At 49.3% G+C, this 72,089-nt stretch overlaps 1 protein-coding gene across 1 annotated transcript; it reads left to right on the forward strand.

The window, feature by feature from the left end:
- Positions 1-43,291: 43,291 nt before the first annotated feature.
- On the forward strand, positions 43,292-44,925 carry LOC138515437 (zinc finger protein 84-like). Its single transcript, XM_069630279.1, has 2 exons — positions 43,292-44,430; positions 44,526-44,925. Exons 1-2 carry the CDS (start codon positions 43,292-43,294, stop codon positions 44,923-44,925), a joined length of 1,539 nt encoding a protein of 512 aa, XP_069486380.1.
- The last annotated feature ends 27,164 nt before the right edge of the window (positions 44,926-72,089 follow it).

Genomic DNA, 72,089 nt, shown 5'->3' on the forward strand with positions numbered 1-72,089 from the left:
GGAGTAAAAATTGTATTATGACTTAGGGCTGAAAAAACCAGTTTGAACAAGCCTCGCTGGTTATGTGATTTGCACTTGAAGTAAGCAAGGACTTAACTTGTGATCCAAGTCTCATGACTGCATTGCTTAGTGTATGGCTTTTAGGATGGGGAATTTTCGGTCAGTTTCAAGTTACCACAATGCACATCAGCCACATGTTCTGGCATATTTAATTTTGAGTTAAAATACTGTTATTCAGAGTGAAGTGAATGCATGGCAAAATCTAATGGTACTTTATATGATGCTTAATTTTTCTTTTTGCACAATTGCATTTTCCCATGAGTTCTTGACTGAAGGCAAAGGAACACATTTGACATAATCTACAAATGCACTCCAACGTGCTGTGACTTGTCTTTTTATATGTGATGCAGTTCCAACTTGGATTGGTATTTATTTTGTACATGTTGTTTTGCACTGTCCAGCAGTGGGAGAATAAATACCCAACTTACACTTGTGCGTTTAAAGCACAAAGTCAAGCCTTTTTCATCTTTACATGCAAATAGTAACTTTTTGTTCTGTGCATGTCTTTAGCATCAACAGGACACTCTATATATTTCACTCAAAGGCCTTAGAAATAGTAGCAGTTTCCTCCAGTACACGCACTGCTATTCACATTTAACACTTTACAATGTGCAAGGAAGTCATGGTATCAAGCAGTGAATACAGGCACAAGTGATCACAGTTCAAGGGTGTTTATTGAACTTCACTTGGTTGGTAGAACACCTATCTAAACCTAAATCTAAGAATGGGAGCAAGCTACAACCATGAAATAATTAATAACACAGTCCTAGTGGAGTCTGTCAAAATAAAAGGGCCTATACTAATAAACCTGTTGCCAATCCTTACTTCTAAATACAAAAGGGTGTGGGATAACAATGTATGCAAAAGAAAAGTGTTCAAGAAATGATATGTCAGGATAGTTTAGCAGTTGGCTTCCCTTCCCTACATTTTCAGCACATGGCAAGTGGCTTGTGCAGGCTTCGCACACACTCTGGCTTCTTGGCCACAAGGTAACAGTTCAACACATAGGCATTGGGCGCCTTTCGCCAAAGTCTCTCTCGCAATGACAGTCTCTTATTGCAGAGGGCCTGATGCAGCAAACAAAACACAAAAGTTCCTTTCCTTTGTCGGGGTTTCACAAGTTCAAGACTGGTCTCCCTCCTTCAGGCTTGGATGACTGATCGCCTGTTAGGCAGAAATCTGTGCAGTTCCCTCTGGGACCACTGCAAAAGATTTAAGACTACAGGTGGTTGGCAGTAAACCCACTTGGTAGCAGTCTGTACCACCCAGATTTACCTGGTAGCTGTGGCTGAGCAGTCAGACTTCTCTCAAGAAGAGTTAGGCAGTGTGCAAAGTATACACAATAGGTCAAAAGAACACAGTAGTACAAGCAAACACTGACCAGAGCTTGGTGTATAGAGATATACTTATTTATTTAAAAACACATCTATTTAAACACACTGGCACTCTTTTCAAGCAGTTCAAAAACACAGTCACTAACGTATATACACTCCCTTAACCGGTTATTAGACAGTCTTAAGTAAGGCAACACTTATTTCCAGACAGAGGTGAGCGCTTAACGAAGATGGCACTCTAATAACTTGGTTAAAAATGGAGAGAAAGGCAGAGCAAAGATAGAAACAGATCCCAACACTTTGGAAAGAACACAGTAAGAGAAGAAGGCAGGTTAAAACCGTAAAGTCAAAGTTCCACAGGCCGGACCCGCTTTAAGAGGCTCCGGTCGAAAATGTGTCCAAGGTCACACGGTTGAAAGTGCACAAAAGTCTCGCAACAGGTTCGGAAAGTGTTGGACCAAAAGAAAGGGACCAGTTAGATGGTCAAGGCGGCCAGCCCAGTCCAGAAGGTTAAGGGATTATTATTACCTTGTAGCAATCTTTATAAAGGGAGGCCTGGAGGACACGGTACCTGAATGGAGAGAATGCTCCGGCGGAGACAGTTGTTCCTGGCAGCGGGTGCAAGAGGGTGCTTCGTCCGAGGGAAGAGAAGATCTCGTCGTGGAGGAGAGCAGGAGTCCGTTGCATTGCCATGGAAGAAACCAGCCGCAGAGTTCTCACTTAAAGGAGCGGTCCTTTTATTCGCGTTGCAGGGCTAAGTGGCTATCTGGTTGCCGGGGTGCTTGGCACAGGCAATTCGACCACTTGGACGTCCTGGGAGCGAAGAAAGAAAGTAAACTGGTTGTTCCCACCAGTCAAGGGAAGAAGACTCTCCAGCAGGGAGATCTCCTCTGTCGTTGGGAAGTGGTGAGTCGGTTCAGCAGGGCTCCACCGGTGGTGTCATCGTAGCAGGTCGGCTCAGTTTCTCCCTCTTCGGATTTTCAGGTCCTGTGGCGACTTCTGAAGTTCCAGTCCCAAAAGCCCTGCTTTTATGCAAGAAACCCCCATTCATTCAGCTTAGCTGTCAATCAAACATGCTAAGTGGTGAGCGGGGTGGCTCACCACTTGGGCCAGTCACACAAGAGTGCGACCTGAGTTGGCAAGGCAACCAGTCCAAGGTGCCTAAACCCCCTCCCACACCCCCTGTGGTACCCAGACAGAGTGGCACCACTTTGGAGGGCTTCTGTGTAGAAGCCCGCCAAAAGTGGAACAAAGGGCTCGACCTTTGGTTTGGAGTTACAGAGGCGAACACAAACGCAATTTTAAAACTGAGTTCTGGCAAAAACTACCAACCGGAGAATTAATATTAAATAAATAAACCGGCGGTATGTTCGAGGCTATGTTAAAAGGTATTAGCCTCGAACAATGGGAAAATCCCATAGGGATATATTCGCGGTCGAATATAACAAGTAGTATCCACTGCCACCAGCCAAAACTCGACGAGGGGGGACGGGACAGTGCCCCCTCTAACAACAGACCCAGGGGCAATCGAATTGCCCCTACCAGTACGTCCACAATATGATTGTTTGTACTGGTTCTGTTAGTACATTTGGGACTAGTAAATCCAATGGTGACTTTACATGCCCTGGGAGACAGTAGTCAGTCCCAGGGTATGGAGTCTATGGTGGGGGTCCTCTAGGACACCCCTGTGTTACTGCACTGAGGGTGCTGTGTAACACACATAGGAAAAACACATGAGACCCTATGGAGTAAAAGACCCCATAGCCCATAAAACACATTAACATTCAAAGGAACACCACAAATCATGTCCAAGAGTGTGAGGAAAAAGAGTCGCACTCTTGGCAGGAGAAGAAACAAACTCCAGAAATCCAGCAAAGCTGCTGGGGGACTCACTAGGTTAGGAAATTCAGCCTAAACAGAGAATTCTCCCTAACGTCGCCCTCGGCTTGGACCACTGCTCCCCATGTCTGGGCTCAGACCCCTTTTCCACAATATTCACAACTTGGTCTCCCTTGTTCGGGCTCGGACCATGGAGCCTCCTCATTCGGGCTCAGATCTCCTTTTGATACCAGAATCAAGGACTTTCAAATGTGCAATCGGTTTTGCTTAAACCGTGGCAGGACCACTTTGATTTACTTCACATAATTTACACTTCACATTGATCTTCTGCTTTTGTATCCTTTTGTCAAGAGACCGTACAGAGACCTTTGAGCACATTCACACTGCCGGACCACTCTGTCAACGGTATCGTATCTTTTCTTCTAATGTTCAAATATTCACCAGCAATTTTCAATCGCGTCTTTTATCACACGTGTTTTACAATGTTCTTTCCAGTGCTCATTTTACAATGTTGCCGCTTGAAACCTTGGCTTCAACACAGACCGGTCTAGCATCGGTCTCCCCGACTTACCAGCTGTGATGTTCTCTGTCGCTTCTTTGTTCTTGGAACCAAGGACGATATTGAAGCGCCCTCTGCTCCTCCCCGCCTTGGTCAGTTATGCGGGTGGACCCTCGATATCTCCGACACACAATGCATTATTCTTCAGCCTTGTTTCCTGATCTTACGTTTTCTGCCTTGAAGGTTTCTTGAAAGTAACGACTTCCTGTCAAAAAGGTCATGGGTGTTGCCCCTCTCACAAACTTCTCGTGCCTGGCTGTCTTTCTCCCTTCGTTCAACTGCCAACTCGAAACTGCTGTAACTTTGTGTGTTTTGCCTCGTTCAGAGTGTGCTCTCGTGCTCCGCCTTTTGTCCATGTGGGGAAGTGAATTGGAAGTCAGGTGTGAGTGATTGTTGATAATTGGCCATAGTATTGGGTCATGTACACGGCTCTGGTGTGAGTCTGTTTTCTCCCAGTTTGGGCTGTCTGTGTAAAAGTGTTAGTGCAGGATAGGTGGGTGCTGGGGGGGGATATCAATTTCTGAATATCCCATCGGGTGGGATGGGATAAAGCTGTTACAGGGCAGAGAGGGATGCTGCCTCTCACTATTCGGTGACCCACTCCCTGAGGTCCCCTCACCCGAGGACCTCTCACCCAGGGGATCTTCCCGCACTGGTCCACCCCCAAGATTTCAATCCAAAAGTGATGGCCGTGTTCTGGCCACCTGGATAACAAGAACCCGGGGACTAGCGGGTGAGATACCTTCTGGTTTCTCACAAATGTCACTCTTTTTATCAGGGCAGTGAGCAAGATGCACAATCCAATAGGAGGCCTAGTTTCATGAACTCTTGCTCATTCAGAAACTCTTTCTGTTGTCAGTTTATTTTAGCCCACTTTCCTCATGCTTTAGCTTCTGATGGACCTCAAGCATGAGCAGGTGAGAGGGAGACAGCCAAATGATGAAATCGAGGGGAAACTTGGAAAGTTAAGACTCTGACCCAGAATCAGGACAAATGAAAAGCCTAGACCACCAAGAAAATCCAAACAAACAGGCAATGTGATGCTCTAACCGCTGGAACAGGGCAGTGGGAAGTTCCTGTGCAATCCCACGGCAGACTAGTGTTTTGCCTCTGTTTCTATGAAAAGATGAATCCAGCACCGTCTTGGAATGGTGACTGATGTACAATAATACTGTCACCGCTAGCCCTTCTGGCATGTGTGGAGGAGCAGAACTGGACACCATTGATGCGCGGCCACGTTCATTTTGCGAACGTGTGTACTGATCTAGTCTTCCTGCAAGATGGCCGCCGCCTAGGATAAGTCGGCTTTGGATTGCAACAGCGGTGTGTTGCAACCTGCGTTCTTCCCCCTCAGGGTGAGACGCTCCCCCGTTACATCTATCCTGCGCTTGCCACTATCTTTGCTTGCTCTGCCTTCTTGATAGTGTTACTCTGCCCCCCTTTTTTCCCTTGCCTCATATTCTTGCCTTACCGCTCTGCTTTGTGCTGGACTGCCTGCTCCTTCTAATTCTCTAGTTTCGAGTCTGCTTCCTGCCTACCCTTGCTGCTTTCACCTGCTGCACCCCACCGCTCTGCCCCATGGTGGACTTCCTGCTACATTGCTTCCTTTTGTTCCGTGTCTGCTTATTGCCCACCATTACTGCATCAGCCTGCTGACTATTGTCAGGCAGGTATAGTGGCTGCTCCTCGTGGCAGGCCATACCTCTACAAAGAACACAAGACATCTAGGAAGAAGAGGAACAAGAAGCCGATCCAGATGTACTCTTCCCAGCACACCTCTTCTGGAGACTCAGGTGATGAGAAGGAAGGGGAATTTGACAGTTTGCAATGCCAAAGACCATGGCTACTGCGGAGCAGGTACAAGAACTCTTGGCTGCTGTTCAAGGCCTGACTTTTGAAGTACAGAGTTTCAAGACCGAAAACATGGTGTTGAGACAATTAGTTACCACCAGGGAACATCACCCTACGGACCTTCCCGCTATGACTTTGGCACCCGGGAAATTTGATGGATCACCCAAGAAACTCAAAGAATTCATTGATGCTTGAGTGGTGCATTTCGCTTTCCGTACTGGCACTAACGCATCCGATCATTCCAGGATTGGATTTATGATTTCCAACATGGTTGGAATTGCGCTTGCTTGGGCCACGCCACTGGTTACATCGGCCAACCCAGTTCTACAGGACTATGGGGCCTTTCTAGCTCTACTGAGATGCACGTTTGGGAGATCCGTAGTAGTTTTCTCGGCTTGTGAGTCCTTACTGGATATGAAACCAGGAACAGGAGATATTCTCGGTGCTGCTAATATTGTACCTTTGCTCTTTTAATGCTTTATTTTAACATCTCAGTTTTTACAAACTTAGTTTTTTAATAATTGTATGAAGTGTTCTTTGTAATACTTGGCCTGAAGTACTTAGTGGCTGCTTCACTAGGGAGCCCGTATTTTGTTTGCAAGTGCGACTTGAATCAGAGTTTTTCTCTGCACATACTTTCGCTCAGCGGGCACTACATATCCCAGCTACCTTTGCAGTCCTCAAGGCGTATTTATTTGGGCCGCAGGTGCGAACGAGCCAGCACGTATGGCCCGGTTAGTTCCGGTTTGTTGCCGGAGCGCGGAGGGGCGCACGTCCACTCTGCTTTCTGGTGAGTTTGTTTATACGTATTTTGTAGCATTTTCATTTAGGTTTCAGTTATGTCTGCCCACCGCTCCTGTACACGCTCAGACCTCATCTTGTCTATTCAGCAAAATATACAGAGAAGGCTGGCGGTCAGGCGCAGTGAGGCTCTCACTGATGACTGTCTGCTTTTGAAGCCCTACGCAACTTGCGTTCCTCATATCAAGCTTAACACCTCTACTGTCTCACTTGAGATTGAGGCGACATCTTCATTACCCACTCATTCTAATGGGGAAAGCGCATTGATGCAGGATCTCATTTTACCAGCCTCTGTCGACCCTATTATGGGTTCTTTTAGTGCTCAGCCACCAGCAGTGGATACCTCTGTCCTGCCAGGGGAGCTACGTATGAGACTATTAAATACTCGGTCCCTACGTCAGCATGACTCAGACGTCATGGATCTGTTGCTGGTTGCCAAACTAGACATTTTGGCACTTACTGAATCATGGTTGGACCCTATTGTACCATCAGAAGCTCTCACAGCTGCTCCACCTGGTTTTGTTCTGCTCAGAGCAGATCGGTCCTGTGGGAGAGCGGGGGAAGTTGCTATGCTCTTAAATACATCTTTACAGCACCATACCTTGATACATGAATCCCCCACGGAATATGAAAGTTTGGTGGTGAAATTAAAATGAACGGATAACACTTCAATTACTTTAGTTCTTCTATATAGACCCCCGAGGTCTCTCCCCTTATTCGAAGAACAGTTCATTAACTTAATAAATTCAATCACTCAACTGAATGCGACAGTACTGGTTATGGGAGAGTTTAACTACGGATACAATGTCCCATCGGATACCACTACTAAGACCCTCATAAACGCCATTGACTCCATGGGTTATGCACAAATGGTGGATTGTCCCACCCACAATACCGGTCATACTCTGGACTGGCTGTTGGTTCATCATCTTGCATTGCAGAATCTTACAGTGTCGCCCTGTATTTGGCCAGATCATTTTCTACTCACATTTGACCTTAGCCTCCCGACTCCCCCTGGTAGAGTAGATCTGAATCCCAGAGTGGAGGTTCACATGCGCAACATGAAAATGTTGACTCTTGAACATTTCTCTCCAATTTTAGTACAAAATGTGGGTGCTTTGGATAACATCATTGGTGCTAGTGATATTGCCCTTCATATCACTAAAGCATTGATGGACACTACTGACCAATTAGCACCCCTCAAGATGCGTCTTTTAAAACCAGAAACCCCTTATAAATCAACCTCTTAGTGATTAGGAGAGTAAAGCACGTTGCAGAACGCCACTGAATAAACACAAACCACTGGCAAAAAAGTACAAGGAGACGTTGATCAAAGCAAAATCCAAGATCTATAACCGCTGGATCCAGAACGCCAAATGTGGTTCCAAGGAATTGTTTTCAATCCTAAGGGAGTTTAAAAGCAAACCCCATCCCCGTGTAGGGCCCATCAAGGATAAGGAATGGTGCCAGGCATTCCATCATTTTTTTGCTAACGAGGTGGGGTCTCATAAGGCCAATATCCAACGGATCAAGGAGACAGTGGATGTATTGTTGCAGGATGTCATGGGGGAGCCGCCATGTGAGGCTACTTGTCATGTTTTTGACTTTACACCTTGCTCTGAAACATTTATTACACAGACCATTGCTGAAATGAAACCCAGGTCTTGTCAAACCGATATTTGTCCATCCACCATGTTTATAGAGTGAAAAGATATCCTCGCTCCTTGGGTAACCAAGTTTGTCAACTGCTCCTTCGCAGAGGGTAGTGTTCCCCTATTTCTGAAGGAGGCTTGGGTGACCCCTCTGTTCAAGAAGGAATCCTTAGACCCACTCATCTTGGACAATGATCGTCCTATTACCAATGTACCCTTCCTGCTGCAAATGTTCTTGGAGGGTAATGATATCCTTTTGCCTTGTCAATCCGGTTTCTGGAAAGGGCATGGTACTAAGACCACCATGCTTGAACTACAGACAAACTTATTAGTGAACATGGACCAGGGACAATTAGCCATCCTTAGGTGGTTGGATTTCTCCTCAGCTTTTGACTTTGTGAATCATGGTTTACTCAAAGGCAGATTGCAGTCTTTGGTCGGGTGTTCCCCTAAAGCAGCTGGCTGGATTGCCTCCTTTCTGGGCCCCAGAAACTCCAGGGGAAACATAGGCGAAGTTTGCTCTGACTCCTCTCCCGTCACCTGTGGGGTCCCGCAGGGATCTTGTAGCTCGCCTACTCTTGATCAGCGCCATTATTCACATGTAAGCCAATGGCCACCGCTTTGTTAGCCTGCTTTGTTGGCTTTGGTTGCTGGGCAACCACTACGCCAGTGTTATAGGCCACAACAGATGACCGGAAGGCGCAAGCCGGGCCCATCACGACGAAGGCCCATTAGAAAAAGGCCCTACCTGTCTGGACCCTAAGTCAGAGCCCCTCTCCCCCTCTGAAACTGGGCTGGAGCCCTCCTCGCCATCTATACTGCAGGAACAGCTGTTCTATCAGCCGGACCCACCTGCTGCAGGAGCAGCTAGATGTGAACGTGAGCCGAGCTGCTCAGCGTTCGCTATCTATGAGCCCCATAACATCAGCTGATCAAGGTTACCAGGAAGATGTCCACCAGCTTCTTTTGGCTCCATTTTGATCAGCGCCATTATTCACGTGGAAGCCAATGCCCGCCGCTTCGTTTACCTGCTTTGTTGACTTTGGTTGCTAGGCAACCACTACAGCCATGCTTATGGGCCGTAACAGGTGACCGTAAGGCGCAAGCCGGGCCCATCACGATGAATGCCCATTAGAAAAAGGCCCTACCTGTCTGGACCTGTCTTGCCCGGAAGGGCCACCGAGTCTTTTTGGGAGACTGTTCTAGCCACGCCTCACATCTCTGTACCCTGCTTGGCCTACACCTTTTGTCAGTGGGTAAGAACTGTGCTCTGACACAACCGTATGCTGTCTCGCTAGTCTCCGCATTTGTATTTTACCTAGCACAACGTATATATGCATCTTCCACCGTGCATGTCCCTTTACGTTGTATTACATACATTGGCCCTCATTACGACCCTGGCGGAAATCGAAAAACGATGGCGGAAATGCAATACCGCCATCGAATAGCGCTCGGTGCGACTATGACCCGTCACCGCAAAGTACGAAGCCATTAGCGACACCGTAGTGAACGCCAACGCTAACTGCACCAAGCACGCGCACGCGCGCGCGCGCCATGCCAAACCGCAAACACCACCATGGTGCAACGGTACGCCAATTCCGACCCTAGCGGACATGTACCTAACGCCATCAGGCATGGCGTAATGTACCATTCCGCCATGGCGAGAAGTACGGCATCGCGAATCAACCGTAAACGGCCCCACTGAGTGCCTGTACACCGCTCCCTGCCCACAAAGTACAACTCCCCGTAGGTGCAATGAAGCCACAATGCAACCATTGAAATGTACAAGTCACCCATGCATGCCAACGAACAAAAGAAACACAACAGGGGCCAATGGGAGCTGCAGGGCACAGATGGCACGAATACAGAAGCCATCCCAATGGACATGACCACAGTCCCCCACCAAGAAACGCACGCAAACACAGGCACCTGTGACCAGCAATATTCCGAAAATCACATCATTCCACCAGTCCACCTGGCTGAGTGGCATCTGTCACACAAAACCCAATCCCCCGCCCCTGAGCATGACAACATTCAAACTGTCATATTGCCAGCCCCCATCCCTGACCTCACTGGGCTTCGTAGGCAAACGCGGCCAGTACAGTACCACGCAACTAAACCCCGAAGCCGGAACCCGATGCAGATCTCCTCACAATACATCGCCCCCCAAATTGGCATATGCCACATCACTTGCAAAGAAAAACGCTACACGGGCCAAATCCGAATAGAAATTTAATGCACATCAAAATCACCAAGCCCATACAGCCATCAGGCCATGAACTCCAAAACACCAATCACCATTGTGGGCTGCTTCCGCAAGAAATGACCAGCCACTACCTGTGTGTCGCCCTGTTCCCCCATGGTACACAGAGCCACAATCACGTACGAAAAGGCAACATGGAAGCGCACAGAACCGCATGCCCGTCCCAATGGGGAGGCACTAGTCCAGCTGAAAGGCCGAAATGTTGCTCCGAGCCACCAGTACTGCGTAAGGGCATGTGGGCCATTGGCGATCGTCCCATAAGATCATAATGCTGCTCCACTGATTAACACGAAGCAGCAGGTGTCGGGAGTAAAATCCATCAGCAGGAGTGGCATACAGATGGCAGTGGCAAAAGGGGAGGAGATACCTGTCAACCAAAAGAAAAGAAAAAGAACGGAATGGCCATCAGAACTACATTCCAACTACTCACTTCAATGATCACACGAAATCCACAGCCATATGCATGCTAGCCCAACCAAAAGGATCATCACCACCCCAAAACCACTTGCGACTCATAGCCATCTATATCGAGGTGCAAACACCATCACAAACGAGTGTACCTGTGCATGCGTCTGTCAAAACAGATTCCATCAGATGGGAATGTTAACGTGCATGGACACAAGTGTCTGAGGGCGCCTCGAGACAGGGAGGGCTCAACAAGGCCAGATGGACGATGGTCCCACAATGGCAGCCCTGCATCACATAGCGTAGGGGAGGCGGATAGATCCCAAGAAGCCCTGTACATGGCAAACTCTGTATCAAATCACCTGCCCATGCATCCATCCATCATTCCCTCATCCCGGGATCAAAATGCCTGAATAATTACTCACATAACATTAGAAACATCCATTGAGTCCGTGCGTTATGCAGCCTGCTAAATCCACAGTGCCCCAGCCCGTAATTCCAGTGTTGTGAAGTAACATGTTTTTGGGAACGGACGGCCTCATCGCCCACGTAGCTATTGCGCATCCCAAACTATTCATATCAATCATTGCTCCCTCGCCATGGGCCCTGTCTCAAGGACATAGAACAATAGAACGTTACATTTGCAGTCAGACCTGTGGGCATCTCCTCGCCGCTAGCTGGAAACCGAAAGCGCCGCCCCTCGAATTCCTCATTTGCAACATCACGTCGAAAAGGCATCTGTGGCCGTTTGAAATCACTAATTATTCCATCGAGTGCGGCTGTGTGTGAAAATGGCAACTGCCTTCACCCACGAATGGGACGCCCCGCCCGTCGTTGAACCTCGGTGCAGTGATGCATGAGGGTCCACCGTTACTCGAGTACTACGTTCCACTGACCCCTCACAAGTCAGTTCGCGACTGCACAGATAGTATGGGAAACAATGGGACCACAGCAGAATGAACATATCAACCAATCTTACACGGCCATCGGGTACAAATACATGGTTGCAATAGCAAGATACAATTCCCCGATTTGCAGCGTTGTGCGCGGGACGTGCTCGGCCAAAGGGGAGAGCAGTTTGCACAGGTGGAATCAATCACCACAGGTGGAGGCCATACAGCCTGAAAACACATAAATTGCACAGCCAGTCTCCTCCCACAACCACACCGATATGCTACCGGCAGGACTCGCGATGTTGGCCCTGGGGGACCTGATAGCACTGCAAGCGCTCCGACTCCAAGAAGAAGACGAACACCAACTACAACCAGCCACACGGAGGAGACGCAGGAGGAGGAGGAGGCCAAGGCAGGGCCAGCAAGGGCTGCCAGCACAGCCACTACCACCACGCAGGCAGCCCGCAATCCCACGCCTCCGAGCACATCCGTTCAACCTCACTGATGAGCAGATCCACACCCTCTACCGTCTGGACCGGGACACCATAACCGCCATTGTGGACATGACACAGGCTGACCTTGTCAGCATGATAGATAGCCCAACCGCCATCCCACCCCTACTGAAGGTGGTGTCTGTACTCCACTTCCTGGCCACAGGCACCTACCAGCACACAGTCTGACAGTTGCATGGCATTTCTCAGCCACTGTTCTCACGGACACTATTGCAAGTGCTCGATGCCCTCCTGAAGCACGCAGACGACTACATCTCTCTACCACGCTCGGAGCAGGAAATAACCAACACAAAAGTGGGATTCCATGCACTTGCCGGCATACCGGGTTGCATTGGTGCCATCGACTGCACCCATGTTGAATTGGTCGTCCCACATGCCATGGAGGCCCAGTACCGCAACCGAAAACAATTTCATTCCCTGAATGTACAGATGGTGTGTGACTCCAACAGGATCATTACACATTGTTGTGCCCGATTCCCTGGATCAACCCATGATTCGATGGTCTTGAGGAACTCTACAATACCACGCTACATGGAGCGACACGCAGGGAACAGATCCTGGCTACTCGGTGAGTCTCATTACATGCATGATGATGTGGGGTATGTGAATTGGCATTGACCTGCCAGGAAGGGGGGGGGGTGTGCGTACGTATCAATGGCATTCCACATCATACGTTTCTCGTCCACATACAGGTGATGCTGGATATCCACTGAAGAGATGGCTCCTCACACCAGTCCGGAACCCACGGGACCAGCATGAGGAGGACTACAACCATGCCCACTCACGTACCCGTGTAGTCATTGAACAGGCATTCGGCCTACTGAAGACCCGTTTCCGCTGCCTCAGCAGGTCTGGCGGGGCACTCCTGTACCGCCATGAGAAGGTTGCAAAGATGGTGATGGCATGTGTCATGCTCCACAACATGTGCGTACGTAGAAATGTGCCCATGCCCCCTGACGCAGAACTGCAAGCACCTGATGATGGTCATGATGAGGGTGGGGATGTGGCAGCACCTCATGGAGTCTGCGAGGCACCGGAGGCCCGTGACATTCGTCAGCATCTCATTGATGTATGCTTCTAGCACTCACGCCTGGTGGCTGATACATGGACACGGGACTCGTGGCACTGCGTGTGTCTGGGACATGCACAATATGGACTGTACGCCTATGATGGCCTAGTACACAAAGATCAATGTCCACACTTCTCATTGGTTGATGGTGCACTTTTTATGGCATATGTGATATCATGTTAAACACCCTATCGACCCGCCACCCAAGTGAGCCCAACACACCCCCTCCACCCTCCTACCTCCCCCCCGAACACCAGTGTCCAAAGATGCTCATTGTAAGTGGGCTGTCGCTATTGCATGCCCCCTCTGCGGGTATCAGGGGCACCCCTGCCTGTGGAGCGCAGGTTCCTCCCAGATCTACGTTGGGGGCTGCCCTGGACGGAACTTGCAACGGATGATGTGTCTGCCTGCTCACGTCCATGCATGTCCCTAAGGGTTTGCGAGAGCTCAGTGAGCACACGGCGCACTGCGGCAAGTTCGGCACATACGTCTTTGGACGTCGCATGCAGTTCCCCCCTCAGGCTCTCGGTGCTTCTCTCAATTTGTGCCCTTAGCGTCTCTGTACCTCTCGCCATTTCTGCCCTAAGTGTCTCAGTTGATGTTTCTATGTCTGCCTTAGTGCCCCCACATTCATCGGCATGGTCCTTGAGGAGTGTGGCCAGTTGCTGCTGTTGTTCGATCAACTGGTCGAGGGACTGTTGCCTCTGCTGGGCCATGGCCATTTGCGGGGGTGTCACAGAGGGGCTGTTGTCCTCATGTTGCCTTGCCACAGGGCTTGTGGGGGATGGCCAGTCGTCGTCTGGTGAGTGCCCCTGCGTGGTATCCTCATGTTGTACGGGATGGAACAGACAGGGGGATTGGGACAGGTCATGGATGGATCTGACTTCGGCATCCCCGTTTTCTGTGTCCGAGCATGCTGCCATCAATGGGGTGTCACCTATGGTGCTGCTGCCACCAGAGGCAGTGCCTTCTGTGGCATCCATTGGGGGGACCTGTGGTGGTGGTGTTGTGGGCATGCTGGCTGCTGGGGTGCCTGTTGATGTTCCCTCCTCTGTGCTGCCACCTGATTTGTGCTGCTGCCGTGTCTTGATGCGTGCAGCTGAGGTGGAGGGTCTCTGGCCGTTGGTCTTGGCCCTCTTTGCAGGTGTGCTGGTAGGGGTGTCCTGTAGCTCGTCGTTTGGATCGGACCCTGTGGTGGAGTAAAGGAGGGCGAGGGTTATTGATGGGTCTGTGGGAATTGGAATGGCATTGTATCACATGCATTGGGGTGGTACCTGAGGGTGATTTGGGTCGGGGCCTTGGAGGTGCTTTGATTTGTGTGTGGAGTGAGGGTGCAGTTGTCTGGCAGCCTGCAGTTAGGGTGTGCCTGCTGCACGTGTAGTGCGTGTATTAGGGGTTTTTAATTATTTATGTATTTATTGTGGGTTTTAACGTGCGCTTGCAGGCCGATGTGTGTGGACGTTCTCCTGGACATGTGTTTCTGTTGCACTATGTGGACGCATGGTACTTCACATGGATGGACTGTGTGGATTTGGCATTGTTTTATCTGGCCCACCTACCTGAATCTTCGGATGTCTGCACTCCTTTCTCCATCCCTCCGACTCCCTCTATGCTCTCCATTCCGATGGTGGAGGCACAGATTTCTTCCCAGGGGGTCAACTTGATGGGTGATTCAGGACCTCCCCCGGTGGCTGTGGCAATGTTGCGGTTGGCAGAGAGTATGCTGCGGACGCGTATCCGCAGGTCGTCCCATCGCTTGCGGCATTGCTGTGGGGTGCGGGGTGCGGTCCCCACCGCACTTACCCGCTGTGCCACCAGAGCCCATATGGCCTTCTTGTTTGCAAGTGCCGTCCTGGTCATTTGCGTGCAGAAGACGACGGCAGCATTCTCCTGGAGGGTCTCTGTTAGCACGGTGAGTTCCTCACGGGAGAAGTGGACCTGCCGCTTGCGGTCGCACGCTTTCTTCGCTACTTTTCCCATTTTTCTTGGTTTCGCTAGGGTGGTTGACGGGTTGGGGTGTGTTTCAGGGTAGTGATTTTAGTGGTTGTGTGGTTTTAGTGTATTTATAGGTGTACGCCGGGATGTTTCCCGTTCCGGGCCCATGTTTTCACTTCCGTTTCCGTATATTTCCGGCCACCGTACTTTCCGGTAGGCGCACACTGCGGTGACCGCTAAGAGGGGTGGCGGTATTGCACCTAGGGCGCCGTACGGCGGCGGTGTGGGCCGTTTTGGGGTCATTTCCGCCATCGCGGACTTTGCACTTCCGCCATGCCGTGGTGCTCGTGCCCGATGGGTCGGAATGGGCCGCACTTTGCTCCTTCGTGCAATGGCGGAAACGCTATTTACGCTGTGGCGCTCCGGTCAGTCGCTTTCCGCCAGGGTCGTAATGAGGGCCATTGTAATTATACCTGCCTAGTACCCACAGATCTCTCACTGTTTGAATTAATTCTGCTGTTCTGGACATGTTTGTGCCCAAATGCACAACTGGCTTGTAATTGCCATCACCCTGAGCCCATCTAGCCAGGGAGCGCACATTGGGCTATCTGCCTGTTGTTCCATAGTAGCCTACGTGGCTTTCTATGTCATCACCTCGCTTCACTATTGCAATAACTTGCTGCTACCACTATGTACTTCTGGCTAAGCTTGTCCGCCTTGAGTGCTCTCCCTATTTGACGTGACACGGTCACGTATTTGTATTTGTATTTGTTTATTTATATTGCGCAGCCTGCCCAAGGGCATCAGGGCGCATGTTTGGAAGGGTTACAATGAGAAGTTACAGAAAGACAGTTACAGGAAGGCAGTTACATATTACAAAGTATAAATATACATAAGGCAAAGAAATATACATATATTTACAAGGTAGTTAGTCGACCCAATATATACAGAGGTGATAGGATTGGTACAGCGTGCAGTGAGTGTTTACAAAAAGGAGGCTGAAGCTTCGTCTTGCTCATAAAGCCATTGTTTTGCTCTATTTTTGAAGGATTGAAGGGAGGGGACATTCCTGAGATCATTGGAAGTGAGTTCCAGAGCTTGGCTGCCAGGACTGGGAAGCTCGAGCCTCTGGCAGTCTGGAGCTTGAAGCTAGGAATGATGAGTGTATTAGCTTGTGCAGATCTTAGGGGTCTGTGGGCTGTGTGTTGTGTGAAGCGCTCTGACAGGTAGGCTGGTGCAGCGTTGTTCTGTGCTTTGTAACTAAGAACCAGTGTTTTGAGGCCAATGCGCCGTGAGATGGTGAGCCATCGTAAGTTGCGTCTAGTGGAGGAGATGTGTGTGCGCCTAGGTATATTAAGAGCAGCCCTGATGGCGTTATTCTGGGTTACCTGAAGTTTGTCAATGTTTTTTTGACTGGTTCCCAAGTAAAGGGCATTGCAGTAATCAATTTTGGATAAGATGAGAGTTCTGGCAAGGATCAAGCAATTGTCCGTAGATAAGAAGGGGCGGCAAGCAGTGATGCACGTGTGCGCAGATGCTGAAACTACTGAGTTGGTTTGTCTAGTGAGAGAGAGGGTCGAGTCTAGATAAATACCGAGTGTTTTAGTGACCTTAGTGACCTTGATAATGTTACCATCAATGATGAAGGCATCATATTTGCTGTCAAGTTTTGCAAGTTTGGATTGAGAACCGAGGATGAGTAGCTCAGTTTTCTCATCATTTAGGCAGAGACCGTGGTGGGCCATCCACGCCTGAATGACGGAGTAGACTGCATTAAGAGCTTTGACGTCAGTTACATAGTCACCAGTGATAGGGATGAGTATCTGGGTGTCATCCGCATAATTTGTGTAGGTGACACCCAGATGGTCAAGAATATCAAAGAGTGGTTTAGTAAATACATTGTAGAGCGTAGGTGATACGCATGAGCCTTGTGGGACTCCGCAAGGGACATGCGCTGGGTCAGCCGCGGCCAGAGGTGAGAAGACTCTCATGGATCTGTTGGCAAGGAATGAGCTTATCCAAGAGGTGGCTGCATCGGAGAAGTGGGCGGCCGTTTTGAGATGCTGGCAAAGGATTTGGTGGTCCACCAGATCGAAGGCGGCGGATAGATCTAAGAGGAGTAGGAGCGCTTGTTTGCCCTTGTCTTTTAGATCCTCAATTTGTGTTTTTAGATCTAATAGAGCTGTCTCAGTGCCGTGTCTCGGACGGAAACCAGATTGCCTGAGTCCTAATAGGTTATTTTTGTCTAGATAATCTTGAATTTGGAGATATGCAGCACGGTCCAGGATTTTTAGGAGGTAAGGTACCGTGGTGATGGGCCTATAGTTGGTGGGATTATTAGGGTCTAAGTTAGGTTTTTTGATTAAGGGGATTACCCAAGCATCCTTGAGGTTGTTAGGTACTATGCCAGATTTAAAAGAAGAGTTGATGAAGGATGTTATAAAGGGAGCGAGCTCAGGTGCTGCTTCCTTTATGATTGGTGCTGGGTAGGCGTCGCCTTGACAGTTAGAAGGTTTTAGCTTCTTGATGATATTTTCCACTTCCCTAGTGGTAAGCGGTGAGAAGCTAAAAGGTTTGAATGGATGAATGGGGGATGAGATGTTGGAGGGTTGGGGGTTCCCTGCTGAGTCGCGGAGATGGGTTTTTTTTGTGTTAATTTTAGCTTGGAGTGTCGTGATTTTGTTGAGTAATGCTTTTTGTATGTTGGCGCACCATTCTGTGTCAGGGGTACAGGTGTCAATGGGGGCGCCTGGGGACTCTAATTCCTTCAGAATTCTAAAGAGTTCCTTAGTATTGGATTGAGCTTGTGTGATCCTGTTGTTATAGACTTCTTTTTTTGCCGCTAGTATGGCTTCTTTGTAAGAGAGGGTGATGGATAGAAGGTTAATTTTATTTTCTGGCGTAGGTGAGTTTCTCCAGAGAGACTCAGCTTTGCGTTTATCTTTGCGAAGTTCTCGTAGAAGTGGGGTGAACCAGGGGTTGAGATGGTTGCGTGATTTTTCTTTGCACTGTTTAAGTGGGGCAATGGAATCCAAGGCTTTTAACATAGCTCGATTGTAGGTGTCCACCAGAACGGTAGGGTCAGCACAGGTTGTGGAGACCGAATTTAATAGTGGTAGGATGAGTGGGAGTAGTTTCTCAGTTGTGATATCCTTCTTGTTACGAGTAAGTGTGGGTGGCGCCGTACAAGGTTTATCCATAGATGGGCAAGATTTGATAGAAAATGTTATTTTGTGATGGTCGGACCATGCACATGGTAGCACCGAGATTAAGTTTAGTGCACAATTCATGTCAGAAACCCAATCCAGTGTACGTCCTTTGATATGGGTAGGTACGTTGACATGCTGAGTGAAGCCAAAGTCAGATAGGACATTGGCTAGGTCACCGGCTTTAGTGTCATTCGTGTCCAAATAGCCTAGATTAAAGTCACCAAGTAAGATAATTTGGGATTTAGGCTTGGTGCTGGATGCTAGGATAGAAGAGATATCTTCTACCAAAGTGGACGTAGGACCAGGTGGCCGATAGATGAGGTGTACTAAGGCAGTATGATTGGGAGAGATAGGGAGTTTGATTGAGAGTAGTTCAGCAGAGGGTAGCTGATGACTGTTAGCGACTCTTAAGTTAAGAGAGCTCTTGAATATAAACGCTAATCCCCCCCCCCTTAGTTTGATTGGTGTCCCTATCACATCTAATGATGGAGTAGTTATTGGGAATGGCGAGGGTCAGGGCAGGGCCAGATGCCGCATGTAGCCAGGTTTCTGTAACAGCCAGAAAGTCAAGGTTTTCAGTCACAATGAAGTCAGCGATGTCAAGCGCGTGAGCGGAAACAGAGCGGGCGTTAATGAGAGCCCCTTTGAGTTTAGCTTGGGTCTTGGGAGTGTTGGCTGGGGAGGCTTCACCCGATAGTGAGGTATCTGGGGTATGGGTTAAGTTGGCCGAATTGTCCCTGATGTCTGTGTTCAGGTGGTAGGACCAGTGGTGGCATCTGGTTGCTAGTCTTTGGTTCCGGACTGGAGTGGCACAAGGTTTGCTGCAACTGAGTAAGCGTAGTGGTGAGGGTTCATCTGTGGTGATTTTGGACCTGGCAGTGTTAGGCAAGGATGAAGTATAATCGTGATGAGAGATGCCGTTCCGTGATGTGAGATGTGTGTTTGAGTAGTAATAGAAGCGAGAGCAAAGCCTGGCATTCCTGATGCGCGTAGGGCATGGTTGGTTAGGGGTGGGTTTGATGGTGAAGTGTTGTAACCACAAGGTTGGTTCATTTAAGTATGGATTGTGCGATATTGTGTTGCAGGATGGAGGTGAGCACGATAGTGTTGAAATAGTTGTGGTAGCTGGACTAGGGTGCGAGGCCATAGTGGATACAGGTTGTAGTGAGATTGAGGCCAGAAAGGTAAACAATGTAATGAGGTGATGCGAGTGCAGATGGGCGTGCTTAGGGGTGATGAGGTTAGGTAAAGAGTACAGTAGGTAGATAATCCATGTGCAATACATAGTTAATAAAATTGTCGCACAATGTGATGTGGGGAGCTAGTGGGTAGAGGGTGACGCAGTGGGCGGCTGACAGCAAGGCGTAATAGTGCAGGCAGTAGGTCCTGGGTGTAACTTTGTGTTGGGTTTATGGTGGTTTGGGCAAATCGTGGCAGCGAGTGTCAGGTGGTTACCAAGAACCTTAAAGCCCAGCAACACAGGAGGCACAGTGTCTAAAAATGCCTATCAGGTACGTACAGATGCTAGAGTGATCGGCGATGACTATTCAAACAATCGAGTATGGCATAATGGCAATGAATATCTAGCAATACATACTAGATGACTATGGAGGAATATTAAATTTTGTTAGCGGTAAATGCAGCACATGGACAGTACAACAAGATTAGCGTGGATAAATATAAAGATTGCAGTAAGTACGGCCGGATAAGTCATTTGCAAGGCGCGTGCAGGTTCAGAAGTGTCAACAGCACATGGTGCGCGGATAGCGGGATCAGCTAGGCGTGGTAGGGAACTTACCCCAACAAGACTCCTGGCGCCGGTGGTGTGCACCAGAGGTCCGCATCCGAAGGTAAATCTAGGGCCCAAGCTCATTTAGCTCTCATTATGCGGCCTTGAATATGGGTGTGTAGAAATCAGCAGCTTGCAGCGCCCATCGGCGAACAGGAGGCAAACAGGGCCTTTCTCCTGGCCTTCCTCCGACGGCTTCCGCCTACCGGCGGTGCTTGCTGGGTAAAAAGCGGGTTGGTTGCTTAGCAACCGGGTCGAGCCTCGTTGTAGGCCCGAGTCGCGCCGGCCATTTTGGATTGGCCTGCGCTTCGTGAATGTTCCTGAAACAGCTGTTCTTCGTCCGATCAGCTGTGCAAAGAGGAAACGAAGCGGTCGCTTGCCTCGTGGAACATCTGATGGTGCGGAGATAGCGCACCTAGGGGGTGAGTGTCCTTGGCAGCCAGAAGAGTCACCTGAGGATGAGTCTCCTGACGAAGGGAGAGGGGCTCCAGCCCACTCCTCCTGACGGATGCTGGAGATAACTGTGACTGCGGCTGAAGGAGGCAAACAGGGCCTTTCTCCTGGCCTTCCTCCGACGGCTTCCGCCTACCGGCGGTGCTTGCTGGGTAAAAAGCGGGTTGGTTGCTTAGCAACCGGGTCGAGCCTCGTTGTAGGCCCGAGTCGCGCCGGCCATTTTGGATTGGCCTGCGCTTCGTGAATGTTCCTGAAACAGCTGTTCTTCGTCCGATCAGCTGTGCAAAGAGGAAACGAAGCGGTCGCTTGCCTCGTGGAACATCTGATGGTGCGGAGATAGCGCACCTAGGGGGTGAGTGTCCTTGGCAGCCAGAAGAGTCACCTGAGGATGAGTCTCCTGACGAAGGGAGAGGGGCTCCAGCCCACTCCTCCTGACGGATGCTGGAGATAACTGTGACTGCGGCTGAAGGAGGCAAACAGGGCCTTTCTCCTGGCCTTCCTCCGACGGCTTCCGCCTACCGGCGGTGCTTGCTGGGTAAAAAGCGGGTTGGTTGCTTAGCAACCGGGTCGAGCCTCGTTGTAGGCCCGAGTCGCGCCGGCCATTTTGGATTGGCCTGCGCTTCGTGAATGTTCCTGAAACAGCTGTTCTTCGTCCGATCAGCTGTGCAAAGAGGAAACGAAGCGGTCGCTTGCCTCGTGGAACATCTGATGGTGCGGAGATAGCGCACCTAGGGGGTGAGTGTCCTTGGCAGCCAGAAGAGTCACCTGAGGATGAGTCTCCTGACGAAGGGAGAGGGGCTCCAGCCCACTCCTCCTGACGGATGCTGGAGATAACTGTGACTGCGGCTGAAGGAGGCAAACAGGGCCTTTCTCCTGGCCTTCCTCCGACGGCTTCCGCCTACCGGCGGTGCTTGCTGGGTAAAAAGCGGGTTGGTTGCTTAGCAACCGGGTCGAGCCTCGTTGTAGGCCCGAGTCGCGCCGGCCATTTTGGATTGGCCTGCGCTTCGTGAATGTTCCTGAAACAGCTGTTCTTCGTCCGATCAGCTGTGCAAAGAGGAAACGAAGCGGTCGCTTGCCTCGTGGAACATCTGATGGTGCGGAGATAGCGCACCTAGGGGGTGAGTGTCCTTGGCAGCCAGAAGAGTCACCTGAGGATGAGTCTCCTGACGAAGGGAGAGGGGCTCCAGCCCACTCCTCCTGACGGATGCTGGAGATAATTCATAGCATTCATTACATAAATTCGTAGCATTCATTACATAAATTGTATATTTACCACTGCTCACCTATCTCAATTAGACAACAGTACTTCACTCAACAACACTAGTCATGTTAGATTACTCCTACCAAGTTCGTTGCAGTATTGGCGTTACGCTGCTATCTTACTCCACCTAAGCTAGTGGTTCAAATGACAAACTGTAAGATTACACTTCTAACACCGATAGTTGGACGAAAAACCCTCAACATGAATATCACTCCGCGCTCGAGCACTAGACTACTACCTCAATCCCACCAAATTAGACCTACGCACTTCCTGCCGCCACTCGCCCCTACACAGGACAAAGTCACCTTGGTGCACTATACTACCGAAACACCATCCAACCCTTTGACCCCTTTCCAATGGATTTAGCATTTCGCCACCGGGCCTAAACCTAATCAACCATGCCCTACCATTCTCAGAAATCTTAGGCTATAATCTAGACTTAACAAACTCTCTTGCCTACTGTCTCCCTTTGCAACTCCTTGTATCTTCCAAAGCCTTGCAAAATAAATACTAAACCTAAATCCAATATAGACACCATGCTGCCATCCTCCCCCTCATCACAGCCTAGCCACACCAACGGCCCAAACAAGACATCTATAATCCTCAAAGGCGCCCTTATTAATGCCAGATCACTAGTTGCCCATGCCATTGATATTGCCGATCTCATCATGACTAATCAGTTAGAATTTTTAGCCTTCACCGAGACTTGGCTCCATCCAGCAGCAGGACCTGCCCTGTCCCTAGCAATCCCGAGAACTTCTTGATCCTTGGATAAGATAGAGAAACTTCCAGAGGTGGGGACATCGCCTTCATTCCCAAATACTACCTGGGAATGGGATCCATTCCGCACCTACCTTTCCTACCGCCAAACTCCTCTCAGTTAAACTACCTCTATCAGCCTCCCGTACTATCATTATGCACCTTGTATACAGGCTGCCTGGCCCTATCTTAACGTTCGAGGAAACTATAACTGCTTTACTTAATACTAACTCCAAACCTGGCTCCCTAACTATATAACTCTGAGACTTCAACCTTGGCTTGAATGACCCAAACGATGCACATGCAACCACCATTGCCAATACCATCTCTGAGGCTGGCCTTACTCTCGAGATCAACACGCCGACTCGTATTAAAGGCTGCACCCTGGATTGGATTGCAGACATACATTGCTCGACCTCCATAACTTCCATTGAGCCTTGATCACCACTTGATCTCCATTAATATCCAAGATAACATGCAAAACAACTCAACTACTTTAATGCCACCCCCAGCACTAGTAAGAAACAAACAAAATATTACTCTCAATAACCTTCTACCTCTCCTCCATCCCATTACCAATATGGCTAATCCTTACACTGACACAACAGCGCTAGTCGATTTATACAACACGACTCTTAACCAAGCTATTGATACAATTGCACCGTTAAAACTCAGCAAAGGCAAACCACGAGCTCACCTGAACTCATGGTTCACTCCCAGCCTCAAAGCTACATGCCACGCAAAAAGACAAGTGGAAGCCATACGGAAAAAAAAACCTTCAGATCAGAATAAGAACAATCTCACTATCCTACTTGATACAAAAGGACATTCTTCAAACTAAAAAAGATTCCTTTAATGAAAGAATCACAAAAGCAAGTTCCAGAGAATTCCAGGACACCCCTAATGATACGTGCATCAAAATTACCAATATCCAAGACGCCCTGTGGAATAAAATGTCCATATCAGGACGCCATATCTTAGGAAGCCTCTGATCACCAAACTAAAATGACCAACCAGTCTCCAGCTCTGAAGTCGAAAAGATCATTACTTCACTCAAACCTTCCAGATGTCTTGGTGACTCAGGTCCAGCGTCAACTATTAAAGAAGCCGCTCTGGACCTAGCTCCTTTTATTACCACTTTAATCAACTCCTCCTTTGACACTTGCATGGTCCCCACTAATCTTAGTTTAGTTTATTTACTTGTATAGCACGCCTAACCCAAGGGCATCTGGGCGCTTTTGCTTGAGTACACAACATGTTTCATATTACAATACAGTTATTACATAATTACAATATACAGCAAATTACAAAATTACAATATAAGATATCACAGACTTGCAGACTTCCAATAAAGCCAGGATTCTGGTACGCGATATCTTGACAGATAGGGCCTCATTACGAGGAAGAAGGTAACCATGCCACTTTTTGCGGTATGGCTACCTCCATTCTGGGTACTGGGTCCGGGTTCCCTGAATGGGGAAGTACCGGGCCATTCCAACCTTGGAGGGCCTGGTATTTCCCCATTCAGGGAACCCGGACCCTGTACATCCCCATTCCCATTTCAGCCCCCATAGGGCTCAATGGGAATGGGAATGATGCTAACAACGGGCCCGTTAATGACGGGCCCGTTGTTAGCATCCTGGGCTGCTCGCAGGGCGACCTTAGCGGGTCCCTCAAGCAGACCTCGTAATGAGGTGGTAAGGGGTTAACGGCTAAGGCCGCTTTACCGGCGCTGTTAACCCCTTACCGCCCTCCTCGTAATGAGGCCCATAGTGTCCGTGAAGGACCAATGCAGAAATGTACACTGTGCGACATGCGTGAGAATAAGACCTAGGAAACAATGGGCCTCATTACGAGTTTGGCGGTAGCCGTGACTGTAACACAGGCATGGCTGCTGCCAAACACGCGATTTTACCGGCACCCGCGAATGGGCAATTACCGGGTCATGCCGAGTTTGGCAGACTCAGTAATTGCCCATTCGCGGGTGCCGGTAATAAGGGACTCCGGGCCTCATTACACGGTCGGCCATGGTTGCCGCCGGTATTTTACCGATTCCGCCTTGGTGAATGGGGGATTTACCGCCCCATTCCAAGGTTGGTGGGGCGGTAATTCCGCATTCACCAAGGCCCTTCCCCATTCCCATTGAGCCCCCTTAGGGCTCAATGGGAATGGGGAAGGAGCAAATAACGGTACCGCAATTTGCGGTACCGTTATTTGCACTGAAGTCCCTCAGCGGGTCCCTTCCTTAACGTGTGGTCTGACCACACGTTAAGGACGGGACCCGCTGAGGGACCTCATAGTATGGCGCTAAGGGAATACCGGCACCGGTGCCCTTACCGGTGACGGTATTCCCTTAGTGCCATCCGTGTAATGAGGCCCTCCCCATCCCATTTCGGCCCCATATGGCTGAATGGGATTGGGTAGCTCGGATGCACCAGCACCGCTCATAACGGTGGCGATGCATCCACCAGTTGTGCTTGCGGGTGCCGCACTGCCCACCAGGTCCAGACTGGCGGGCAGAGCGAATCTGCGAGCACAACTCGTAGTGTGGTGGTACGGTGACAACGGTGCTAGTAAGCTTACCGGCACTGTTGTCACTGTACCGCTAGGGTGGTAATGAGGCCCAGTATGTTTAGGATGGACGCTCAGCGAAGAGCCAAGCTTTTACTTTGGCTCTAAAGGCCCCGAAAGAGGATTCCGCTCTAATGGCTGAGGATAGTGAATTCCAGCATTTGGCCGCTAATACCGGGGAACTGGAACCTCCTGCAGTCTTTAGTTTGTATTTTGGTATGATAAGGCGGTTGAGATAGAGGGATCTGTTGGGTCTGTCTGAATGATTCCTTAAGAATTTGTCTGTGAGGTATTTTAGAGCCATGTTTGAGAGGCATTTGTGCGTGATGACTAGTGAACGTATGGTGATTCTGTCATGCACGGGTAGCCAACTTGCACCATGTCTGAAGGCTGAGATATGATTATGGCATGAGATATTCAATGCTGATCGTAGGGCATTGTTCTGAAGTACTTGTAGTCTATTTAAAATATGTGCCGCAGAGCCAAGCAATAGGGTTTTTCCCCAATTAAAAAAAACCTAACCTAGACCCCAATATTCCCACAAACTACAGGCCAATAACAACTCTACCATTTCTCTCTTTTTATTTGTTTTGGCTTAAGCCTTTACAAAAATAGTACAACATTTTTAACATAAAACACATTAAAAATTACATTAAATTTCATCGTTTTCCACCAACCCTGCCAATTTTCTATTTTTCAGCTAAATCAATGTTTTGAATACTTTTGTCCTTTTATTTTGTTATGTTAGATAATCAGTCCACTTTCTGTTATCACCTGGATTGCTGCAAATGTCAAAACTGCGTTGCTTCCTGAGGTAATTCTGTCCCAAAGGAGGTCAGAGATGATATCTTCCTCTCTCCACACAAAGTCTCTGAAAAGTCTTAGTCGTTGAGGCCATGTGCCTTTGCATTCCATTAGAACATGCCTTAATGTTTGTTTGGCAGGGTTGACACAGATTGAACATAGTTTTTTTGCCACGTCCCCTTGGTTGCGCTTTTCCAGAACAGCCCCACACTGGACAAGGTTCAGTCTCATTCATAGGAAGTCTGAGCGCAGTTTCCTGTTTGGGGATTTTAGTAGGTAGCAAGAGAGACACCCAAGTTTCTTTTCTCCCTTCAGAAATGGATTTTGAGTTGGTTTATCTCTTACTCTCTCTACTGTTTCGATCCAATCCCATTGTTCTAATCTTCTTTTCACTTTGAGTGGGTTTAGGATTAGGGTCTCTTTGTTTATATCTAAAGTCTTCAGTCTTTCCAATGTTCTCGCCTCTAACAAGGTGAGGATGGTTGATTTCTTTAGCAATGTTTCATGTCTGAGGTCTCCATACAGTGTCGAGTCCTTGCTTGTTGCTATTTCTCGAGACAATGTAATCAGCCTCCAGTCTGCCATACAGTTCAGCGATTTTAGACCTAGCTCAAATCTCAAGCTTTTTGAGGAAGCACAGTTTGGGAGACCCAGAGCTTTTTTCCATAGGCGGCCCTCAAAATTGTCCCAGTTTATAAACCAAAGATCGGGTTTGGCTTCTAAACCATACAGGATGACTGGGACCACTTTGGCAAGGTAGAACTTTACCAATGGGAGAATAGAAAATTTACAAAGTTTGTAGTTTAATTTGATCATTTGTGATGTGAATTGTATTACTTTAGCCATGATTTCACTTTCTGCTTTGTATGTTGCTGGATGGGCATGGATGTTATATCCCAAGTATTTTATGGTTTCTACTGTTCTTATCCGTTCTCCTCCCAATACAATTTACTTGGCACCAGGCAATCGGGCTTTAGACCGAGACACGGCACAGAAACTGCCCTCATTGATTTAAAAAACAAATGGACGAAAGGAAGGACAAAGGAGAACTAGCCATGCTTCTCCTGTTGGACTTATCCACCGCCTTTGACTTAGTGTAACGCTCACCTGATTCCCACGGAGGCGCGGCGTCGAAGGCGCAGAACTCTGAAGATGGACAGGAAGGGCCCCTCTATTCTGGCTTCCCTGGCTCGTTGGATACCCTCCTGTGCGTGAAAAGGGAGTATTACCAACTGTGGAACAATGCTCAAGCCTCCCACTCCCTTCCAACCCTCCACGATACCTCCTCCACGATTCCCCGTGAAGCCTCACCTTAGGGTTTGGAAGGATGAGCTCTCCATCCTGCTTCTGATGCAGGGGCGCGTTGAAACCCAGTTACTTCACTGGATTGAGGATTGATGGGAGTTCAGGCAAGCTTGACTGTTCAGGTAAGGCGCTGTAAAAGTTCTGTTCAGAAGTTCAAGCTTAATAATAATGTTCGTTGTCTAATTGCAGCAAGCGCTAATGCTTATGTCTTTTTCCCCTTAGGGGCCGGTGTTCGGAGTGCCGGAGATATGGCGCCGACCCGAAGTGAAACAGTTCTGGATGAGCGCTCAGGTAATGTCTTTGCATTCGCTCATTCAATGTCTTGGTCTTTTTTCCCCATAGGGGCTGGGGTCCGGAGATGCCAGGAAGCGGCAGGACCCGAAATGCAGTGGGAATAATCCAACAGGTAAGACTTAAAAGGAAACTGAGCTTTCCTTATTCCTTTTCTCCCTCTCACCTTTGTTCTTGTCTTTTTTCCTCTAGGCGCCGGGGCGTAGCTGAATCCGGAAGATCGCTGCTGAAGATGGAAGCGCCTTGCAAAGGTGAGTAAAATGCAGCGCTGCAGCGATCGAAACGAAATGCCTTTAAAATGATGTCTTCCTTTTCAGGGATGTTGGAGAAATGACTCCGGGATGCAGATTTAGCAGGTAAGGGCTTTTCTTCTCCTATTCTCTTCCTTTCTCCCCTTGCAGGTGTTCCAGGGTGCTGGCAGGCGTGGCTGAAGTCAGGATGCAGGAGCTGACACGGTGAGCGTCCAGCTGCTAGGTGCAGAACAACGCGAAGCATGTGTGGCTGTTCGGGTGGGGTTTAAATAGCCTTGGAAGAAGTTCCTGGTATGTATCCTTCCACCAATCAGGTATGTATCCTTCCCCGACCACACCCGGGTGGTGAAGTAGTCCTACAGGTTAAGTAGTCCCATTCAGGCCTCAAGAGGGCCTGGATGAAGCAGCAAGGTCTGCATCAGGTAAGTGTGCACCCAAGCACTTAAACACATATCCTCTTCTATGAGCCTGGCGCCTAAGGCGCCCGGACTGGGGTCCGCTATGAGCCTGGCGCCTAAGGTGCCAGGACTGAGTCCAAAGGGCCCCGACTTGGGCCCGCTGAGACTTCCCTGGGGAAAATGATGTCTGCCTCTGGGGTTGCTGGGCCCGGCCTGGCTCCTTAGAGGTAGGCATCATGACAGTACCCCCCCCCCCCTCAAGGCCCCTCCCAAGGTCTTTTCCTCCGGGGGTTTTGGTTTGTGCGTGAATCTTCGATGGAATCTTTGAATTAATCGTGGTGCGTGAACATAGTTACTGGGTTCCCAAGATCTTTCCTGAGGTCCATATCCTTTCCAATCAACAAGATAGAAGAGTTTCGACTTAACTATCTTGGAATCTAAAATGTCTTTCACTTCGAATTCTAATTCTCCATCAATTTGGACAGGGCCTGGGGGCTCAGACAGTCTGGTTCCAGGTTGTACTGGTTTTAGAAGAGATGCGTGAAAAACAGGATGAATCCGCATGTTGGATGGTAAATCGAGTTTAAAGGCCACTGGGTTGATAATAGCTTTGATGGGGTAAGGCCCAATGAATCTGGGATTAAAAGTTCGCTGACCCTTGAGGGGTAGATGTTTAGTTGCTAGCCATACCTGATCTCCTACTTGGTAAGGAGGAGTTTTACTTCGGTGCAAATCAGCGTTTTCTTTATACTTTTTGTTGGCTTGCTGTAAGTGGGTTGTAGCTTCTTTGAAGGCTTGGGTTATTGTAGAATGTAGGTGATTTACTGCAGGCATCTCCAGGGTCAGAGGTGGATCTAGGTCAGAGGTCCGAGGATGGTGACCATACAGGGTATAAAAAGGAGTCTGTCCGGTTCCAGAATGCACTGAATTGTTGTATGCATATTCTGCAATTCAAAGGATGTCCTTCCAATTCAACTCAGATTGGTGTAACATGCACCGCAGATATTGCTCGAGAGTCTGATTGGTTCTCTCGGTTTGTCCGTCGGTCTGGGGGTGGTGGCTGGTGGATAACCGCACGTCTATTTGTGCTAGTTGGCAACATTTCTTCCAAAAGTGGGAGATAAATTGACTTCCACGGTCTGAGACTAATATGGAAGGGAAACCATGTAACCGCACTATATTTTCCATAAATTCCTTGGCCAAGGTGGAAGCTGACGGCAATCCTTTTAAAGGGATAAAATGGGCCATTTTGGAGAATAGATCCACTATTACGAGAATCGTGTTGTAACCACCACAAGGAGGCAGGTCAGTTATAAAGTCCATTGACAAGGTGTGCCAAGGTGCTGGTGGAATGTCCAAAGGTTGAAGTAGGCCGGCTGGCCTTTTCTTTTGACTCTTATTTTGGGCACAGATTCCGCAAGACAACACAAATGACTTTATGTCTTTTCTCCAAGAAGGCCACCAGAAGTGGCGTTTGATCTTTTCTTCTGTTTTCGCGATACCGGGGTGTCCTTCCATTAATGATGCATGATGACGGGTAATGACAAGTTCCTGCAATTCTTTACTTGGCAGAAATAACCGCTCTTGGAAGTAGGGTAAATCATCCTTAACGGTGTAGTGAGGACCCTTTTGACTCCGTTCCAGTAAGGCAGAAGAGTCAAAAAGCTGTTTTACTTGAGCTTGGATGTCCTCAATGGTTTGCAATGAAGTCAAGCCCAGAATTCTTTGTTCCGGTATGATTGGCACAGGTTCTAAACTCGAATTGGGTTCTTCCATGCCTATCCGGGATATGGCATCTGCCTTACCATTCTTGCAGCCAGGGCGATAGGTAATTACAAAATCAAATTCCGCAAAGAATAAAGCCCATCGAAGTTGTCGCGAAGATTGAGCTTTGGCCGTCTTTAAATACTGCAAATTTCTGTGGTCCGTAATTACGGTGATGGTGTGTCTTGCACCGAGAAGATAGTGACGTCAAGCCTTGAAAGCTGATTTAATAGCCAGTAGTTCTTTGCCGGTAATTGCGTAATTGAGTTCAGGTGGAGAGAATTTTCTGGACCAAAAGGCTACAGGGTGTAGTTGGTTAGTTTCTGGGTCTCTTTGCGACAGGACAGCTCCCATGGCCGAACTGGATGCATCGGTTTCCACGATGTAAGGGAGATCTGGGCGCGGGTGCTTCAATACAGGTGCAGAGGTGAATTTGGTTTTCAGGTCCTGAAAGGCTTGTTCAGCCTCAAGAGTCCATTCAAAGCGTTTATTTTTCTTTAGGAGAGCTGTGATGGGTTGAACAGTTCGAGAAAATTCCGGGATGAACCTTCGATAGAAATTGGCAAAGCCAAGCATGCTTTGCACTCCCTTCACAGAGCTAGGAGATGGCCATTTGAGAATGGCGTCCACTTTCCGCGAGTCCATTCGGATTCTTTGAGGTGTCAGGATGAATCCGAGAAACTCCACTTCTGTGGTATGAAAAACGCATTTTTCGAGCTTGGCAAATAATTTGTGCTGGCGCAATTTCTCAAGAACTGCCCTAACATGGGTTCTGTGATCAGATTCTGAGGAGGAATACACCAGGATGTCGTCAATATAAACGATGACACAAGCATCGATAAGTTCCCGAAGAACATCATTCATGAAGTACTGAAAGGCGGCAGGTGCGTTGCACAAACCGAAGGGCATTACTTGATATTCGAAGAGCCCAAATTTGGTGCGGAATGCAGTCTTCCACTCGTCGCCCTCTTTTATACGTACCAGGTGGTAAGCTCCTCGGAGATCTAGCTTGGTGTACACACGAGCATCTTTTACTTGGTCGATAAGCTCAGGTATCAGGGGCAAAGGGTAACGATTCTTAATCGTTATCTGATTTAGGGCGCGGTAGTCAATACAGGCCCTAAGGTCTCCTTCCTTTTTAGGTACGAAGAACAAAGCGGAAGAGACTGGTGACTTTGATGGGCGAATGAAACCATTGGCCAGGTATTGATCCAAATATTGGCGCAAATGCAGGTTCTCAGGTTCAGTAAGAGCATAAATCCTACTACAAGGTAGTTGTGCATTGGGTACCAAGTCGATTTGGCAATCGTAAGATCGATGGGGAGGTAAGGTGTTAGCCTGCTCTTTCTGAAAAACATCTTGGAATTCTTGGTATTCAGATGGTAGCTGTACAGGGGTGGAAGTTACAGAGGCTAGACCCATAGCTGGATTCCTTGGGTAACAGGTTGGTTCACAATCAGGAAAAGTTATCTTCTTTGCTCGCCAGTCTATTCTCGGATTATGTGTTTCTAACCAAGGGATTCCAAGAAGTACTTGAAATTGTGGGGCCTTGATCACATCAAACACGATTGCTTCCCGATGTCCGTCCTGACCCACCAGAGTGATTTCAACTGTGGAATGCGTTACAGGCCCTGAGACTATTTCGGTTCCATCAACTGTAGTAATTACATCTTGGGTTACTTTCGGGCGGAGTGGAAGCTTAATCCTGGAAGCCAATTCACGGTCTATGTAATTTCCAATAGCTCCACTGTCTATGTATGCTTTTATAGCATGCAACTGCTGAGGCTGTTTTGGGTTCACAAGCACCATTGGCATGACAAAATGCGAGGTCAAAGAGTTTGTTTTCAAGCTCGGCAAGCGGACCCCTACGCTTGTCGGGCTAGGTCGTTTCCCGAACCAGGTGTCAATAACTCGTTATCAGTGGCTCCAACCACCTTCTTGGGTGGTTTAACTGGACAACTTTGAAGAAAGTGACCGGAAGTTCCGCAATACAGACAAAGTTGCATTTGTCGCCTTCTCTCTCGTTCCTTCTGCGTTAATGGTCCTTTAACACTGCCAATTTGCATAGGTTCGGAAACGTCCGTACTCTTGGAGTTAACGTGGGTCTTGATAGGTACTCTGGTTTCATACTTGAGCCGATCTGCTTTTCTATTTTGAAGTCTGTGATCAAGTTGAACCACTAAGTCTATGTAGTCTGCGCAGGCCTGGGGTGGATCTACTATCTGAGCTATAACATCTTTAAGCTCTCTGCGCAGGCCTCGATGAAACAATGTGATCCTTTTATTTTCAGGCCATCCGGTTTCCACAACTAGTCTATTAAAGGTAGCGATATAGGACAAAAGATCCTGATTACCTTGTCGTAAGGATAGCAGTTCGTTGTCAAGGGCCTGTCCCTGCGAGTGTCGAGCGAACAGTCTTTCCATGCTGGCCTGGAAGCCCTGGAAATCCCGGAGAATGGGATCATCCTGATTTACCAATGGAATAGACCAATCGGCAGCACAGCCACTGAGGTAAGATAGTACAAAGGCTACTTTGGTCTGGTCGTTGGGGAAGGCCCCGGGCCTGCATAAAAAGTGTAAACGGCATTGGTTCATAAAAACGGCATATTTCTTGGGATCCCCCGCAAAACGTTCCGGCGGGGCCAAAGGCATGTGTCCAGGTAGATTGATTTGTACCGGGTTATTCGAACCCATTGTTGTAGAAATATCTCCGAAAACAGGTAAAGGAGTGTGCTCTGCCTGGCCCTGCAATAACCTTTTGGCCAGATCATCAGTTCTTTCCTTGGATAGGATTAGTTCCCTTCTGAGAGCATTAGTCTCCTGGCGGGCTGAGTGCACTTCTGCCCGTAATTCCCCTAAAAGATGGGCCAGCTGATCTGTCTGGGAAGTCTCCATAGCGCCCAGGTGGGAAATTGTGGTAAGGCTTCGCGTTCTGTAACGCTCACCTGATTCCCACGGAGGCGCGGCGTCGAAGGCGCAGAACTCTGAAGATGGACAGGAAGGGCCCCTCTATTCTGGCTTCCCTGGCTCGTTGGATACCCTCCTGTGCGTGAAAAGGGAGTATTACCAACTGTGGAACAATGCTCAAGCCTCCCACTCCCTTCCAACCCTCCACGATACCTCCTCCACGATTCCCCGTGAAGCCTCACCTTAGGGTTTGGAAGGATGAGCTCTCCATCCTGCTTCTGATGCAGGGGCGCGTTGAAACCCAGTTCCTTCACTGGATTGAGGATTGATGGGAGTTCAGGTAAGCTTGACTGTTCAGGTAAGGCGCTGTAAAAGTTCTGTTCAAAAGTTCAAGCTTAATAATAATGTTCGTTGTCTAATTGCAGCAAGCGCTAATGCTTATGTCTTTTTCCCCTTAGGGGCCGGGGTTCGGAGTGCCGGAGATATGGCGCCGACCCGAAGTGAAACAGTTCTGGATGAGCGCTCAGGTAATGTCTTTGCATTCGCTGATTCAATGTCTTGGTCTTTTTTCCCCATAGGGGCCGGGGTCCGGAGATGCCAGGAAGCGGTAGGACCCGAAATGCAGTGGGAATAATCCAACAGGTAAGACTTAAAAGGAAACTGAGCTTTCCTTATTCCTTTTCTCCCTCTCACCTTTGTTCTTGTCTTTTTTCCTCTAGGCGCCGGGGCGTAGCTGAATCCGGAAGATCGCTGCTGAAGATGGAAGCGCCTTGCAAAGGTGAGTAAAATGCAGCGCTGCAGCGATCGAAACGAAATGCCTTTAAAATGATGTCTTCCTTTTCAGGGCCGTTGGAGAAATGACTCCGGTATGCAGATTTAGCAGGTAAGGGCTTTTCTTCTCCTATTATCTTCCTTTCTCCCCTTGCAGGTGTTCCAGGGTGCTGGCAGGCGTGGCTGAAGTCAGGATGCAGGAGCTGACACGGTGAGCGTCCAGCTGCTAGGTGCAGAACAATGCGAAGCATGTGTGGCTGTTCGGGTGGGGTTTAAATAGCCTTGGAAGAAGTTCCTGGTATGTATCCTTCCACCAATCAGGTATGTATCCTTCCCCGACCACACCCGGGTGGTGAAGTAGTCCTACAGGTTAAGTAGTCCCATTCAGGCCTCAAGAGGGCCTGGATGAAGCAGCAAGGTCTGCATCAGGTAAGTGTGCACCCAAGCACTTAAACACATATCCTCTTCTATGAGCCTGGCGCCTAAGGCGCCCGGACTGGGGTCCGCTATGAGCCTGGCGCCTAAGGTGCCAGGACTGAGTCCAAAGGGCCCCGACTTGGGCCCGCTGAGACTTCCCTGGGGAAAATGATGTCTGCCTCTGGGGTTGCTGGGCCCGGCCTGGATCCTTAGAGGTAGGCATCATGACACTTAGTGGACCATAAAGTCTTATGTGACCATCGTATCTCTGCTGCCCACTTCTCAAAGGAAGCCACCGCATGGATCCAGTCGTTTCTAGACAACAGATCTATGAGAGTGTTCACGTCCACTGCGTCAACAGACCCAGTTCCGATTACCTGTGGAGTCCCCCAGGCGTCTCCCCTACCATGTATAATGTATTTACGAAGCCCCTAGTCGATATCCTTGACAATCTGGGTGTCGCCTATACAAACTATGCAGATGACACCCAGATTTTCATTACAATTTCTGGACACTATAACACGGATGTGGCATTGATTAACAAAATCTACCTGGTCATACAAACCTGGATGGCCACTCACGGCCTTTGCCTCAATGACGATAAAACTGAGCTCTTACTCATTGTGTCAACTTATAAACTTAACAAACTCAACAACTCATACAACTCCTTCAGCATTGGTGGACAAAAAATGACAGTCTCAAAAGAGGTCAAAATCTTAGGCTTTTATTTGGACTTGGCACTGAATTTGAATAAACAAGTGAATGCTACAGGCTCTGCCACTAGCTACACATGTAAACTTATTTATTCCTGCAAGCCATTCCTGTCCACAAATAGCTGCATCACACTAGCTCAAGCCCTTATTTTGTCAAAGCTAGACTATTGCAATGCTCTATACATCAGCACCAGTAAACACAATATTAGCAAACTGCAAAACCTCCAAAACAACGCCTTAGAACTGCGTTAAGCAACTCAAAAACACAGCACATTTCAAACGCTAGGCGTTCTTCAAAATGGCTTGCTATCAAAGACAGAATAAAGCTCAAATCCTTAAAGCTCACTTATAAATGCCACAATAAAGCGCTAAAGTGCTTAGTGGACAAATTCACTAAATACACTTCGGAACGCCCAATCAGAACTGCGCAAACCAACAGCCTCAGGATCCCACAATTCAAACTTAAGAAAGCAGGAGGGAGCAGTTTCTCAGTTATGGCATCTCAGTTGTGGAACTCCATGCCTGACTCCCTAAGAGCAACCACCTCCTTTCACACTTTTAAGAAAGATGCTAAGTCATGTCTGTTCTCTCTTGATCACTAAGCTGGTCCCACACACTAATATGATCCCAGAGCCTGAATATCACCTGATAGACCCTCCCACTCAAAGGTCTTAAAGGCTTTCATTCTTTGATAACTTATCTCCCCCTCCTCCCTCTACTCCCTGCATCTCCTCTGGCCCCTCTTCGGCCCCCTCTCCTCCTTCCTTCTCTGCCTTTCCTCTTTTTTCCCCAGACGAGCTTTCTAGACAAGTCCGATCTATGAAAGTCTCGTCAAAACAGGTTCATCCCTGTTCCTTCAAAACCATCAAGGACCACATTGACTCCCTGGCTCCTGCCCTGGCGACTTCTGCAACCACTCCTTTGCCACCAGAGTCTTCCCTTCTCCCCTGAAGCAATCTTGTGTTCACCCTCTCCTTAAGAAACCCTCTGCCGACCCGTCCTGCCCGGCTAACTATCGGCCATCACCGCCTTTCTGGGCAAACTCTTGGAAAACTGGCCATCTCCCAGCTCAATCTCCACACTGAATCTGTTGGTTGTCTTCATGATCACCAGTCTGGCTTCAGAGCTTCCGGAAGCACGGAAACTGCTCTCCTGAACATCCGTGAAGACCTGCTCTGCAACCCTGATTCAGACACCCCCTCTGTACTCATCTTACTTGATCTCTCTTCTGCCCTTGACGCGGTTAACCATGCCATCCTGCTCAAACGTCTCTGTGATAACCTGGGGATCACCGGGCAGGCCCTGGCGTGGCTGACTTCTTTCATCTCTGATCGACCCTCCCAGGTTCAACTTGGGTCCTTTCTATCTCTATCTCTACCTGTGGAGTCCCCCAGGGGTCTAACCTCTCTCCCTGGCTATCCAACGTATATCTGCCACTTCTTGCCCACTGCATTGCAGCGCTCTGCCCCAGCTTCCAGTGCTATGCGGATGACACTCGGCTCATTTTCAGGCTGCCCTCAGCCACCTCTTCTCCCTCTCTCATCTCTGACTGTCTGACCGCCATTCAGGAGTGGTGTGCTGCCAATGATCTCTGCCTTAATGCCAGTAAGTCTGAGATTCTTCTCATCAGCACACCTACCCCTCCTTTCCTCTCACTCTCTGGCCGGCCTCTCTTGGCCGTCCTCCTGCTCCCACCTGTGAGGCAAAACACCTCAGGGTCATCTTCGACTCCACACTCTCCTTCTCTCCCTCTTTCTCTGACGTCTCTAAGAAGTCACACTACGAGCTGCACCTTCTCAGAGGTATTCTTCCTTTCCTCTCCTTCCCCCAGAAGCTCACTGTCTCTAGAGCTCTGGTTCTCTCTGGGCTTCACTATTGCAACAACCTCTTTCTAAATCTGCCTGCTTCTACCCTCCGCCCTCTGCAACTCATCCAGAACAGGACTGCGAGACTTGTCCTTGGCCTCAAATCTCTCCAGGACTGAAATCTCTGCACTGGCTCCCAGTGGCTGCAAGGAGCACGTTCAAAACCCTCTGCATTGTCCTCAAGGCCTTCTAGGGCCTGGTGCCGCTATACCTTCAGTTCTCTCTTCCCAAATACCTTCCTTCTCGAGCTCTTCGCTCATCCGCCTCCAATTCCCTCAGGCTCAGTCGCTTCTCCAAGCAACAAGTTGGTGGTAGATCTCTTTCTTCATCTGAGGCCTCCCTCTGGAACAGCCTCCCTGCATCCCTGAAACTTGAGGAGAATCATCTCCGGTTCCGGAATCACCTCAAAACCTTTCTCTTTGCTTCTGCTTTCTCTCCTCCTCTCCCCTGCTGACTTCCTGACTGATATTGATACTGCACTGGTTCACCTGGCCGCCCTCTGATCTCGGGCCCAAGTCCCCTCCCCAGCCAGGCGCTTACCTGCACTGCCTTCCTGGCAACCCACACAATTGGGGACTTTTTCTGTACCCCTTCAGTCCCACTACCAGCACTTGACACCTCATTTCTGCTCTTACCCTTGCACTTGCCACCTGCTGGCCGTACTTTACCTACTGTTAATTTGTTCTATTAACCCATTTACCGCACTGTACCTCCCCCTTCCCATGCCCTTGCGCGATCTGAATGACACTTGGCCTAGTATGAGCGTTGTCTGTCTTCCCTCTGCCCCCCCCCCTCTTGCCTCATCGCGTGTTGAAACACTTGTGTATAGGCATGTCATAAATGACATATCATATCATATCTTCCCAGGCCGCTGCTATGTATACGCAGTTGGATGTAAATATCCTGTGTATCTTGCACGTTTTATATCCATAGTTAAAACCCACATTGTTATTGTTATAACCTTTTATTACCTATGACTTTTGACCTATGACGTACACCTTTAATTGTGATGTTAACTATTGCCATTGCCTATGACGTTTTTTGAATTATGATGTAATTGCCACCCACAAGGCATTTGCCCACCTGGGATGTACATAATCTTGACCTGTTGTAAATAACTGTAACCTGTAACTTGTTATGTGCCCAGATACCTCAGGGTTCGGAGCACCATATAAATGAATAAACAAAAAACAAACGACAAACAAACAAACTGGGCCTCATTACGACCCTGCTGGTCTGGAAAGATTCAGAGTCCTGCAGGCGGGATGTGTCACTCCCGCCAGGTCTGACCTAGCGGGATTAACACCACCCGCCTGCAGGCAGACATGGAAACACTGGGAATGGGGATTTACAGAATTCTGCCTCCGGAATTACCGGGTCACTGGGGTTGTAATGCCCCGGTGATTCCGGCAATCACTGAGGCGGAATGGTATTACGGGTCGGCGGCAGCCCGCCGGTTTTTCCGGCGCGACTACTGCCGGACCCGTAATGAGACCCTCTGTATAATGTTTACCTGATCCCTTTCCTGCTTCTGTTAATCAGCCTTGGTGTTTATGTGGCTAATTATGCTGACGATACATAGGTGACTGTTAAATGGTCAGGTCCTTATAACCATTTATAAAGCCATCCATTCTTGGATGGCAGCAAACTCTTTGGCCTTAAATGCCAAAAAAACAGAACTTTTAATTGTTGCAACTACATCAAGGTTGAGATCCCTGCCAGCCGAGGATGGTCCGTTTCTTCTCCTGGGTATGTTAATCCCAGTGGCAGAGAGGGTAAAAACCCTCTGCGTAGTCTTGTGCGCCGAACTATCCATGTCACATCAGGTCGCGTTGATTCGGTCCACGTGTGGATTGATCACAAAGCTTCTCTGGAACATCCGTCCTTTTCTTGATGTATGAGAACTTAGCCACGTTGGCTTCTGTTCTCATTAATACACACTTGGATTACTGTAATAGCCTGCTCAGTGGTTGTGCTCATTTTTCTATAGCAGCCCTACATGTCTCCCAGAATGGGGCAGTGAGGGCAGTTTCAGGGCTTACTAGGCGAGTGCATGTTACAGTTGCAAGGCGCAGCCTTCATTGGTTACCTGTTATGCTCAGAATAAAAAACAAAGGGCCTCATCACGAGTTGGGCTGTAATACCGCCGACTGTAATAGCCCTAGCACAGACTGGTATGGTGGTATTACCACCGGATCACGGGTTGGACCTTAACGGTAAATTCCCATTCCTGATTGGATCCATTGGATCCAATGGGAAATTTTCGGTGCTAATACTGCGGGCTAATACAGCCACCTGTAATACCGCCGAAAAGAGGGATTTTCACCTCCAGAAAAAAGCTGGAGGTAAACCAGCCGATTTAGTGCCCAACTCGTGATAGTGCCGGCCCTTAAATGCGGCGGTAATACCATTAGCACCGCATTTAAGGGCCACAGCTCTACTCGTGATGAGGCCCAAAGTCCTGACCCTCACACATAAATGTGTGAGAAGTATGTCATCCCAGTACCTAGGAAGCTGCCTTCAACTCCATATTTCCTCCCGTCCCCTCAGGCCCCAGTACCCTTTGAGGCTGGTTAAACCCAGATTCAAACTGGTAAAGGCTGGTGGACGCAGTTTCAGTTCAGTGTACAAGGTCCTGATCTCTGGAATTTGCTTCTGCTTGAGTTTAGAATTGTGGACACTTCAGTTAAGTTTAAAAAGGAGCTGAAGATGTTCCTGTTCAACCTTCTGCCCAACCAGGGTTAAGGACGTTCACTGCCTTCCTATGTGACTCAGAGTTCTGTCTTGGATCCCCCCCCCCTCCCCCGCATCGTTCCATTGCTATCTGTTTTGGCTGTTTGTCTGTGTCTTTCATGTACGAGGCCTGCGGGCGAGCGGCGCGACGATATAAGGATTCTTAATGAATAAATAAATGATGTCTTATGTGCCTGTTTTCCAGAAGATGGCATCTGAAGAAGCGCAATACACCGTATTCAGGCGAAGCTTGTATGATGAAATGAAGGACCAATCAGCTCAAACCAACTGTCCAGACACCCTATCGGCTTTAATTTTGTTAGTTCTTCAAATAGAGTACCGCCTGTCAGAAAGGAGAGCTGAGAGGAAGAGCCATAGAGGTTACCAATGGACATCTCCAGACCACCCCTTCCGGCTCTGTCTTCACCAGATAACCCTAAGGAGGAGCCTAAGCAGGTCGGAGCAGCCAGAGATCCTCTCTCCCCTGCAGAAAGGAAGAGGAAAGGGATTATGCTCAGGGGAACATCTTCTTCGCACATGCCCGGAGGTTCCACCTCAGCGTTTGTGAAATGACCAAATCCGGTACTAGGAGGGACCAGTTACAAGGGGACTGAAGCAGGTCCCGCGAATACTCTTACGTCATGTTCCGCTCAGACCGACACCAGACTCATGGTAGTACGGTCCAAGTTATCTTTGAACAAAGGGTCGTAGACACCCTTGCCCTTATCGACAGCGGTGCAGCCGGAAACTTCATTGACATAGTGTGGGCAGAGAAAGACGGTGTTCGACTACTTCAGAGGAAAGAAAATCAGTTGGTGGAAGGAGTTGATGGAACCCCTATGAATTCTGGTCCCATAAAACATAATTATAGAACTTTTAGGAATTAAGATATCCAACCACCGGGAAACCAAGTACCAGACAAATCTTAGGCGAGGCAGGTGTGAGGAGTCATAGGGGGTCATACAAGGGTTGAGTCAAACCACTGGTACAATCGAAAGACTAACAAGTTGACAAGATGAAAAGTAAAGGGAAGACAATCCTGCATGTGATAAAGCAAAGTGAAATGTGTATTTGGCAAACGTGAACCCGGCTGAGGGATGCCTGCGAATTGGGGTGATGCATAATACACATGTGAATATTGTGTCGACAGGAGTGAACCCGATCAAGAGATGTCCACAGTGAATGATTGTTTGAAACAAGACTCTTGAATGTTAAGTTTTGAATGAAAGGCTGTAGTGTACCTGACGGAGGGAGGCCCATATTGCACAAAGGATCGCAGCCCGACGGAGGGGGACCCTAAGGCGAAGTGTATTCACCCTGTGAAGACTTATTGAAGGAACATTTGTTTTTGGTTGTTTGTGATACATCAGTTCCTCTGAGGCAAGAGACATTGGGCCTCATTATGAGTATGGAGCGGCATGGCAACCCCCATACTGGGTAGCAGGTCCGGGTCCCGCAAAAGGGGACTTACCGGGCCATTTTGACCTTGGAGGGCCCTGTAAATGCCTTTGGCGGGACCCGGACCCGGTACATCCCCATTCCCATTTGAGCCGCCATAGGGCTCAATGGGAATGGGGAGGATGCTAACAACGAGCCCGTTAATGACTGGACCGGCTGCAGACCTCGTAATAGGGCGGCCCGGAATGAAAGGTGCCGGTCCCTAACCGACACCGTTCATTCCGTGGCCGCCTACCTCGTAATGAGGCCCATTGTGTGAAAGAGACTTGGCTACAGGAGGCCTTGATATTTTGGAAATTAACCGTGAGCTCGTCCTGACTAGGCCCATGAGTGTGCTGTGCTCAAAAGTCCCACCTTGTCCCATGCTAAAAACATGGGGAAGGGAGACCCCATATATCCCATCCTGACTTATGATTTGGTGGACATTTCTTTCTTTTCTTGTGAACATCATCCCACACTATTTTGTAGCATAGCGTTAAGGATTGGCAATAGGTTTTTTAGTATAGGCCCTTATTATTTGACTAGACTCCATCCCTTGGTCTGCATTATTATTGGATGGTCGTAGCTTGCTCCCATCTTAGATTTAGGTTTATCTCGCCCATTATACAGTTTAATAAACACCCTTGACCTGTGATCACTTGTGTCTGTCTATTCCTACAGTCCCCCATACTGGAATGCTCATAGGTTCTCGTATATTCTGTCGCACAATAAATAACATAGGACTGACTGACTGACTGATGGTGGCCCGCACACCATGGGAGGACTAACTGTGTATACTAGTCACACGTATATAAATCATATTCCAGGATCAATGCCACATGAGACACAAACAACAGTGTGTTTAATCAGTAAATGGGGGCAATCCCTTTTTGGATATTAACAATGCTGGGACTGCATTCCCATTGGTTACTGGAGATGTTTAATCAGTAAATGGGAGCAATCCCTTCTTGGATATTAACAATACTGGGACTGCATTCCCATTGGTTACTGGAGATGTCATGAAAGCAATCCTTGCTCACAGTACAGAGAGTGCAGGAGTATGCTGAGATTCAACCTACGGGGCAATTATCAGAATCCCCAATAAAAGGGGTCTGGATCGGGTTATGGGAAACTGTCAAGTAACAAACCCCTTTACACCTACCCAACAATAAAACTTCTGAACACTACCCAGTGGTATTTTGAAAAGGCAACAAAAGTGGTATCCCTTTGGCTAATTATCTTCAGTACATGACAATAGGGCATATGTATACAAATTTAAGAAGGCAATTGGGACGATGTTGGGGGAGGGGGATCTCCCGTACACTTTGCCTTAATGACAAAAATTGCATTCTATCTGCCTCTGTGTTTGGGGCACTATACATTTGCTTAAATGTAATGAAGTCATCAGTTATTACTAAATAGACGGGTCAAACATGTGTTCGATTTGTGACAACCTGCTGACCTAGTGTCAAACACTTGCCTGCATCATTTGTATATGGAAATGTGGATCTTTTGACCTAGTTTAGTCATTTTCGAAGAAATACATTAGTAGAACGTATATGCATGGTCCTGATGCTTAAAATGTGTGTTTGCCCAGCCTGTGTATTATGTCTCATACTCTTGGATAGGGAAAAGGTCTTAATAAAAATTAATCCCACTATTCCTGCTGCATATGGCCTCTATCACGTTATAATGTATCATTGAGAACCACTGATCTGCCACCTATTAGGCTGGCTGTCCCCAATAGATGGCTCATCAAAGTCTTGTACGTTACTACATGAGATAACAATCACGTCACTACTACTGAGAACCAGTCGCCTGTTACATGTGAGGCCTAAGATTATGAATGCGTTGAAACTCATAATATGCATCTCCTTTTATTTTAACAGGTGATTGACGCCACAGAAATGCAGCAACAGTGATTGTTAGATTCTCTGGACTGATGTAGAGAAAAGCTTCAGTGTTAAGAATATTTGCAAGCATCGTAGAACTGTGCACGTTTGGGATCCAGTTGTCTCTTCAGAGTATTCAGGAACTGAGATTGAGAAGCCTGTTGAATACACAGTCGCTTCCGTCCATGGAACCCCTTTGTGGTAACATCCAGTAACCAATCTTGGTCTTTTTTGTCAATCTTGGGGGAGCAGGATAACTGGAATGAAAACGACCATACACACACTGAATGTAAAGGCGGTTTCTTTAAAGCATTTTGTGAAACATTTGTAAATGTGAATGAACAAAGCGTATTCTTGCGCTGAATATTTTAAAAGCTTTGATCAGAGGAAAAATCCTGTTTGTCACCAGAAATGATCTACGCACGAGAACGGTCATTTGTGCTCTGAATTTGGGAAAAGATTCAGTGGAACGTGTTCACTTATTAAACACATGACACAACAACCTGACGAAAATCCTTACACATCCACAATGTATACAATTGACTACCCCAAAAAAATGCATACAGGTGTGAAACCCCATGTGTGCACTGAATGTGGCATAGGGTTTGCTCAAAAGGGACATCTTATTAGCCATCATAGAACACATACAGGTGAGAAACCTCATGTATGTGTTGAATGTGGGAAAGGGTTTGCTCGGAAGGAGACGCTTACTAGCCACCTGAGAACACATACAGGTGAAAAACCTCATGTCTGCACTGAATGTGGGAAACGGTTTGCTCGGAAGATGACACTTACTAGCCACCTGAGCACACATACAGGTGAGAAACCTCATGTGTGCACTGAATGTGGGAAAGGGTTTGCTCAGAAGGGACAACTTATTAGCCATCAGAGAACACATACAGGTGAGAAACCTCATGTGTGCACTGAATGTGGGAAAGGGTTTGCTGTGAAGGTTTGTCTTACTGTCCACCTGAGAACACATACTGGTGAGAAACCTCATGAGTGCACTGAATGTAGCATATGGTTTGCTCAGAAGGGACATCTTATTTGCCACCAGAGAACACATACAGGTGAGAAACTTCATGAGTGCACTGGGTGTGGGAAACTATTTGCTCAGAAGGGAGATCTTACTAGCCACCAGTTAACACATACAGGTGAGAAACCTCATGTGTGCACTGAATGTGGGAAAGGGTTTACTCAAAAGGGACATTTTATTATCCACCAGAGAACACATACAGGTGGGAAACCTCATGTATGTGTTGAATGTGGGAAAGGGTTTGCTCTGAAGGTTCATCTTACTGACCACCTGAGAACACATACAGTTGAGAAACCTCATGTCTGCACTGAATGTGGGAAACGGTTTGCTCGGAAGGAGACGCTTACTAAGCACCTTAGAACACATACAGGTGAGAAACCGCATGTGTGCACTGAATGTGGGAAAGGGTTTACTCAAAAGGGACATTTTATTATCCATCAGAGAACACATACAGGTGTGAAACCTCATGTATGTGTTGAATGTGGGAAAGGGTTTGCTCTGAAGGGTCATCTTACTGACCACATGAGAACACATACAGGTGAGAAACCATATGTCTGCAATGAATGTGGGAAAAGGTTTGCTCGGAAGGAGACGCTTACTAGGCACCTTAGAACACATACACCTTCAATACTGTAACATGTTAGTTTTTCATTTTCAACTGCTTGTATTGACATGTATGCACTGTATTGATATGCGTCTTATCCTCTATATGTAACCAAATCTTAAGTAACCTTGTACCTGCTGCGCCCGGCTACCCCTGGGTTTTGTGCGCATTATCAAATAATGAACATAAACATACAGGTGAGAAACCTCATGTGTGCACTGAATGTGGGAAAGGGTTTGCTCAGACGGGCCAACTTATTAGCCATCAGAGAACACATACAGGTGAGAAACCTCATGTATGTGTTGAATGTGGGAAAGCGTTTGCTCTGAAGGGTCATCTTACTGACCACCTGAGAACACATACAGGTGAGAAACCTCATGAGTGCACTGAATGTGGCATATGGTTTGCTCAGAAGGGATATCGTATTTGCCACCAGATAACACATACAGGTGGGAAACCTCATGTGTGCACTGAATGTGGGGAAGGGTTTGCTCAGAAGGGAGAAGGTGATCTGGCCAGGTGATTGTGCACACACACACACACCTTTCCTACAGTGCATGTTCCACCCTTGACCTCCCTGTTCCTTTACGTCTAGCCCTCTAGATGAGGATTTCCTGTTTCAGAAGGTAGCCGGGTGGTGCAGCATTTCTGGTTTGTCTTTGCTTAATTCTGCTATATTTTTGTGTTTTAATGCCCTCCTGCTGTTTGAACCCATAAACCTTTGGGTGAACGAGTGCCGTAGAGAATACATTTAAAGAAAAAATAATGCAGCTCTTTACTCCAGCCCTACAGATTAGTGGTGTATTTATAACATTTACTCCCCAAGAATTGGAAAACACTCCCATCGCAAAAGTAGCAATACTCCCAACTACAATATTGGAAGCAATGACACCTAGGTGCCGGCCTTCCTGCTCTCACCCCTCAGCTCCATGGATATGCTCAGCCCAGGGATGCCAGCCATGCAGTGCCACTGGAAGCAATGGACACCTAGGTGCCGGCCTTCCTGCTCTCACCCCTCAGCTCCATGGATATGTTCAGCCCAGTGATGCCAGCCATGCAGTGCCACTGGAAGTAATGGACACATAGGTGCCGGCCCTCCTGCTCTCACCCCTCAGCTCCATGGATATGTTCAGCCCAGTGATGCCAGCCATGCAGTGCCACTGGAAGTAATGGACACATAGGTGCCGGCCCTCCTGCTCTCACCCCTCAGCTCCATGGATATGCTCAACCCAGTGATGCCAGCCATGCAGTGGCACTGGGAGGTGTTTTACAGCTATTACTGACTGATCTTTAGAGGAGCTGTAAAATAAAAATGCATACTTTATTTTATATGAATTGCTAGACACAAAGAAGCGTGAAAAACAGTTAAAAGATGTTTCTACTTAAGTAAAAAAAGCCTCAACTCGGTTTGAGAATTATATTTCATACTCCCAGGAAGTAATTCTACGTTCACCTTCAAAACCTCTGAATGACCTGGAGCCCTCCTTAATACAGTGGGAGAAAGTTGCATTCTCGCATGGCTAATTAGACGATGGGCCTCATTACAAGTTTGCCGGTCCGGATATAACGTTGCCCGTTAAACCGTACTGGCACCTTTTACCGGACCGGCTCATTCCGACCGGCGATCCCGGAAACACCATCACTACGAAGCGACCCACGCAGTGACAATGCACCCGGCAGTTCCGTCAGGGGAAACAGCGAGACGACTCGCCGGCGCACCCCCAGTCACCGGCAATGCATAACACCGTGCACATTACGAGTGGCATGGACATGGAAACACTGCCAAAAAAATGGCGGAAACACCGTGAACATTGTGCCGGTACCGCCGCCACCACAGAGATGGCGTTAAACAGTGGCAGGTGAGCTGAATCAGGCTGCAGGTGTGCAAAATGAGGCCAGCTGCACCTTGTAGGCTACTAGGAGCCTACAAATGGGCCACACCCAGGCCAGCTTCCAGCACAACCATGCTGTCAGAGCTTTTGGGCTAGGGTACCTACAAGCAGCAGTGAACATTGTGGAAGCAGTGGTGCAGAGGAGGAGGAGACGCAGGCGGCAAAATGTGAACCCAGTACCCATCCCAAACATAAATGTGCAGCAGTAACAACCCCGCAGGCAGCCAGCAATACCCTGCATCAGGGCCTCACCCTGGAACCTGACCCCCGGTCAAATCCACACATTATACCGGCTGGACTGGCCCTCAATCATGTCCATCGTCACCCTGATCAAAGAGGACATCAGCAGCCACATTGGCATCCGGACTACAATCCCCCCCTGCTGAAGGTTGTCTCGGTACTGCATTTCCTTGGAACCGGAACATACCAGCACACTGTTGGTGAGCTGCACGGGCTGTCACAACCCTGTTTCTAATGAATACTGGACAGGTACTGGATGCGCTACTGCGCCATGTGTAATAGTACATTTCTCTACCCTGTAACCCTGCCCGGGTCATTGCCACCAAGTTGGCCTTCCATGCCATTACAGGCATGCCTAATTGCAGAGGCGCATTATACTGCACCCACGTGGAGTTGCACAGGCAATTGATGCGGTGTACCATAATCGGAAGAAATTCCACTCACTGAATGTCCAGATGGTTTGCGATGCCGGACAAGTGATCACCCATTGCTGTGCACGGATTCCTGGGTCAACACACGACTCAATGGTCTTGCGGAATTCAACATTGCCACGCTACATGGAACGCTATGCGGGACAAAGCACATGGCTATTGGGTGAGTACAGGTGCCAATGCATGACCCTGTATATTGGGGGTGGGGGTAGCGAAGGCCCACAGTGTCCCAGTCATTTGGGTGAGCACATCTGCCAATGCATGACCCCTGCTCAATGAGATGTACAGTCATCATATCTCACACAGTGCAATACGTCAAATTTGAAATTGCCACAGTGCGCAAGTACTGCCCTGCCTACCCCCATACACACCCCAGCCATGGTGTGGCACCACATGCAATGTCGACATGAGGGTGAGGGTCCCTCACCCGCCCAATGTACCTGTGCACCTTCAATGCACACGATTGCACTGGGCATTGCTCACATCTTCACAGTGACCAGTGTCTGCCTGCTGCAGGTTTGGCCATCACATCGCTATACCATAGCCACCCACCACATATGTATTCATGGGCTTTGACAAGTGCGCAACAAGTCGTTGCCCAATATCAATCCACGAATATGACCATCACTGACCCCTGCATGGTAATGTTATCGCAGTTTGCTGAACAGATGTATCACACAACGGATTACCAGACGGGGCATCATTGTACTCCATCTGATTCAGACATTAATACCACGAACACTGACATGTGCCCTTGCTTACACTCCCACGGGGGTGATGCTGAATATGCACTCACGCCATGGCTGATGACGCCCATACGAAGGCCAAGGAACAGGCATGAGGAGGCCTACAATAGGGCACAAATACGGACACGTGGCATGATAGAGCGTACCTTCGGACTACTGAAGGCCATGTTCCGCTGCCTGAGCTGATCGGGTGGCTCATTGCAGAACAGCCCGGTGAAGGCTGGGAAAATAGTACTTGCATGTGCCATGCTTCACAATTTGTGCAACGCAGGCACATTCCACTGCCCCCCCGACACCGAGGATGATGATGACGAGGATGATGATGGTGATGTGATGGGTGCACTCGCTGGCCGGGGTGCCATTGATGGACAACACGCATGTGCAGCACTCATACACAATTTGTTTTGATACACTTCTCATGCACATTCAGCACTTCATGTGGTGGCACGTCATTAAATGGTTTGAATGGACAAGAAATCAAGATTGTCCACTCGTCATTTGCATTGTCACAATAGTGTATTGACAAGATAATAGGGGTGACGGGAATTGGATGAAAAAGAAGTACACACGTGCCCACCCACCTCCGCAACGTACCCACCCCCCAACCAGGCCGAACTGACTTACCCCACTAAGGACCCCCCACCTCCCCAATGTACCCACCCCCCAACCATGACCCCATTGCGACTGTTTGGATGATAGTTTAACGATGACCATTCTATTTACATCCACGCTTGTGCCCGTACATGTCCTTTCCGAAGGGTCCGGACAGCCGTGAAGACCGCCTCCGAGGACTACTGGCCACTGAAATGGAGGGTGTGCTGCTGGCAGATCGCACTGCCGGGTTTGCAGGTTGCACATTAGCCAGGAATACATGTTGGGCTACTAGCATTGTCTTGGCAATACTGGACATCACATTGTTTCCCTCCCTGACCCGCTGTGGTTGCTGTTAGGAAAGATTTTGTAATTGTGGGTAATTTTCCTTCCATGTGGCAACCCCTAAACTTTTTGCTGTTGTTTTACACCCTGATCTAGACTTTGCCAGAGAAGCAAGGCCTCCGGCCGCACTCCTCTGGGCTTTCGCTCCATTCTTACGGGGATACTGACATGCCCTTAAGACAGTCCGTACCGGGAAACGTTGTTTTCCGTAGTTCTTTCGCTCCTGTTGCAGCTTTCGTGCAAGAGGGCACAGTAAGCTACGTTACTGCTCTCTTGGGTCCAAGTCACTCGATAGACCCTAGTCACTCTCGTGGATTGTTATCGAGTGGTGCAAGTGCATCACGGACGGGACTGGTGGCAGCGATAGTTTCTTTGTGTTTTGAGCTCCTTTGGCTGTTTAAGCGCGTTTCTCGCACTTAGCCCAAAGAGGTGGCCAAGATGGCCAGACCACGAGGCTCTTTGTCCTGCTCGCTGATCGTCTTGCTCCCCTCACCTTCCCCAGGTCGAGCCGACCCGGGGCCTTCCTTATTTGGGAATGTACTTTCCCGTGAAACACAGATGCTTTCGCGGGCTTCTGCATGCCTGGTGTGAGCCTCCAGGATGTGGACTGGGATGTCTGGTCCCAATACACATCCTGGGTGCCAGAGAGTCTAGTGTGTCATGAATGACTGGGACCACCGTGGTCCGTGATAGGTCCACGTATGGTGTGAGTGTTTTGTGAGCAGATCTCCTATTGGGTCCTCTCCGTTTTGGTGCGAAGGGAAACCTGGATAAGAGGAGGCTGGAAACACCACTACCATGTCGATCTCCTGAGTTCTCACGAACAAAGGGATACAGGAGCCAAGTATCCTGCAACTATGAGGATGAACCGAGGAATCACTGGTGACCCGCTGAAGGACTGCTCCTCTGCACTGCTGTCGCCTTGTGAAACCATTTTCTACCTCTGATCGAACGAGAAGGCCTGTACTGGTACTTCGACCCATTAGAATAGTGGGAACAGAGGGAGGCCACCAGGGGGCGCACAGGCAATGCTCAAGCCGGGCCTTTTTCTGGGGATTGAGCCCCCCTGATCCCCCCCGAACGAGCATACCGAAGGCAGGTGCGTCTGACACCCCCGTGATGCCCCCACGCAAAGGAACGGGCTCCCAACTCCACGAGGAACCGGAGTTCGGGAGCCGCAGGATCACAACGCCAAAGACGCCGCGCCTGGCAGCTACAGAAGTGGAGAAGGCCTCCGCAGCGAGAAGGCGGCGCCGACGGATCACGCCCCTGCTGGCCCCAGGGGTGCGGGGCGAGCACTGGTGGAGGGATGCTCCCCGGAGGGGGACAGGTGGTGCCCCCCCTTTTTTTCACACAGAGGGATAGGTCGTCCCTCTGGCCCGGCCCCGAGTTCCCTGGGCCCTGCCAGAGGAGAGGCACACAAGGATCGGAGCCCGGGGGGCGGAGGACCGCGACACCACAGAGGAGGCCCCCGCACCGGGAGGGCTGCGAGGACGGCCCGTCTCCCCGGTTCCGGGGGCGAGAAGCGAGTGCGGGGGGAGAGACGCTCCCTGGAGGGGGTCCAGAGACGCCCCCCCCACCCGACCACAAACAAAAGGATCTGCCTTCCCCCCAACCCGGCCCTGGGTCCCGCTGCACGGCGGCCCGGGAGGGGGGGCCTCGCGACACCGCAGCGCCTCAGATGAGAGGCGGATCAGACCTCCCCCCGCGGGGGCAGAGGACATCGACGTAGCATAGGCCTACCCAGCGCACAGGACTACCCCTGAAGCACACAGGGAGTGCACGGGTCCCACCAGGATCCCATCTCGATTCCACACAGTGCTCCGAGGACAAGGCAGGGCCAGGCCCAGCTACGCGGCGGAGGACCCCGGGGGGGGACACCCCCTGGGAGACGACAGCAACTCAACGGCCCAGGTGAGAGGCCCCCGCCGGCGGTCAGTGGGGCGTGTGCCCACCTGGGGGGCCTACCCCATCCCCATTGGGAGTTACAGCCTGATCCTGTAAGCCCCACCTGAGCAACACGCATCGGAATGACCCCAGAATAGCGGAACACACCTACATGGACCACCCAAATCTGGACATACTGCGCAGCTGGGTGGAGGAATAGGAGGGAGAGTGGGGTCTTACCCATTGCTTCTCCCTGCAGGTGGAGGCCCCCGTGCTAACCCGTGGGTCGTGTGCCCGTTTGCAGTCTGCCAGGACCTAACCAACCAAGGAGGTTGACCTGGGTGTGTGGCCCCCACCAAGACCCGGTGGGGTGTGTGCCCTCCCGGAGGCCTCCTCCCGCTCACCGGGCCCGATTGGGGGGCTGCCCCAACTTCAATCAGTACCAGAACCCACGCCACGGAGACCCACAACGACTGGACCCCTGGTCAGTGCAGCATAACCTCAGGGGCCCACTGGGCCACGATCCACCAAGCAGCTGGGGGGCAATAGGCACCCTAGCCCTGAAGGGAGATCCCACGATTACACCGCCCAAGAGACTAGCACACACCTCCGGCGCCCTCCGCACCATCGCACCCCCGGCCCACCCTGAACTCACAGACTGCCCGCGACCCAGGTGAGAGGCCCACGTCCTCAGTTGGCGGGGCGAGTGCCTGCCTGGAGGGCTGCTCCCACTCCCCCAGCAGGGGACAACCCATTAACTACAAACCCCACTGGTGCGACGCACTACGGACTGGTCCTGGGGTGGCGCGGGACTCCCCCCTAGAGCCCCCCGGACTGCGGCGGAGCCCGCGGCAAGGGATCAACGACACCCCATGAGCTTGAAGAAGGCCCTACAATTGTTTCACTTCCAAGAAACAGCAAACGCGACCAAGGTCCCCGCTGTCTCCGGAGCCATGGCCCACACGGAATTCGCAGGCCAACCCGCAATGACGATGGAAAAGGGCTTTGCCTCCATCCTTCAGGAGATCAGAGAAATGAGATCCGACATCGCCCAGAAGTTCGAGAAATTGGACCCAAAGGGTAGACAAAATTGAGGATAGAGTTCTACAAGTGGAAAACTATCGATCATTCTCTACATCTCAGGAAATCCAATTTGGCACGCGGCTGGCGGCTTATGGACTACTACGAAAACAGGGAAACAGGGTACAGGAAACTCACTGGGCGAGGGGGAGGGAGCCCAGGCTGCAGGGTGGCGGAATTGAAGAGATATTCTATGCATCCCACAAGGGAAAGAAAAGAGGGGTTGCAATTCTGATCGCTATGGGGACGGGTTTCGAGAAAGACTCCATCCTAAGGAACCCCGAAGGCCGCTACCTCTTCGTACGAGGCTCCCTACAGGGATCGCCCATTACCCTGGCGGTCGTATATGCCCCGAATGAAGGCCAGGCCCAATTCTGGGAGGGAGGGGGGGAAAAGCTGAAAACCTTCGTCCAAGGCCCATTGGTGGTGGGAGGCGACTTCAATATGGTCCTAGACCCATCCAGAGATGGACAACGGGTAGGTGCACCAAATCCCAGACCGGCTGGTGACGCCACGTCACGCTGCTTCCAAAGGGTGAATGACGACCTGAACTTGGTGGACACGTTTCCCACCCCCCGAGAGGGGATCCCCGCTTTCTCATGCTACTTCTCCACCCATAAAGCCTTCTCCAGAATAGATTATATCCTTGCAGACGAGGTACTCCGACCACACGTAGCGGGTTACAGGATAGACCCCGTCCCCTGGTTGGACCACGACTTGGTTAGGGTCACATTGGCAGGGGACTGGGGCAGAGAACGGAGGGGACGCTGGAGATGTAACAACGCCATTTTGAGAGACAAGGTCCATGCCCAGACTGTACTGGAGGCCATCACAGAGTTCTTCAAGCTCAATGACAACGGGGAGGTGGGCACACACACTCCCTGGGACGCCTTCAAGGCGACACTAAGAGGAGTGCTCATAAAAATAGGTTCTCGACAGAAGAGGGAAAGGGAGACCCAGGAGAAGATACTGAGGGAAAAAATAGCACTCCGCCAACCAGGGGGCTCCCCGGCACAGACCCTAGAGCGAGACCGTGTGGCCTCCCTGGAGGACTACAGGCTCCAATTGATAGACCTACTCCTCCATAAAACGGAGAAAAGCCTCTAAATGGTCAAACAGAAATACTATGAGAAGGGGGACAGAGTGGATAGGATCCTGGCCTGGAAATTGAGGGAGGTCCAGAGGAGCAGAATGGTGAAGGGAGTGAGGGACAGCGGGGGTACATTGGGCTATGGCACCCCCCACATGAGCGAAGCCTTCCGTAAATACAATGAGACACTATATGCCTCCGAATATGACGGCGGCGATGCCCATATCGAGGAGTTCCTCGACTCCATACAGATACCCTCCCTCTCACGGGATCAGGCAGAGGGGCTGGAGGGCCGGGTGACCGAGGAGGAGGTGGAGAAGGCGATCAGCGGGATGAAGGTGGGGACTTCCCCGGGGGAAGATGGCTTCTTGGTGTATTTCTATAAGAGGTTCCGATCCACCCTGTCGCCATACTTGGCGAAAGTTTTCAGCTCAGTATTGGAATGGGGCACTCTCCCCGACACCATGATGGGAGCCATTATAGTGGTCCTTCCCAAGGAAGGTAAAGACCCGAGGGAGTGTTCGTCCTACCGACCCATATCACTGCTTAACATTGACGTCAAAATCTTAGCCAAGGTGGTGGGTAGGCGGATGGAGAGGATAATGCAGAAGCTAGTCCACGGGGACCAGGTGGGTTTCATTAGGGGCAGACAGGGATTGGATAATATCCGCAAAACGATAGACTTGATTCATTTCGCACAAAACTCTAATCTCGAGGCATGCATCCTGTCCCTGGACTCGGAAAAAGATTTCGACAGAGTAGAATGGAGATACATGACCCTCCTCCTCCAACGAATGGGCTTTGGGACGCACATCCTGAGCTGGGTTGCCGCCCTCTATAGAGCCCCCACCGCTAGGGTCCAGGTGAACGGAGTGCTGTCGGAATCCTTCCCTCTTACCCGAGGGACTAGACAGGGCTGCCCTCTTTACCCCCTTCTGTATATCCTCACGATGGAGGCTTTGGCCATAGCGGTTAGGTCCCACCCAGATGTCAGGGGTATTAGAACGGGAGAGGTGGAATTCAAGCTGTCCCTGTTTGTGGATGATATCCTAGCATACCTAGTGGACCCGGGCGCTTCGATCCCTCCCCTCTTGTCCCTGGTCAGCTCCTTCGGGAGGTTCTCAGGCCTGAAAATAAACACTGCCAAGTCTGTCCTCCTTCCGATGCGTCTGGTGGACCCGGTACTAGACCCCCTGACTAGGCTTTATGGGATAGGGGTGGGCAAGAACACCATAAAGTACCTGGGGGTTCTCCTCACTAAAACTAGGGTCTTCCAACTACGAGCCCATGCTAACTGAGATCGCCTCTGACTTGAGGAGATGGGGAGGAATGATCCTCTCATGGTTTGGTCGGATGACGGCAGTCAAAATGAACATACTGCCTCGGCTCTTATACCTCTTCACAGCCCTCCCTACCCGGGTACCCGCTCAAACATTTATAGACTTACACAAGGGGGTTCGGGACTTCATTTGGCAGGGAAAAACCCCACGGATTGGCAGGGCCACCTTGACGCTCCCGAGAGAGGAGGGGGGTTTTGGTTTCCCAGATTTTCAATTGTATTACCACGCAGCACAACTGCGGGTCCTCCTAGAACACATGAAGGAAGGCTTACGGACATATTGGTCATACCTAGAGGACATGGACGTCCACCCCTAAAAGTCTGTGACCTCTTGTGGGCCCCTCGCAAGTCTATCCCGAAACAAGTACTGTCCCACCCGACCCTGGGTGTCTTCTGGGACATTTGGAGGGAATGCCCCTGGACAGCACACCTCTCCTCTTGGCCGTCCCCCATGTCCTCCTTGTGGGGGCCCCCCCTGAAATTAAACAGCAGAGGGTTTAGACATTCCCAGAGTTGGTCTGATGCGGGACTGGAATGGGCGGGCCAGCTGTTCAGGGAAGGAGAATTCTTGAGTTATGGGGACCTCCGGGAGGGACTGGGAGGTGGGACCCTATCCATTTTCGAATACCTCCGTCTCAAGGGCATCCTCAATGACCCTGCTTGGGACCCTAACCTGCGGAGACAACTTACTCTCTTCGAGAAACTCCTCGACTCAGGAACCTCTAGAAAGGGAGCGGTCTCCAGTATGTACACTGTCCTAAACACCCCTGACCTCCAGGCTAGGCGAGGTTTCCATGATTTTTGGAACAATTTGGTAGGGGAGGAGATATCGGAGGTCGCCTGGGCTCACATTTTCAGGATATCATTTCATGGCAATCTTTTCACCTCGGATATGGAACACAACTTTAAAATCCTGCAGGGGTGGCACAGGGACCCGGCTAAACTCTCGAAAATGTTCACAGGGGTATCACCCGAATGCCCGAGGGGCTGTGGTCAGAGAGGGACTAGAGGTCACATGTGGTGGCTATGCCTGAAGGTACAGACCTATTGGGAATCAGTGAGAGACTGGATAGCGGAGGTCACGGAGGACCCTCAACCCGCTGACCATGTTGCTGGGCCTCCCCCCGGAGGAAGCGGAAATAAACCGGTACCCAAGGATGTGGGAAACTATGTTGAGAGCAGGCAGAGTGGCCCTAGCCCAGAGGTGGAAGAGCCCGGAAACACCTTCCAAAGACGACTGGACAAAAAAACCTAAGAACATGTTCCTGATGGACAAACTGACTGCCTTGGTGAACAAGGACTCATGCTCATTCCTCACGGAATGGTATGGGGTCCAGCAGACATGGGGATGGGATGTTCACTAGTTCCAAAATCGAGCCCCCGGATGATTGGGCGTGACCACCGCTATGAAGGACAATACCCAAATGAGGGGTCCCCTCGACCTGGGGCGATGTCGGCTTCAAGCCAGTAACTGAATGGGTCACATGTTGCAGATATGAAAGTTTGGTCTCTTTACTGCTGTTAAGTTTGGATCGGTCTCGGAGGGGGGAGGGTGGGGGACGGTTATAAAGGGGGGGGTTGAGGGCTTTAGTTAGGCCCCGTTTTCTGTTTCTATGTTTTGCAAAATGCTAATGAAAACCAAAGTTTAAAAAAAAAAAAAAAAAGAATAGTGGGAACAACTGTTCTCGGCATCTTCACCATCTCCTGCATGTAAGCCTTCGAAAGTGTCTCTGGGCCATCCAGTAGACTGACCAGCCTACACAGGAGTCTTACTCTGTAACCGCCGTTAGATTGCTGTTGTATTACGAGTCCTTGCCACTCTCACACGATTCGTACACTTGGCGTTCCCAGGTCTGAAGTAAGAAGTGTACATTGGGCTGAAATACACACAACAGCTTCGATGCCCTGCTGTGGTAACAATCTGTGCGGGTTCATTGCGTTTGGGACATCCTCAACTCTAACTTCTGCTGCCACGGAATCTACACGACGCCGAGACGTCCCCTGCTCGAATCTGAACCTGCCAGCACTGAAACTGACGCAGAGAAGCCTGGGTCTGCCTGCATCAGGGACTGGTGAGTAGCAACGCTAGGACCCGGTCGCCCTCCTGCAGTAGCCCGTAGCTTTTCCCCGCTGTGTCAAACAGCACGCCTTTCTGTACTCGCGCTCTGCTTCTGCCCACAAGTGGAGGTTGCGCTTGAGTTGCGGAGATCTGTTCACCTTCATCTATTCACCAAACTGAACTGCCTGATTCCCTCAAAGAGACTCCCCTTTGCCCGTTGGCACCAGCGTGTGCAGGTACTTTTGAGCACAAGGCTCCACTCTTCGTAGGGCTCGTACTTCCTTCTAGTTAGGTGCCTCTGAAGGCGGACTGGGTCTAACTATTATTCGCACTGCCTGTTTTCCTCCCCATCTAGGTGGTCTGCACATTTCGTGCATCTAACTCGTTAGACTCGTTGGTAATTGTATATATATTGCATTTGGATTGGGATGTGTTGGTTTACGAGTGTGTTACTGTGATTCTTTACTATGGTCAATGTTACAAAGGCCTTGTAATAAATGTGTCTATATTTTTAATATAACCCTATATGTTTGGAGTAGTTTGTAAATGTCCTTGCTTTGTGTGTTCATTGCAGGCTTTCAGTCACCCTCACCCCTCTTGAGAGTCTTGACCGCCGCGATCACTACCCTGTTTGGTCTGGCTTGTCCAGAGGTTACCCTGTCGAATAGACTTGGCTGGCCTTCTGAACCTCTGCCCCTCCAGAACAGAGTTCAGAAATCTGTCTTAACAGTTGCAAATCTCCCAACTGCACGGGAGAGTCTCCACACAGAGGTGGCAGTGCTCTCCCTCTGGAGTCTAGCCTCCTCACGCTGTAGCCTTGCCTCCTCTCGTTGTAGTCTCGACTCCTGGTTTTGTTGTTTCACTAGCTGCGTGAAGCTTGCTTGGTGCTTCTCAATGCGCAGGAGACGGGCGCTGAGTTCCGTGAGTGAAGACGTGGGGGAGCGCATTGGACTCTGGGGTACAATCGGCCTGAACATGACCTCCTGTAGGGGAGTGATGGTGCCCCCGTCATCCACATTGTCTGGTGCATCATCGACCCGTTCTTCCGGTGCACTGTTGCCACTGGATGCATCGTTGTCACTCGCAGTTGGCCGCCCACTGATGTGTGCGGCAGATGTGGCAGCAGGTGTGGATTCGGTAGCCACATGCTGAACTGGGGGTGCAGCGGGGGTGGAAGTGTCTGTAGACACCGTCGGCGTGGCCGATGGTTGAGTGCCGGAGGTGGTGGCAGTGGCATCCTGTGATGTACGTGTATGACCGCCACGTGCAGTACCCCTTGTTGTTGGCTGTTGTTCCGATTCACTGTTGTACTGGAGAGACCCCCGGCCGGCCCATAGATTCGGGGTTTGCTCTGCAGTACTTTAAGACTAGATAGCTGCACCTCAAGATGGATGGGGGTGCAGGTTTTCTTACTCCAACACCAATCAATAAGGACAACTCAATGTTTTGGCAAAGGGGAGTCCATTTAATGACAAGCACAAAAAACAGGGAAACATGCAAATCAACAGTGACGCTTCAACTCCCTCGAACTTCATACAAAACATAACTTTTATACTCAAAAACGCATCATAATCCGACGTGTAACACTCAAAAGTTAACATGCAATTCTATAGGTTATGAAAAGGTAACCTTAATATAGGTGCTATATCTGTATATGGTAACGGAGTGAGGGGATTGGGTAAACACTGTCAGGTGGGCATCTAAGCCCTTCCTTCAAAATAACTACTGAAGACATCACTAACAGTACGACGTCTCATTGGTTCTACTAACTATAGGGCCCTAGATTATTTGGTCCATTGTGATTGGATGGGCATCAACCACATGCATAAATCTCCACTTTGCTTAGCAGCACACAGAACGGTCAACCAGGTGCAGGGTGTCCCCCAATTCACCCTGCCTTCCTTCAATCAATCATCACTTTATGGGCTATGTGTCAATTAGTTCAATGTGGTTGGCCTCTAAACTGCATCTTCTTGTCTCGAAAAAGTTCTGATATCTCTGTCTGGGCGGATGCCAAGCGTAGGTGTGAACTGTGCCTCGTTTCGCTCGGCTGGTCACTTGCTAGCACACCATGGATTTACCTCGTTTCTTTCTATTTGTGCATTTGATTTTTGTTTCACCCTGCCACCTGCCTTCGTCTTCTTATCTCGATCCTTCAGTGGCAGGATATTCTGTTCTTAGCGTCAATTAAAAGTATCTACTGTTCATAGCTTCTATTGATATGACCTTGGCTTCCCTGGCACAAGCTGCCTCTGCTGAGTTTCGATTCAGCCTTTTTCCTCGTGTTCCTAGAATATGAAACTTCTTGCGTTTGGCCTATAATAACATGGGTTGGTTCTGCTTTTCATGCAAAGTGGACTTGCACTTATATAACATGCTTCATTTTTAGGTAGATTGTGTATAATGGCGCTTGCCGCTCTACTCTTCTACTTAGCATAGCAAGCCACACTGTTTTCTTAGCTTTCTTGCAGTTACAAGCATATGTACAGGCGTTAGCTGGTTGAATATCTTCATCCTGCTTACAGTTTAAGCTTTGTTGTCTTTTCTCAAACATACTAAAACCTATATACAATTCATACAGTAGATGCCATCGCCTGTAACGCTCACCTGATTCCCGTAGAGGCGCCGGTCTTGACTGGGCGTATACCGTATCTTCAAAGGTGACTTGTAACACACGGCTGGCTCTTTGGGTTGGACCTCTGTGCACTGTATGTTTGACTCGAAGGGTAAGATGTCTGCAGATAGAAAATATGGGATTAATGAACTGGGTTATTGAATGTCTCTCTCTTCTTCCCTTTCTCTTCTCCTGTAGAACCCCGAAGGTTAACGCTCTCACCTTAGGTAAGTGAACGCCGTGCTCTCCATCTGCCTCGGGGCAGGGTGCTGTAACCAGTTTCTTCACTGGATAAGGGGAGCAGGCCTCTTGACTTCAGAGGACTGCTGTCCGTCGTTTACTGCACGAACGGTAAGTTTTGAGTAATTCTAATGTCTTTAAAGTCTTTAGTAATGATGTCTCTTGTTTTGCAGGGTTCCGGCGATGGTGGATGACGGCTGAAGTGAGTTGAAGATGGAGCCCGTGTGATGAATAGAAGCGCCTGGAAGCACGTAAGTAAGCGCTTGTTGCCTGCTTCACAATGCGCTCTAACTGTCTTTTTATTTTGCAGGTACAAGTTCGGAGCGGCTGCAGGGTGCCGGAATACCCACTGGGTTAGATGTGGAAAGGAGTAATGGCACGTGAGTATTAAAGTTCCCCAATGTCTTTAAACGCACCTTGTTTTGTCTTTCAGATGCGGGATGCAGCGCCGAAGGCCTCCGCAGCGTGCGAAGAGTTGGTAAGCTTTTGTCTTTCAGATGCCGGAATGCAGTGCGAAGACCTCCGGAACATGCGAAGAGTAGGTAAGCCTTTGTCTTTCAGATGCCGGAATGCAGCGCGAGGCGTTGGTGACAGCCGATGGATCAGGTAAGAAATGCGCTGTCACTGAAGACCGTAATGCTAACCTGTTCTTTCTTGTCTTTACAGGTGTTGCTGAAGACTGGATTCAGGATGGTAAGCCTTTTTCCCTTAGGCCCAGGATCAGATGCAGAAGACACAATGAGCGTTCTGCTGCAGAGGATGCAGAGTAACGCAAAGCAAGATTCATCCATCGGGTGTGGTTTAAATAGCCTCCTGTAGTGCTTAGGTGTCTCCTTCCACAGCCATGCCTAGGTAAGAAAATAGTTCCTGCTTTCCAGAAGAGTTCCAGTGTTCTGAACCTAGGGAGTGGCTCCTGCCCCACCAAACAGGAAAAGTAGTCCCAAACAGAAGAGGATCGGAGGCTCAACTGGCAGGTAAGTAAGCAGCATGGTCTGCTGCAGGTACGTCCACCCAAGCATTATGAGCCCGGCGCTTCCAGCGCTGGGACTGGGCACATTTATGAGCCTGGTGCCATTGGCGCCAGGACAGGGTCCAAAAGGTCCCAATTGGGACTGGTTGGCACTTGGAACCTGGGTTATGGGTCTGCTTCCAAGGGAGTTGGGTAAGTCCTGACCTTTTGGAAGCAGAAATCATGACAATATCTGTACTCGTTACACACTTGAATCATGTCGACGTAATCGACATGCAAGTGCTGGAAAGGCCCATTTGGCCTGGGGATGACTCCTCTCATAACCTTTTGTGTGTGCCCAGCGGTGAATTGCTGGCAGATTATGCAGTTCACCATATAGAATGCAACATGCTCAGCTAAATTCGGAATGAACCAGTCTTCCGCGAGCTTTGCTGCTAGATTCTCTTTTGTCATATGCGCTGAGTAATGTAACTGCTCCAGCGCTATTTTTAATAGGGCTACAGGCATTACTGGTTTACCAGTGCTGTCTTGTCGCCACAAGCTGTCAGAGGGGTTTAAAGAACACCCTCGACGTTTCCACAGGTTTTTCTCTTCCTGCGGTGACTCCCCTTGGAGCTCCATTAATTGTGTTTGCTCAAGATCGTTATAGGCTTCAGATGTTGTTTGTGCAACCATCATCCTTTCATTGGTGCACGCCACTTCCATAATCATCTCACTTTTGGATGCCATACACTTGGCTTCCGTGTCTGCTGCTTGATTCCCGCGTGAGACAAAATCTGTCCCCTTGATGTGGGCATCGCATTTGGAGGTCTACCAGGGCACTCTCTGTGCCGTGAAAACGGCAGAAACCAGATTGCCTTTCGTGTAGCCGACCTGTATTTTCGATATGGAGTTGAAGATGGATTGTGGCTACCTTATCGACCAATTTCAGAAAAAATAATGTGTTAGTAATCGGCCGAAAATTGGTGGCATCTTTAGGGTCTAGGCCTGCCTTTTTCAGAAGTGGTGTGACTGCCACTGTTTTAATGGCCTGTGGGACCCAGGGACGTCATTTAGGGGTCGCCAGAGGTCACAACTGCGACCTCTGTGGTCTCCCTTGCGACGTCTGTGGTCTCGCTTGCGACCTCTGTCTTAAAAAAAACTTTAAAAAAAATGTTTTTTTTTTTTTTGGTAATGCAAGCTCCTGGGCTGTGGCCGGCACCATGTGGCTCTTTACATCTGGAGTGGCTGGCTTTCTTGTTCAGGCCCCTTTAAAAAAAGAAGAAAACTAAGAACAGGAGTGCCACAAGTCTAACACTTTCAGCACTGACCCTAAATAAGAAAGAATAGGAATACCAAATAATGTGTCTTTCTCGAATTCGATACAATAATTGCTAGACTCATCAAAGGTTTATTTCAGGCACACTTTGGGGGCTAGAGGGGCGAGTCAGTGATTTAGTCTGTTCTTAAATGCCTCAACTCAGTCTCTCATCCTTCTGAGGTCGATAAATGAGTACCAACACAGGTTGGGTGATATTGGGTGTACATTTTTTCTATATAAAGCGCTTAAGCCTAAGTGCTAACACATCATTATCATTTGGTCATGGACGTCTGCTTGCATTCACAGTAATTTAGTAATATGGGCCTACATATACTGATCTTAACAATACATATGGCGATCCATTCTTGTAAGAAATGTACATCACATTATAGTGATATCGTAACCATATTTTTCATAGTGTACAATGCTATGTGATGCCACTTCCTGTTTTGTCAACGGGTGAAAGGTTGTGTTCCATCGTTTCCCGCGATATCACTTTGGGGTGGGGTCAAATGACATCACTTCCTGTGATGTCATCAGGGGTCAAGGGTTGTGTGATGTCACTTCCGCTACTCCTGGCATTTTGGTGAAATGACATCCCTGGTGGGACCGTGCAGTGTATAAAGGAGGCATTCACGAATCTGCATAGAAATGGAGCAAAAATGGCCAAATGATCCAAAATAATTTTAGAAGGTATGAGGTCTCCAGGGCAACTAGTCGGGTTCATAGCTCTCATAATATCCTCCATCTCAGCGACTGAGATCTCCAGGAATCTAAATCCTGTGTGAGTGGATTTCGGTTCCTCATTTGTAGGTGATATATGATCAATCAGATGCTTTGTTTCTACATTCTCTGAGTTGAGGAAGTTTATACTTAGAGTTTGGTTCAGTGATTCTCTCCTAATTTTATCTTGGGCACATAACAATTTATTTGCGAAGGCTTTCTGTGTTCTGACACAGTCCTCTTCTTGTGGGTATAATGGTATGGTTAAGAACTTCTGGTTTCTCCCAAGACCTGAAGAGGCGAAAGAGTTCCTTGGTGTCATCGTCTGCTAATTCAATTTGGTCATTATAATAGGTCAGCTTGGCCTCCAGGATTGTTTCTTTGTATGCTTTCTCATGAAGTTTCCAAGTGGCCTTATTATTTGCGTTTTGGTCTTAGAGCCAGATACGTTCTGCGTGTCTTTTGCTAGCCTTCAATTTGGTTAGCTCTGGTGTAAACCATTTTTGTTGGTGCACAGATTTCCTAATGGTTTTGGACTTCATTGGAGCCACATCATCCAATAGGTTTGTCATTTGTGTATTATATGTCAGGTGGTCTGATTCCTTGGTTTTATGCATAAGGAGGTTCATACAATCAGATAGGTTATCTGTGGTAAGTGCCTTATAGTTTCTATGTGTAGTTTTGTGCAATGGCTCATGTTTAGTCTTATTAGAGTTTGGGAGTAATATTTGGCTCGAAACCAAAGAGTAGTCGGACCAAATGCATGTATATTGAACTTTGTGCCATTGGTATGTGGATTTCAGAAATATGTGCACACATTACACTTTACAGATTATAAAGTAGTATGACACCTATAATGTCATACTTACTGTTTCTATTGTGGAGGGCCAGTGCAGTTTTTGTGTATCGGATGTGAAATGTTGTAGTAATCGTTGCTTCATTATATGTGGAAAAAGAGAACATAACATATGTTTACACTTTGTGGACCCACATAATGAGTACTTCATAAGTGCTATGCTTTAAACAAGTGTACTGTGCAATGTGCACAGTTCCTGTGTTTCTTTGTATTGAGATTTGGGTCTGTAGGGAAAAAACAAATCCATGCTGGATTAAAAATAAAACCTTCCAAATGTATTTGATGTTACGTTGTACACTCAATTACGGTAACCGTTGCACTGATTATAGCAATGTTTAAAGTGCACTGTTGCAGTTGGAGGAATTGCAATGGTGTACGATTTCTGTTTTGTACGTGTTGGTAGTATGGATGCAGTTATATAGCAGTTGGTGTATTCTAACTGTTTACCTGCTATCTTTTTTTAGCACTATTTCTTTATGCGTTTGGTTGCTGCTGATGTTTTGCAAGTATTGTGCCATTGCACTGTGCTACTGCAGAATTGTGGGGGCAGTTACATACCTGTTGGTGTACTGTAACTGCTCATAGTTTAGAAGTGTTTGAGGGTATGTTTGTACCACAGTGGTTGCTGAAGGTTGAGTTGGGCAGTTTCAATGCTGCACGTAATATTGAAGTTTTCTGGCTGCAGTTAGATACCAGTTGGCATATTCTAACTATTTACAGTGTCCCATTTGTATACGGTACGTTTAGAAGCTCGTGCATTCCTGTCAGTAGTTTCACATCTTTCCATATTCTGAAGTGGTGGTGCACCATTATGGGTTTACATAATGATATTTTCACATGTATTGAATTTGTATGGCCATTGTTACAGAGGTGGTGACTCATTTGCATAGTTGGTGGTTTCAGAGCTTACTGAGGATAGTTTTGAACCCTCATACTTAGTCTTTTTTTTTTAGTATCATGTAGAAAACAGTTTTAGTGTGATTTTTGTACACTTATGTTTCTCTGAGTGTAATCCTTGGTTCATTGGTATTGAAGTTGTATGCATTGTATGTATTGTATAATGTATTTGTTGGATAGTTACTGTTTGCTAAGTTGTTCTAGTTCCACAGTGTAGAAGGGAATTCTTTTTTTGTGGAATTATGTAAGTACTGGTGGGTGCTGGGGAGTAGGATATTCTAATGTTGCACATCAAAGAGTACCTTTTGGCTTGAAGGATATTAAGTAGAAATTTGCAAGATTTGCTGGTAATCTCTGCTTTGGAGTAATGGAAGTACATGGCCATTGCTTTCTAATGTATGCAGTATAGTGGCCTGCACTGGGTGTGTCTCCTGTGTGGTAGATTATGGCTACTGTTGTGAAGGATTTCTTGCCATGGGATACCTGTCCGTGTGTGAAGGTTGTAAGTTTGCAGTTATTTTTGGTTCCATCTGCATTGATCTTAAAAGCATTAATATTACATATTGACTATGTAGTTGTATATGTAACGTCGAACGATTATCGGAATTGCAAAAAGTACACAATATGCTATGGTTTGAATTCTGTACCAGTTGCTGAAATGGAATGGATTCACAGTTAGGTATTGAAATGTTGAGAAAGCGCTCGTTAGGGACTTGTTCCTGAATGACATGGTTGCAGAGAGTGCATGCATGTTTCCACAGGTAGGAAATCTGAAAGATTTCATTTATGAGTATGTTTTTGCTTTCCAGTATTTGTAGTAAGTACATTAGAAATTCCTGAGCATCTTCCTGTCTGTTTAACGTGAATTTCACCATTCAGCACAGTAGTCCAATTCCTGCCTTATTCCTGAGACACTGTAAGTGTTGTCAGGATGATTTGGTGCATTTCTGTGAAGGATTAGCGTTTGTAAACACAACTGGTCTGCACCATTTGAATAAATGTTTTCTACAATTGCTGGCATTTGGAATAGAACATTAATTGCTACATTTGCATAGCAATTTACACCAGTTGTACTGGAAAATGTGAATGCACCAGGTAGTTTCTGTCTCTGAGTACTTTGATGGAAGTGCACGTGGTGTCTTTGAACAGGTACTTCTCTTTGCGTGTGGAGTTGGGTATGTGTTGTCCTTTTCTGTCCATTTTTCTGTATTTTTGGTAGTTGATGCAGTATGAGCTGATTTTAATTTCTTTGGTGGTACTGTTGGGAGATCATTTAGCGCTTCTGATTGCATGAGTCTTCTTTGACAAAACCTTTGCATTTTTGAGGAACAGGGTACATTTTGAGATGGGGTGTGTAGAGTGCACGTAGTCTATTGTACTCTATGATGCAAGGAATGTCAGCGCTGACTGCACTTGCATCAAAATTGACCAGATATATAGCCTCATTATAAGTTGTCACTGTACTGCCAAAGTACGAGTTGTGCTCACGGGAGCCTTCAATTCCGCCAGGTCTGCCCTGGCAGAATGGAAGGCATCTGCAAGCACAACTCGTGGATGCACCGGCACCGTTATGACCCCAGGGATTTTTTGCCCCCCTGAAAGGGTGGTGGCCCTCCCCTCCCACACCAAGTGGAAAGGGGGGCCACCCCTTGTAGCCCTCCCTTGGGGCAGATTTATGCCCCTATCCAATTGGAGGGTAGGAGGGCCACCAGGTATAAGTCTAGGCCCCCCAAAGGATGGGTCCTTCAGGTTAGGGCCCCCCCTGGGGGCCGATGGCTGATCAAGGGGACAAAATAAAAAACAAAAACAAAACAAAAGGGAGTTTTGGGTGGGAGTGGGGGTGGGGCACTAGCCACCACGGATTTATTTTATGGAAAGGGGATAGCCCTCTCCCCCTCACTTCAAGGGAAAATGGGGGCACCCCTTTAGCCCTCCCTGGGGGCACATATCTGCTCCTAGGAAGGGGCATCTGACTTCAGGCAGGGCTGCATGAGATGCCCCCCTCTTATCTGCCCCCAGGGAGGGCTGAATGAGATGCCCCCCCTGCATTTGGTGTGGGGGGGAGAGGGTCACCCCCATTACATTAGAAAAAAACCTGGCAGTTTAGGCTGCCCCTCAGCCCGCCCTAAAGTGTAGTGTACCATTTTAAAAATTTTTTTTTCTTTACCAAACTTTGATGTGCCAATCCGGCCCCAGGGTGCCAACACCTTACTGCCCCACCCACTGGGGGCCCTGTCCCATAATTTTTGGTGGCCCTCTCCTCCCACCCCAAATGGAGGGGGGGTGTACCTCACGCAGCAGTTTGTAAGAGGCCCAGGGAGGCGGTGTGTTTCGGTGGGTGGCCAGAGCGAAATGTCTGAGAATTGTCTTCATTTCCAGCCAATTTCAGAGACATTTCCCATGCTCTTCCAGCCACTCTAGGGTGCTTGCCATTGCTGCGTATAAAAAAAGAAACCTCATGCTTTTCTACTATTGTACATTGCACGAACTGTGCAATTATAAGACGAACTTTAGTGTACTTGCCATGTTGCAGTGACGTTCTTCTCTCAGTACGTTGCAGTCCTTACTCTGCCAGTTCGTTCTTCGTTCCTATGTAAAGCAGCAGTGTAGTAAGCTTGTTGCAGGCAGACATTATTTCTCTTGTTGGTGTATTCCATTATGGTGCATTCCCTTTGCCTTTGCTCTGTTTGTTTCATGAGTACAGAGTTTGCAGACATGCTCCATTTTCCCTTGCAATTCATGCACTTGGTGAGGTTTGTATATGTTCCTTGTCTTTGCTGAATGGTACCACAATGTAATAGAACCCCTGCCTTTCTCAGCAGGTTTGATGCCACCCGTTGTCCGAGAACAGACGCATAGTCCATGACCACTGTGCCCATTAACATGGAGCCAGCGGTTTCAGTATGTTGGACGGTACATATATTGATATTGATATTTTATTTCTATCGCGCTTGTACACAAGTGTTTCAGAGCGCGACAAGGCAAGGGAGGGGAACAGAGGAGAATAAAACAGCGATCTTACTAGGCCCAGTGACATTGAGAATGTGCAAATGCATGGGAGAGGAGGAGGGGAAAGTGCATGGAAGGCGGGAGAAGTGGAAAGTGCAGAGCAAAGGAGAAACGGATACATAATAATAAATAAATAATAAAGGCAACAAACAGTGCTAGTGCAGCCAGCAATCAGCAAGTGCTGGGTTTAAGGCAGCAGACAGGGTAGGTCTGATAAGTGCTGGAAGAAAAAAGGGGGGACTGTATGGGTACAGATACAGACCCCAGTGCAAGGGGTGGCCCGGAGGCAGTGCGGGAGGGTGGCAGGGTGAGCAGATACCTGGGCCTGGAGGACAAAGGGTGGCCAGGTGCATGGTGCCAAGAGAGAACAGATCAGCAGGGGAGAGGGGGAGCAAAGGCATAAGCAAAGAGGAAGGTCTTGAGGTGCTTCTGGTACCGGAGATGATTCTCCTCCTCAAGTTTCAGGGAGGCAGGGAGGCTGTTCCAGAGGGAGGCCCCAACCAAAGACAGAGATCTACCCCCAGCTCATTCCATTGAAAAAAGACTGACCCTGAGGGAGTTAGAGGTAGAGGAGCAAAGAGCTCGAGAGGGGAGGTATTTGCAGAGGGATAGCTGAAGGTATTTTGGACCCAGGACCCAGAAAGCCTTGTGGACAATGCAGAGGGTTTTGAATTTAATCCTTGCATCCACTGGGAGACAATGGAGAGATTTCAGAGCTGGAGAGATACGATCCCAGGGCTTGGGGCCAAGGACAAGTCTCGCAGTCCTGTTCTGGATTAGTTGCAGAGGGCGGAGAGTATAGGCAAGTAGATTTAGAAAGAGGCTGTTACAATAGTCCAACCTAGAGAGAACCAGAGCTTGGGAGACTACGAGCTTCTGGGGGACGGAGAGGAAAGGCAGAGTTCCTCTGAGGAGGTGCAGCAGGATGTTTGACTTTTTAGAGACATCAGAGATGTGGGCAAAGAAGGAAAGTTTGGAGTCAAAGAAGACCCAGAGGTTCTTAGCCTTGCAGGTGGGGGTAGGAGGAGGGCCAAGGGAGGCCGGCCAGAGAGTGAGGGGAAAGGATGGTGAAGGTGTGCCGATGAGGAGGATCTCTGTTTTGCTGGCATTCAGACAAAGATCAATGGCGGCACACCAATCTTGAATGGCAGTTAGGCAATCAGAGATGAGAGAGTGAGAGGAGGTGGCAGAGGGCAGCCTGAAAATGAGTTGAGTGTCATCAGCGTAGCACTGGAAATTTGAGCAGAAAATGGCAATGCAGTGGGTGAGAGTTGCCAGGTATTAGTTGAAAAGCCAGGGCGAGAGGTTAGACCCCTGGGGGACACCACAGGTAGAGAGGAAGATAGATGATAGGAAGGACCTAAGTTGGACCTGGGAGGGTCGATCTATGCAAACTAAGGGTATCCTGGTAAAAACCTATGAAATTCAGTGAATAAAAATTAAAGGGATGTTATGGTTAAGGTACCCTACTAAAAAGCTATCAAATTCAGTGCAAAAGCTTTTTTAAAGGGACATTATAGTTACTTTGCACTAATAACAACATATCCATATCATGTTTACTAGTAAAACCGAAAACCCCCAGCAATGTTCGCCATTTCTGGTAAGCGAAGCAACCATAACTGGCGCCACCACTGGCGTAGTCCGAGGATATTGTTAGATTCCAAGTGTTCCTGTTTTTGTAGGTAGGCTGCTCTGTCAAAGATTTTGAGGAGGAAGTGGACAGTGGTGATGGGGCGGTAGTTGGTGGGGATGTTGGGGTCTAGTGAGAGGAGAACCCATGCAACTTTCAAGATGTTTGGGACAGTCCTTTGTGCAAACAATTTGTTGATGAGAGCTGTGATAAAGGGTGCTAGTTCTGTGGGGCACAGCAGATGTCTCCTTGTCATCTTGATGGTTTGAGGCCATTGAGTGGGCAGGGGGTGGGTATAGGTTGGCCTGGTTTGTAACAATAATTTGGCTTGCTTATCAGTAATCTTACTTTGCAGTGAGGTTGTTTTGTTAGTTATTGCTTTCTGGATATTGGTACACCAGAGGGAGTCTTTATGGCAATTTTCTGGGGGGGGGGGAGGGGCACTGGGGATTCCAGTTCACGTAGGATGTGAAAAGGTTCTTTGGAGCTTGTTTCAGCTTTTGCTATGCGCTCATTGTAGGTGAGACTCTCCGCTTGGATGATAGCCTGTTTATACATTTTGGCCGCGCCAAGGAACTTGTTTCTGTTATCTTTTGATGGTGTTGATTTCCATAAAGTCTCTGCCTTGCGTTTGGTGGCTCATAAAATGTTCAGGTCAGGGGTGTACCAAGAGTTTAAGTGAGCTCTCGGTTTAGACTTGCGCATACTTAGTGGGGCAACTTTGTCTATCGCTAGGCGGAGAGTTTACTTATAAAAGTTGGTGATGGAGTGGAGCATAGGGAGCATGTTCTCTGGGGTGACGTCATGTGTATTTCTAGATTGCACGGCAGGGATTGAATTTAGGGGATAGTGAAGGTGATAATGGTGTAGTCAGACCAAGGGCAAGGGTGGTTGGAAATGATATTGTTATTAAAATTCAAATCTGCAAAGAGGCCACCAGGGGGCGCACAGGCAATGGCTGCCTGATTCCCGAGCTCCTGCTGATGCTGGGTTGTAGAGGGGACTGAGCCCCCCCTGATTCACATCAGAGCCGGCGCAACCAGTGAACCCCCGGTTCCCCCGCTGCGCGAAACAGCGACGTCCGGGGACCCTCGGGAGGTGAAGATCCGGAGCCGCGGCCTATCGTGGTGGAAAGGCAGAGAGGGACCGGAACGGCCTCAGGGCCGGGGGAGAGGCGGCGGCCTGCCGAATCGAGAGGCCTGTGCGGAGACGCCCGGCCCCCCGCGCTGCGGGCCCCCCCAGCCCTCACGTGCAAAAAAATAAAATAAATAAACCTTCGGAACAGTGGCCCAACACGCCCGGCTGAGGCGGCGGCCTCCCTGCACTTCCCCTGAGTTGGAGGTGAGAAGCGTCGGAGGCCCGTACCTGGCCGGGAGGGGAGTGCATTCCCCCGGGTAGGTCCCCGGACTGGACGGCGACGCCGGGCCCGGGTGCCCCCACCCCACCATCACGCCTGCTGGCCCAGGGAGGCGCCCGACGGCCAAAGTTGATACCGCTGGTAGACCGCGGGGGAGGGGCCCCCTCAACCTTGTTCTTGGCCGTGTCTCGGCGCCGGCCCCGGCTAGCAGTGGAGACACGCACAGCAGGAGAGAGGGCCGTGTTGGAAAAGGCCCCCACCAACAGTGCATACAGAATGGGCCCGCGGCCCTCCTCCCCGCGGCAAGCAACAAACCCTTCCCCCCCCGGGGGGGGCAGCGAGCAGGTAGCCCAGGTGAGAAGCCCCCGACCACGGTAGGCGGGGCGTGTGCCCGCCTGGGGGGCTACACCACCATTCAGCAGGGCCAAAGCCCACGCCCCAGAGAAACCCACAACAACACAACCCTGGGCCGGCGCAGCCCACCTCCGGGGGCTCATTGGGCCACAACGCACCACGCAGCTGGGGGCAATAAGCACTCAGGACCTGAAGGGAGACCCCACGATCACACCGTTCAAACGACCTGCGACACACCTTTGGCGCCCCTCGCCTCATCGGGCCCCCGGCCCAACCTGAACACGCAGGCGGCCCGCGATCCAGGTGAGAGGCCTCCGTCCTCAGTTGGCGGGGCGAGTGCCTGCCCAGAGAGCTGCCCCACCCCCCCGCAGGGGCCAATCCATCGCCTACAAACCCCACTGGTGTGACGCACAACGGACTGGTCCCGGGGTGGCACAGCATTCCCCCCAACGGCCCCCCGGACCGCAGTGAACCCCGCAACAGGGGATCAGAAACGCCCCATGAGCTGGAAGAAGGCCCTACAAATGTTTCGCTTCCAAGAAACAGAGACCACTACCGAGCTCCCCACTTTCTCCGGAACCATGGCCCACCCTGAATTCGCAGGCCAATCCGCAATGATGATGGAAAAAGGCTTCGCCTCCATCCTCCAGGAGATTAGAGAAATGAGATCCGACATTGCCCAGAAGTTTGAGAAACTGGACCAAAGGGTAGACAAAATCGAGGATAGAGTCCTACAAGATGAAAATTATCAATCGTCCTCTACATCTCAGGAAGTCCAATTCGACATGCGGCTTACGGCCCTGGAAAAGAGGGATGAAGAGAGAGCCAGGATCATGGACGACTATGAAAATAGGGAGAGGCGGAACAATCTAAGGTTCTTTGGGATCCCAGAGACGGAGGGCGAGACGGAGAGAGAGTTGACCCGAGTGGTGAGAGACATTATCACCCTCCTGTTTGTAGAGGACATGACTACGGAACCCACGTTCGACCGGGTGCACAGGGCCGGGGGAAGGTCAGGAAGCCCCAGATCAGTTCTGGCCCGTTTCCATTATTACACTGAGAAAGCCAAAGTTCAGGAGGCTGCGAGGGAGGCGGGGGCGATAACTTATAATGGCGCACAAATCTCAATTTTTCAAGATCTCTCGGCTTACAGCCTAGCTAAACGAAGGATGTGCCGCCCCCTGACACAACAACTGAAAGAGAAGGGCGTTTGTTACAGATGGGGAAATCCCTTCTCCCTATCCTTTGAATATTCAGGCCAACGCACAACGCTGGTAATGGAGGAAGACATCAGGGGCGCTATTCAAGACTATGTGGGTGTACCCGCCCCCCGGAGCGGACCAGTGGGTCCGGAGGTGCTCAGCAGGGGTACCCCCGGTCAGTCCAACTCCAGAAAAAGAAAAACCGGCGCAAGGAAGTTCAAGAAATTGAACACACCACCAACACCAATGGGGGAAGACCGTGCCAACTCGGAGGGGTGACACCAGCGCCCCACGCAGATCATCGGGGGGCGCTGGGGGAAGGTGACAGCGATTATGGCTGACGACCGACCAGCCCTAGGGGTGGGAACCCTGAATGTACGGGGCCTGAACACCCCCACGAAAAGATCCCTAATCAGCAGAGAGTTTAGGAGGGCTAAGCTGGACCTACTCTTCGTGCAGGAAACACACTGGGCGAGGGGGAGGGAGCCCAGGTTTCGGGGGGCGGTATCGAGGAGATATTCTATGCGTCCCACAAAGGAAAGAAAAGAGGGGTTGCAATTCTGATCGCTAAGGGGTTGGGATTCGAGAAAGACTCCATCCTCAGGGACCCCGAAGGCCGCTACCTCTTCGTACGAGGCTCCCTACAGGGATCGCCCATAACCTTGGCAGTAGTATACGCCCCAAACGAGGGCCAGGCCCAATTCTGGGAGGGAGTGGGGGAAAGGCTGAAAACTTTTGTCCAGGGCCCAGTGGTGGTGGGAGGTGATTTCAATATAGTCCTAGACCCATCCAGAGATAGACAACGGGTGGGTGCATCAAACCCCAGACCCGCTGG

Source organism: Ambystoma mexicanum, chromosome 6q (assembly GCF_040938575.1).
Source record: "Ambystoma mexicanum isolate Mex_15411 chromosome 6q, UKY_AmexF1_1, whole genome shotgun sequence".
Taxonomy (NCBI): domain Eukaryota; kingdom Metazoa; phylum Chordata; class Amphibia; order Caudata; family Ambystomatidae; genus Ambystoma; species Ambystoma mexicanum.

Excerpts from the sequence above, each read along its gene's own strand:
- LOC138515437 (XM_069630279.1), top strand. The coding sequence starts at position 43,292 with ATGTATACAATTGACTACCCCAAAAAAATGCATACAGGTGTGAAACCC. Across the intron at positions 44,431-44,525 it reads ACACATACACCTTCAATACT|TAACCTTGTACCTGCTGCGC; the intron begins GTAACATGTTAG and ends CCAAATCTTAAG.